Source organism: Medicago truncatula, chromosome 7 (assembly GCF_003473485.1).
Source record: "Medicago truncatula cultivar Jemalong A17 chromosome 7, MtrunA17r5.0-ANR, whole genome shotgun sequence".
Lineage (NCBI taxonomy): Eukaryota > Viridiplantae > Streptophyta > Magnoliopsida > Fabales > Fabaceae > Medicago > Medicago truncatula.
Genome location: NC_053048.1, coordinates 1,784,066 through 1,856,154, shown reverse-complemented (window position 1 = coordinate 1,856,154; position 72,089 = coordinate 1,784,066). Strand labels below are relative to the sequence as shown.

The following is a 72,089-nucleotide window of genomic DNA, read 5'->3' as shown; positions in this document are numbered from 1 at the left end:
CAGAAGTGATCATGGTGGAGAATTTGAAAATGAGCCATTTGAATTTTTTTGTGAAAAACATGGGATTCTCCATGAGTTTTCTTCTCCTAGAACTCCACAACAAAATGGGGTTGTAGAAAGAAAGAACAGAACCTTACAAGAAATGGCCAGAACCATGATCCATGAAAACAATTTAGCTAAACATTTTTGGGCAGAAGCAGTCAATACTTCATGTTATATTCAAAATAGGATCTATATCAGACCTATGTTGGAGAAAACAGCATATGAACTCTTTAAAGGAAGAAGACCCAATATCTCTTACTTTCATCAGTTTGGATGTACTTGTTACATCTTAAACACTAAAGACTATCTGAAGAAATTTGATGCCAAGGCTCAAAGAGGAATCTTTTTAGGTTACTCTGAAAGGTCAAAGGCATACAGAGTGTATAATTCAGAAACACAATGTGTTGAAGAATCTATGCATGTAAAATTTGATGATAGAGAGCCTGGAAGTAAAACTTCAGAGCAAAGTGAAAGTAATGCAGGTACAACTGATTCTGAAGATGCATCAGAATCTGATCAACCTTCTGATTCTGAAAAGTATACAGAAGTTGAATCTTGTCCAGAAGCTGAAATCACTCCAGAAGCTGAGTCTAATTCAGAAGCAGAACCTAACCCAAAAGTACAGAATGAAAGTGCTTCTGAGGACTTTCAAGATAACACTCAGCAGGTTATTCAACCTAAATTCAAGCACAAATCTTCACATCCTGAGGAGTTAATCATTGGAAGCAAAGATAGTCCTAGAAGAACAAGATCACATTTTAGACAAGAAGAATCATTGATAGGACTGCTTTCAATAATTGAGCCTAAAACTGTTGAAGAAGCTCTCTCAGATGATGGATGGATATTAGCTATGCAAGAAGAGCTAAATCAATTCCAAAGGAATGACGTGTGGGATCTGGTACCCAAACCTTTTCAGAAGAACATTATTGGAACAAAATGGGTATTCAGAAACAAGCTGAATGAACAAGGAGAAGTAACCAGAAACAAAGCCAGACTTGTTGCTCAAGGCTACAGTCAACAAGAAGGCATTGATTACACTGAAACATTTGCTCCAGTTGCAAGATTGGAAGCAATCAGGTTACTTCTATCCTACGCAATTAATCATGGCATAATATTATATCAAATGGATGTCAAAAGTGCTTTTCTTAATGGAGTCATTGAAGAAGAAGTGTATGTTAAACAACCTCCTGGGTTTGAGGATCTTAAGCATCCTGACCATGTTTATAAACTTAAGAAATCACTATATGGCTTGAAACAAGCTCCCAGAGCTTGGTATGATAGACTAAGTAATTTCTTAATTAAAAATGATTTTGAAAGAGGACAAGTTGACACAACACTCTTCAGAAAGACTCTTAAGAAAGATATTTTGATTGTGCAAATATATGTTGATGATATAATATTTGGTTCTACTAATGCATCTCTTTGCAAAGAATTTTCTAAGTTAATGCAGGATGAATTTGAAATGAGTATGATGGGAGAATTGAAATTCTTTCTGGGAATTCAAATCAACCAAAGTAAAGAAGGAGTATATGTTCATCAAACAAAATATACAAAGGAGCTTCTGAAGAAGTTCAAGCTAGAAGACTGTAAAATGATGAACACTCCAATGCATCCAACCTGCACCTTAAGCAAAGAAGATACTGGAACAGTAGTAGACCAGAAGCTTTACAGAGGTATGATTGGTTCTCTGTTATACCTCACTGCATCTAGACCTGATATTTTATTCAGTGTATGCTTGTGTGCAAGATTTCAATCAGATCCTAGAGAATCTCATTTAACTGCAGTTAAGAGAATCTTCAGGTATCTGAAAGGAACAACTAATCTTGGACTCCTGTATAGGAAATCCCTAGATTATAAGTTGATTGGATTCTGTGATGCTGATTATGCTGGTGATAGGATTGAAAGAAAATCAACCAGTGGAAATTGTCAATTCCTGGGAGAGAATCTGATATCCTGGGCAAGCAAAAGACAAGCAACTATTGCTATGTCTACAGCAGAAGCAGAGTACATTTCAGCTGCAAGTTGTTGCACACAACTACTTTGGATGAAACATCAGTTGGAAGACTATCAGATCAATGCTAACAGTATTCCCATTTATTGTGATAATACTGCTGCTATTTGTTTGTCAAAGAATCCAATTCTACATTCAAGAGCCAAGCATATTGAAATCAAACACCATTTTATCAGAGACTATGTTCAAAAAGGAATTTTAGATATACAATTCATTGATACTGAACATCAATGAGCTGATATATTTACAAAACCTTTGTCTGTTGAAAGATTTGATTTTATTAAGAAAAATTTGAACATGCATTTTGTGTCTGATTGAAAAATTGCTCGCCTCTGAATAAGAAGTTTGGTTCTGAAGTTTATTCAGGAGCATTTTGGTTCATCAGAAGCTCTTAACTGAGGTTCTGAGGAAAATGTGCTTCTGAAGATGACGTCAGCACTAAAACTTCAGAAGTGTTATTCTTTGCTTCTGAATAGCTTGGTTAGTGGGAACGGTGGAAGTTACTTTATGTAACAGCTGTCTCATTACCCAAAAGGTAGTTTTCTGAAGAGTCTCTGACGTGGTCTATTTGTATTGGAGTATAACAAAAAGGGCAATGATGTTTTTATTCGCTTTTTGACGTACTTACACGCGCCCCCAATTTGTCATTAATGCTGTGTTTGTTTGTCCCCTCTGAATTACAAACGTTTTAATAAAAACACTAAGTCATTTCACACACTTCTCACTTCACAACAAACACTTTCTATTTTTTCTTTTCAACCCTCTGCGAACGTAAGCGCATTCTCTCATCCTCTCAAAAACTCTTTAGAACCCTAAAACCACTTCATATCAATGGCTTCTTCAAGTTCTGCATCTGGTTCATCATCAAACGAACAACAAGGAGAAGCTCCTGCTTATGAGATAAAGGGAAGAACCATGTCCTTGGAGGAATGGGAATTAAACATTCAATCAGAAAGTCCGGTGGATTTTGATTCTTTGGCCGCTCACGACTGTGACATTGGCAAGTACTACGAGAAACAAGGTCTGGGAAGGTACTTCAATCTTCTAAATGGACCAACTTATCAAACACTGGTTCGTCATTTCTGGGTTAGAGCCAGCATCTACGACAGGGAAGCCGCCAAGATTGAAGAAGATGAAAAAGTGCTTCTCAATCCTGAACTCAAAGGGAAGTCTAGAGCGGAAATGGGCTTGGAAACTTTCTCCAAAACCCAGATAAGATCAAGCATCATGGGAATCCGTGTCTGGATCACTGAGGACACTATTGCCTTTGTCATCAGAAGACCAGCAGAAGGAGAACATGAGGCTGGGATTTCAAAGCCAAAGGACAGCCCCTGGAATGCTATTGTTAACAAAACTCTCTACAACAAGGTAAAGGACTTTGCCTATGCTGACATGAACACCAAGACAAAGGTTATGTTGAAGATTCAGAACGAAAACCTACTACCAAAAGGTGGTGGTGGTGATCAGCCCTCTCTGGAACATAAAATCCTCTTACACTTTGTCATAAAGGGTGTAGAGGCAAATATTCCCAGATACATATTCAGACATATGGTTCATCAACTCAGAGAGAGTCAACTGAATAAAAGGTCTTGGGTACCCTATGGAAGACTACTCTCTGAGATTTTCCATCAGGGAGGAATTATTGAGATGCTGAAAGAAGCTCAGATCTTCACAGATGAACAGTTGGGAACTGTTAGAGGGAAGATTATCAATGGTGAGACTCTAAGGGCTATGCATCTGATTAAAGCAAAAGATGTGAAGAAGAGTCCTACTGACTTGAAACCTTCTGATGCAAAATCAGATCTTATCCCAGACTTTCCTCCCATCTGTAAACAAGATCCCTTGGAGGTTCAAAGGGCATATATCATGGATCACTACAAAACCTATAACCAGAAAATCAGCTTGAAGGATGTTCCTGACCAAATGTATGGTGGTGAGCTGCCTGTGGCCAAAAGCAGAAAATCTAAGAAGAAGCAGATCACCAAGGAAGAATACCTTGCTGAAAATGCTACTGAGGTGGGTGCTCAGAAGCATAAGAAAGCAAAGAAGGAAAAATCTGCTATGTCCACCATTCTTGAGGAAGTGGAGGATTTGGATGATGTCCCTCTTATCAAGAAAAGGACAAGGAGCACTCAAGAAACAGCAGAACAGCCTGCTTCTGAACAAGCTGCTTCTGAAAAGCCTCCAAGTCCCAAAAGGAAAAGAGAAGCTGCTCTTCAGACCATCAAAAGGAAGAGGTCTAATTTTACAAGAAATCTGAAGACAGCTGAAGGAAGAAGGGAACAAATGATGGAAGAACTGGAAGAGAACTGGGATGAAGACTCAAGCCCTAAGAAAGCAAAAAGGACTGCAACTTCTGAGCCCATAGTCATGCCCAGCTTCGAAATGACTGAAGAAATGAAGCAGTATACTAGGGAGGTTGCTGCATCCAAGATAGCCGAGAAGAAAAGGATGAAGATGTTGTATGAAGAAGAAAGGGATGAACGTCTCAAGGCTGCAGGGTATGTGCCTACTCCTGACATTGCTGCTTTAGCATCGGAGTTAGAAACTGTTAAGTATGGAGCAACTCTGCTTTCTCAAGCCTTGAAGAATAAGCAAGCTTCAGGAGCAACTTCATCAGAACCAGCTTCAGAAGCTCCAGAAGCAGTTCATCCAGAAGCTCAGTCTTCAGGTAATCCATCTAACGCTCCAACTAATACTCAGATTCCATCTCTACCCTCTTCACCCTCTTCATCATCAACAGAATCAGATGACCAACCCCTTAGCCAACACATAGACAAGCTTCTAAAAACCAAACCTACCAAACTAACAGATTTAGGAACACTTGACTGGGAGCAAACTCAAATAGAATTTTCTAAGAATAGAATTAAATTGTGTGAGAAATTCAATTTGCCTCCTACTCATCCACTCTATCCAGATAATCCTGAACCTGTTAGTGTACAACAACCTCAACCCAACCCAGAACCTACAACAAACTCACCACATAACTCAACCACACAAAAAGCCTCTGAAGTAGCTTCAGATGCAACTACTTCAGAAACTCCCCAACACCAAGAACTCTCAACCCTTCACAACTTAGAAAAACATCTAGGTGGTGAAATGCAACCAACACCCACTAAGGCCTCTAAGACAGTTCCTGAAAAGACTGTCTTGGAAACCCAAACAGAAACCCAAACCATCTCTGAGCAAACTGTTCAGGAGCAAACTGCCTCTGAACAAGTTGCTCCTGACCAAACAACTTCTGACCAACATATACCTTCTGACCAAACAACAGAACAACAACAACAACCAGATTCACCCACTATAATAGACTTAACCCCTGACCAACCTTCCACATCAAATACAACTCAAACTGAACCTTCACCCATCCCTGACCATATCCTAGAGTCTGAGTATATAGAGGAACAACTGATCAGACTTAGTGATGAGATTCAGGCACTGATTCTTCGCAGAACAGTTCCTGTACCTCCTATTCACTATTATGATCAGTGGATGGATCTACAGAAAAGCTTTGATGAGCTGCTGGATCAGCTTAGAACTAAATGTGTGTCATCTCACTCTGCTATGCTGAAGAAGCTTTTGGATGATATGCATGAAGCAGCTAAGGAGAAAGAGCTGAATTTTGTGCCTCTGCTGGACATCACTCCTTTCTATCCAGAAGAAGAGTACATCACTAGGGCTGCTAGAATTCAGGCTGGATATAAAAGAAGAATGAGAGAAAAGGATGAGCTACTTCAGAAGAAGGATGATCAGATCAAGTATCTCTTAGAACAGTTGTATAAGCAAGCCCAACCTTAGTTGCACACCCAACTCTAGCTTGTTTTTACTTTTGTTCTGTGTAGTCTTATCTTTGTACCTTAACCTTCATTTATAAATATTATGTTCTATTTTTTTTAACTCTAATGATATTTATTGATTTTAATGTCATATGCTCTGATACTTCTTGCTCTGATACTTATTATGTTTTTATTTTGTTTTGCTCTGATACTCTTTCTTTTGTTTCTATTCTTTTTGTTGATGACAAAAGGGGGAGTAAATGTATAGTATTTTTAAGGCACTGAGCCCTACTATAACAACTTCTACATTTCTTTTAAATACTTCTGATTTGATTTTATAAGTATTTTATTGAAATTTAATTAATAAGAATAGAACTTAGGGGGAGCTTACAAACCTCACCTTAAAGATCTATTAGACTCAGGGGGAGCTTACAAACCTCTGTCCCAGTAGTCAACTTATTAATTAGATCAACAACAATTGAACATTTTAAATACTATTGTTTGTCATCATCAAAAAGGGGGAGATTGTTGGAACAAAATGTGTTTCACAAAGAACCTTATTAAGTTTTGATGATAACAAGGTATTAAAAATTGTCAATTGGTTATTACTAATAATTGTTCAAGTGTACAGGACCAAAGGCTACTCAAGTTATTTCAATAGGTCTTGGAAGAACAATGGAAAGAAAAAGAAATTCTGAGCATCTGAAGAAAACTGCTCCTGAAGCTAAACTGCTCCTGAAGAGATGACGTCATCAGAAGCAGAAAGTCATCAGAAGCAAAAGTTTTCATCAGAAGCAATATCTTCACCAGAAGCTACATTTGATCCTTTAATCAAACTGAAGATTCAAAGTAGCTGATTCTCAATTCAGTCTTATCAAAGAAGAACGAAGAATTGAAAGGGAGGTATCAACGGATATATGGATAGCACTGAGCTCTTGTCTCTCGTTAATAGAGTTGACAAAGTACAAGTGTACAACCACTACCTCCACTACTCTGTTTTCTGTCTACGCTACAAGACAAAACAACAGCCATGCCTGCAGAATTTGTACAACTCAAGATGGGAATGAATTTGAAGTTTATTCTTCAAAGGACTACACCCAAATCAGGCAAAAGATCACTGGTGGATAATCAAAGGATTTCAAACGACTCTTTAGACGTGCTGATTATCTCAACGTCTCTTTCACGCCTCTATATAAAGGAGTGAAGACTTGAAGATAAAATAGAGATATATAAGTTCAAAAGCGCCAAAACTCTGTCAATTTGATTCTACAAAGCACACTGAATTTCTGCACTGATTTGATACATCTTAGAAATTCAAAGTCTAGAGTCTTTTCTGTATTGTATTGTGAACACCACTGATTGTATATCAAGTGTTCAATTCAAACTCAATTCTCTGTATTTTTGTTTGATTAGAAGTCTCTTGCCTGCGTGCTTGAGCATTAGAAGTCTCTTGCTTAGTGCTTGAGCATTGGAAGACTCTTGCGTGTGTGCTTGAGCATAGTTTTGTGAAGTCTCATACTTAGAAAGTATTGAGCAGTTGTAATCTTGTGATTATAGTGAAATCTCCTTGGAAGTGCAAGGGGGACTGGACTACTTCCGTGTTGTGGAAGGAACCAGGATAACTGCTTGTGTCTTTGTCTTTCTTTTCTCTGCTCTGTTCTTTCCGCTGCATATCTGATTCTGATCATTTCATCAGAAGCACTCTCAAACTGCTTCTGAAGTTTTATCAGAAGAAGAATTTTTTAGACAGAAAAAGAAAACACAATTCAACCCCCCCCCCTTCTTGTGTTTTTCTCACCTTCACTTCTGAGTATGATGATCTTCACAGAGTCTGATGAGTATATTCTTTAGCTTCTGAGAGGCGTTCTTTTCTTCTGATCCAACATATTAACTTCTGGTTGATCTTTCTTCAGATTTTCTACCATAGTCTAGTGCTTCTGATGCTCTTATATATGTTCAATACTTTGATGGATAAATTATATGATCCTGCACACTTGAACATAGATTAGCATATCCAATTATTATTCAATAATTTGTTATCATCAAAACCGTAAAGAAATTGTACAATCCAATTTTGTTCAAACAATGTCCCAATTTTTAATGATGACAAACACAAATATTTCAAAATATTGTTGTTAATCTAATTAACAGGTAGACTTCAGGGTCTGAGGTTTGTAAGCTCCCCTGAATTTGTGTTAGTCAATTAACATGTGGTTTGGAAGCTCTCCCTATGTCCTATCTAATTGTTCCTTAGGTGAGGCTTGTAAGCACTATTCACTAAAATGATTATAATATATTTAAAAAAGAGTTCTTAATAAACTATGAAACAGAAATAAAATGAAATCCTAATATTTTGAACTCAGCATCTAAACTTCCATTAATCCTTGAGTCCTATTTTCTCTTCTGCTTGTTCTTCTTAAGCTCTTCTAGAGCATCTTAAGACATAACTCAGTTTTCATCTTCTTGACAATAGTAGGAAAAGTAACTCCAAAAACCTTCACAACCTTGAATCTGACACTGGAAATGTTAGAGAGTGATATTAGACTGAAATGAATAATTTAGCTATTTAGTTTATAAGTATAAGAATGTTAGTTTGTCTTTCCTTTAAGTTGTTATTAGTTGGGCCTTTAAGTTAGGTATTTAGTCTTTAGGCCCGTTAGGGTTACTATGCATTATCACTCCTATATATAGTGTGTTTGACACACTATTCAAAGGAATCAAATGAATCAAAATATTATTTTATTTTCCTTTAGTTTATTTATCTTTTAATGTTCTTTACTGTTTTATTGCATTGTTTCTTTAATTTCCAGCAAAGTTGTTCCAGCTTCCTAACAGGAAATGTCACTTAGAGTGAGATCTTTAGTCCTGAAACTTCTTTCAGAGACATTCATCCATCCTTGTTTTGCGAACATGATCTTCATATTACACTCAGCCACAATGTATTTCTTGTGAATTTGGCTCCAGATTTTTATCTACACGTGAATCAGCCTTGTGTTTCTTAACAACAATATGGAGCAGGAGCACCAAGTTTTTGGTTTGTGTCTAGGTGATTTTGTTTGTTGTGAAAGTTTTCCTTAAAGATATAGTTGGGATTTGACAAGTGAAGGATTTGTAACACAAGGGATATTGTATTAGTTTCTTAGACATTTTTGGCTTATATTTCCCTTTTCAAATGTTGCAGTAACTCATCCAGTTTTGTTACAAATTGGAGTTCTTGGGATTCTATGAGTGCATTAAAGATGAGCACAATCTGAGTATTGATGCTTCACTCAATAGCCATCAACCATGCTCCTTTGCTTATTTTCTTATATGAATTTTTTAGCACAACTTGAGTATTGTTGCTTCATTTTGTAGTCGTCAAGACCTTCTAACATTCATTTTTTCTTCTTCTTAGCTTCTACATCGTGGTTAAGAATTTTCCCCTTTTGTTGGCATTATTGATGTTAGCTTCTGATAAGTGGTTAAGCCTTGAGTTGTGACTTCTTCTTAATGGTTAAGCATTTTTTATATGGTTTTCTTTTATCTTTGTAATCCAAACTCAAACTAAGAGTTCTTTTACCTTGAATTTGTGGGAGTCTGTTGAATTATAGGTAGTTATACTCATTTTAGAGTTAGTTAGGGTATGAATAAAAGGTGTTCATGTAACATTTTTCTATGAGTTTAGTCACTATATTAGTCACAGAGTTGACTCATTTGTATCTCTTTCATTTTTGTATATATCATTTCTACTATTATCAATACAATAACTTTGTAAGCTTTTACTCTCTATTTTTATGGATGTCATGTTTCTCAATATTATCCTATCAATAACATTTTTTTATAGTGGACTTGTTTCATCATGTCCATTGATATTATATACAATTTTTAAGTCATTGGATTCATTGTGTTCTCATTGAGACCAAGTTCATACGATTGATTAGGAAATTTAAGAAATTTGTAGGTTTGTTTAGGGAAGAAACTTGAATCTTAAAAATCCTATAACTTAATGTTTGATATTATTTCATTATAAATAGCATTTGAATTATTTAAAAATTGTTAATAAATCATAAAACATCAACATCATTAAAATGTTCATGTGGACTCCTATTAGCCACATATATTGGAATTTAACATCATGGGAAAAAGTGTGGACGAAAAATCTTTTGAGAAATTAGATTCGAATAACAAATTTATTGGAGTAAAAAACATATTTAATCTAGATAAATACATACATTCTATAATATTATATATTATAAATGTTAATATAGTCCCCGCTAGCATAACTCAGTTGGCAGGAACATGCATTATGATAAACAGGAGATTGGGGTTCGAACTACGGACATTCCACTTATTAATCTTGAAAAAAGTGAATTCTAACTACTTGATAAAAAAAATGTTAATGTATTAAAAATACATTGTTTTATTTGTGTTGGACGATATATAATCCAAAATTTGTTTTACGGCTAATGATTTGCATTGTTTTGTTCTTCTTACCCTATCAAAGAAATGAAAACATCATAGAAAATATAAATAATAATGTGAGAGAAGTAATAAGATTAACACCAGTTGATATATGAATAGTATCAAAGGCTTAAAAAGAAACAAAATTATTTTTGAACTTAACTATTAATGCAGTAACAAATATTATAAATACACTTTCCAACTTTAGGACCCGAACACATATAATCTGGACAATTATCGTCAGTGTTGCATTTTCCTTCAAAAAAAAATAAAAAATCGTCAGTGTCGCATTTACGAGATGTTGTGATATGAAACAAGTATAGAGCAATATTAGTATAAAAGAAAATGAAATGTTGAGTATAAGGTTAATAAGAAATTTAAAAAGGTGTTTACCATGGACGTTTGTTAGAACAATAAACAATGAAAGAAAGAGGACCATAGCACAAACCAAATTGAAAATTCCTGCCATATTTTACCTCTTTTGTATGTAATAAAATAAACATGTGTGTTTGACTTATTTATAATGTAAAAATCATCGTACACTGCTTAGGTTTTTTTATTTTATAAAGAATTGTCACTTGTTGGAAGAAACCATATGTAAAATTAAAATTATCATAACATGTCTTATAAATATTTCAATATGCCATAATTGACTCTTCATATTACTAAAGTGATCTAACATACCAATATTGTTGGAAATAAGTTTAGTCCATTTTTTTATTCAAAAAAAAAAAAGATTTAGTCCATTTTTTATGACTTTTCATGATAGCCAATGGAAAAATGACAAAAGAATAATAAAATAATTTTAAACAATTGATTAATAAGTTGTATGTTACGGGTGCTTCAGAGGTGATTGCTTTAATTGAGAAAAGAGTATGTTAGCTTGAGAGGTCGGGTAGTGCAATAGTACGAACCCATGATACCCTTAACAATGTCTTCAAGGTCCAAAGTTTATCCATCGTTGCTTCCCCAATACACAATGTATCATCGACATATTGGAAATACGACACCACGGTAAGTTCTACACAAAAGGAAAAGAAACAAAGTTAATGGGTCCCCTTGCTTTAATCCTCTTTTAATATTGATCTCCTATGTTGGACTCGCGTTTCTTAGAATATACATACTTCCACCAAAAACACACGCTCTTATCCAAGCTATCCATTTCTCAACAAAACCCACCCTTAAAATATATTCTAAAAAAATTAATTCCACCGAATTATATGCTTTTTAAAAGTCAACCTTTAAAATAAGACATTCCCAGTTGCTCTTCTTTGCTAAATCCAACACCTCATTCACAATTATGACACCATCCACCAAATGTCTCCGCTTAAGGAAAGCCATTTGAGATGCAGAAATAATTGAATTCATCACCTTTGATAATCTACCTTCCACCACCTTTGAGAGAAGTTTATACAAACTACCCAACAATGATATTGGTCTAAACTCCTATAAGGATAAGGGAGATTTTACTTTAAGAATCAAAGTCATAAAATAAGCCAATAAACTCTTTGACAACATCTTCCATAGAATTGATCAAAAAATATTCTCACTTCATACTTCATGATAGGTACCAAAATTCCTTAAAGAATGAAATTTTAAAATAATTCAGACTCAAACTTTTGTTTCCATCACTTTCCTTCACCACCAATTTTATTTCACTGAAAAAGATTTTGTAAAACTAAATTCAAACACTCCATTTATTGTGCTAATTACTACACGAAAAATATTTGAGCCATTTTTTCTTAAGTCTGAGGACAATTTCAATGTGTTTGTTTCTCCCACTTGTGCATTGTTTGTAATTTTGTGGCTTTATCAGTAACATTTTTGCGGATTCAACAAAAAAAAGTGATTCTCCTATCAATAACATTTTTTATCGTGGACTTGTTTCATCACGTCCATTGCTATTATATAGAGTTTTTAAGTCATTGGATTCCTTGTTTTCTTATATTGAGACCAATGCGATTGATTATGGAATTTAAGAAATTTGTATATATTTTTAGGGAAGAAACTTGAATCTTAAAAATCCTTTAGCTCAATGTTTGATATTATTTAATATAAATAGTATTTGAATTATTTAAAATTTTTAATAAATCATAAAACGTCAATGTCATTAAAAATGTTCATAGGCAAAAGTGTTGAGACTAAATCTTTTCTGAGAACTAAGATTCGAACAAAGAATTTGTTGGAGTTTTTTTTTTTTTTTTTTGAGGGAAGAATTTGTTGGAGTTAAAAGCATATTTAACCTAGATACATGCATTCTATAATATTATACATTATAAATGCTAATGTGTAAATATACATTATTTTATTGTGTTGAACGATATACAATATAAAAGTTGTTTTACGGCTAATGATTTGTGTTGTTTTGGTCTTCTTACCCTATCAAAGAAATGAAAAGATCAGAAAAAATATAAATGATAAATAATGTGAGAGAAGTAATAAGATTAATACCGGTTGATGTATGAATAGTATTAAAGGCTTCAAAAGAAGTGAAGCACTCAAGTTTTTTATTCAATAAACTTTGGATTAAAATAGTACAAATGAAGATAATGTAGTACAATTTGTGAGAGTGATTCTAATAATTTTTCTAGACACTTTTTTTCTAATCATTTCTTCCTTTTATAGAGGGTTCAAAGAATATTTTCTCTTAGCTTTATTTCCTTAATTGTTGGATCAATTGACACATGTCCATTTTCTCTAACAACTTTGTTGATTCCACTTTGATGACTTAGCTTTTCGTCTATTGTTATCATAACAATACAGTGACAATAATCATAAATACACTTTCCAACTGTAGGACGTGCACACAAATAATCTCGACAATCATCGTCAGTGTCGCATTTAACTGTCATATGAAATAAGTATAGAGCAATATTAATAGTATAAAAAGTAAATGAAATATTGTGTATAAGGTTAATATGAAATTTCAAAAAGTGCTTACCATCGCCGTTTGTTAGAATAATAAACAATGAAAGAAAGAGGACCATAACATAAATCAAATTGAAAATTCTAGCCATATTTTACCTTTTTTGTATGTAATAGAATAAAAATGTGTGTTTGACCAATTTATAATGTAAAAATTATTGTACACTGCTTACTTTTTTCTTTTTAAAGAATTGTCACTTGTTACACGAAACCATATGTAAAATTAAAATTATCAGAACATGTCCTGTAAATATTTCAATATGCCATGCTTGCCCCTTCATGTTACTAAAGTGATCCAACATACAAATATTGTTGGCAATAAGATTTAGTCCTTTTCTTTATATGACTTTTCATGATAGACATTGGAAAAATAACAAAAGAACATAATAGTTTTAAAACAATTGAATAACTAGTTGTAGAAATAATATATAATTGAGGCGATCAAAGTTGTCGCCCTAGTTTTTTTTTTTAGAGAAACTTCAACTTCTCTTTAAATTGTCTTCTTCTTTCACCCATCAAGGAATGGTGGTTTTACGTCATTTTTTAAATAAGAATCACCCTTTTGCATTTTTTTTCCCCTTTCTTTCGTTCTAAATATGTGATTTTCACACATATAAGGATTTTTCTTTTGTGTTTTTTTTCTTTTGATTTCGTCATCTTAGTGCGGTATTGTGTTGTTCGTCGTCTTGAGCTGCGTTATTTGATTCCAATCTAGTTGTGGTCTTCATTTAGTTCATATTGAAAAATTATCTTCAGTCAATCACAGATTCAATCAATGATTTGAACGTGAACGTTGCAGATCTGGAAGCATGAGTATTATTGTAATTTAGATTTTATCTATCAATTTGAATGAATGAATGTCGTTTTGTTTTTGTCAAAAAATACAATTGAGGCAACCGTTGATTTATACATGAATTAAAAAATTCGTAAATTATTTCTTGAATTTTTTTTGTTGAATACATTTCTTTAAAATTGTTGCATTGTGTGTTATTTAAAATGTTATTTGTAATTTCCATATATTTTTAACAAAAATAATAAATACAACACCCCAATAAAAAACAAAAAAATACACAAAATTTCTCATGTAACATATTTTTCAATAAGAATATAAAAAATTTATTTCATAAAATGTCCTTTCCTAATTTTTGTGTTCAAGTTTAATTTCGATCTGGTATTAAATCTATGTTTTATTTACACTTCAAAATTTCGATTGATTTATAGATATGACACTTTATTACCCAAGCTCTGATGTTTTCCAAATTAAACTATAAAATGTTGTTAGTGAATATTATTCCCACCCTTTTACTTTTTGTTAGTTGTGTTTTTCTGTCTACCCTATAATTTATGTTAATTGTTAATTTGTTAGTATATTTGCTAGTGGTGGGAATAAAACTCAAGATCAGTCTCAGCAATCTGTAACTCCTTCACCAAACCAACCTTATAATAATCCCTTATTTATTAAATTTCATATATGTAGCATTGAGCATTCTTATTTATCCGATAAATGCAAAGAAAATTATCTATTAAAATACATTAGTTGTTTCCATGCAAAAAATGAGATTTATGCTAAAAATTGATTATGGATGATGCTAACGAGTGTATATGGAACACTATGTTTTATTAACTAGTTTCATAGTAGCACCTGGTAGCATATTCTAATGATTATAACCATATGAAATTAAATTATGTTTCTTGTTTGGATATATGATTTACCATAGGATACAATATAGGAGAATATTTGGTACCTTAGAGTTTTATTGAGTAATGAGATGTCTCTTGGAGAAAAGTTGTTTCAAAGACAATATCTCACTATTAATGTATGTTGATGTTCTTAAGATAACAAACAAAAGAATAATTTGTCTAATAATTATGTGCTTAAGTGAGCAAGATATAATTGGTAACCATAGTACATCAGTGAGTATCTATTTTTGAGGAGGATGAATTAAAAGTATGTTTGGAATAATAAGGTATACAAGAACAATTGGATATGCTAATGTGTCTTCAAGTATGCAGGATCGTAGAATTAAATTATGACTCTTAAGTTAAGATCTAATCTTGAATATGAAGACTTTGAACTCATAAAGAAGCATTTGAAGCATATGAGAAGATGAAGACTTGGAATAAGATTTGAAGAAAGATCAACATGAATTCAAAGTTTGGATCATAAGAGGAATTTGGTTCATAATTATTTGAAGGTTATAAGCATTTTATGGATTGAAGACTCTAAAGAAGTAAAACATCTGAACGACACGTCAACATCAGAAGACTCTGACAGGTTCGGTCGTCTTCTGAATGAAAGTCACTATCAGACTCTAGATAATACAGTTTGTCAACTTCTGACCACATGCATATACAAACAAAGAAATTCAAGGACAAAAGGAATGAAACATATCATTCTAAAAGAAGAAAAGGAAATTTGAATGACTATTCAACGACATTGACCAAATCAAGCAATATTCCAACGTCTCTGACCAGGCTCTGATGACAGGTCATCTTACGTTATTCTTAGCATATTTTTCAGTCTATTTTAATAGGTTATACCAGTGTTGCAGTGACTTTTCGATATCAAGCTATTGGTTAGCGTTGACTCATAAATTTTAGACCCACCACCGAGCTTTTATTTTCAGTCTATTTTAAGTTTATGTACAACTTTTAGAAGACCACATATATAAGAAACTCAGATTGTCAATAATGGCCGTCATTTGTCACTGTCACGATTGATAAGGTATTAAGGTCATCAAATAAAATACAAAAAACCAAGCATCATGATATAGCGGAACACGATGTTACTTTGATTGATGACAAGAAGGATGATAGAAGCGTTGGTACTTGACGAGAAACACAGGAGTGAATAGCAGAGGTAGCCTCGATCATCAGCATGTTTAACAACATTGACGGCCATAGTTAGTACGATTGTTGAAGAAGCTGACCTGAAATGAAAAGATCAGATCCAGAAAACGTAAAACAGAGAAACAATTGCAGAAATTATTAAAGGCAAAACATTGGTTCTTACTATTCAAAACAACATTGATTCTTTTTACAAGAAGTGTTTTTATTTAAAATATGTAAGAAACTAAATGCAAATATCTTATAAGAGTCGGTATTTAAGCATTGAGTTTTAGAAGACTCAATTAGATAGTAGTCAACCACTTTCCATACAAGCACACTTTCTCTTTCCTCTCCTCTTCTCTCTTCGTAGTATATGAGGTATACAAGAGTATATGAGAACAAAGTGTGTCTATGTAACATTTGTTACATGTGTTATTTGTATTGAAAGTTGATGACATTTTTGGAAAGAGAAAACGTCAGTCCAAATGAACTTAAAGGGTTATTTTCTTTATATATGGTATAGATATAGACGTTGTTACAAACATTATGCGTGTGTTTGGTTATGTTGTGACGAGAATTGATTTTGATTAAATTGATTTTGATTAAAAGTGAGTTGAACCTAAATTGATTTATATTTGGATACCTTAACATAAAAGTGATTCTTATCAATTGATGATGTTTGAATAATTTGAATTAAAATTGATTTTGAGTGTGTAATTACCAAAAAGGGTTTCAATTCACATTAAAGTTAGAGTTAATTTAACCCATTTAGAGTTGGCCTAGTGGTTGCCTTGGGTGTGTATGGACCAATCCCAAGGCAACCGCTAGGCCTCAAGTTCTCAAGTTCGATTCCCTTTTGTGTCAATTTCGGTGGGTAAGTCCATACAGAACTTTGCCTTGGCTTAGAACGGGGCCCCACAAGTGGGCGGTTGGATTGGTCCCCTCGGATTAGTCGGTACTTGAATCGGATACCGAATTTAAAAAAAAAAATTAGAGTTAATTTCTATTTTATATAATTATTTAAATTTATTCTGTATTATCAAATTTAATTACTTCTAGAAATAATTGTTTTGAAAATTATTTATAGATTTTTTTAGGGGAATTTTATAGATTATTAAATTATATATATTTTTTTTTGAAAAGATTAAATTATATATATATATATATATATATATATATATATATATATATATATATATAGACACATAATTGGTTGATATAAACGATTCCACGAAATCATAATAAGATAAAAATTGGTTTCGAAGCTCAACATTGAAAAAAACTGAAACTCACCGTAAATAAAATTGGTTTAGAAGCTCAATATTTGTAAGGTAATCGAAACTCAGCGACAAAATTAATCCGCTAACTCACAGCTATGATGACAATAAAATTGAATGTTCTTGAATGAATTTTCACGGTGACAGTAGAAGCAAGTACCAGCTTCCATGTCAATCGATTTTGAGGGCTAGAATTAATTTAAAAAATAATTACCCAAACACTTGTATTTTTTAACATACTCATGTTTACCTTTTCAAACTCACATATGAGGTTTACAAACGCCCAACCAAAAGAGTGTTATATTGTTAAAAAAAAATAAAAAAATATCATACACACATATAAACACTACATGGTATATATATTTTTTAAGAGTAAATATATCTTTAATTCCTATAAATTTTATAGTTTTTGTTGTTAGTACGTACAAATTTTTGGTCTTTTTTACTCCCAAAAATATTTTCAGTACTTTTCGTCCCTAAAATTTATTGCGGACTGCATCATCATCTCTAGGACTATTATACATTTTTTTAGGGTATTTGGTTCGTTCTGCGTTCTTTTTAGGACCATGTTCTTGCGATTGATTTGCAAAAAAATCCTAAATTTCGATGTTTAATATGATTTAAACTATTATCGTAAATGGATTTCAATGACAGGTCCACATCATTAATGTGTAATATAATCCGACGAAAATTGATGTTTCTATCTCTAACTCTAAGCTATACTTCTATGAACTCTCTTTAACCCTTTCTCCAACAACTGCTGCACCACCACCCTCAAATCCAAAGCCCTTCTTCTTCAATGTAACCTCCAATGGTGTGACAAGTTCTTCCTCGGCATCACCACCATCCCTCTTCTTGCCCCGCATTCCTCCGATCATGTTTTTTCAACCGTTGCAGATCTGGCTTGCATGAAGATTATGTTCCTAATTTGGATTGTTCTTCCTCCATCGGCCGATCCTTTCATACTTCGTTATGTCGCCGCTTGCAAGAACTATTTTTATTCATGTGGATTCAGTTCTTGTAGTGGTTTGTTCGTGTTTTGGGTTTGTAGATGTTTTCACTAGATCGAGTTTGGTTTAGTGAGTGTTCTACAATTCCAAGGTGCTTGTCTTTCACGTCGGGGGTTGAGGGCCAAATTCATCGCCATTGCCGCCAATTCTTCTATGTAAGTGGGTTGTTTTGTTTTCGTGGATATACAAATGTTTGGCTTGGTGTTATTATGTTTTTATTTTTTGCTTTTGATCAGAGATTTTGGCAATTTTCATATTTGAGGCCTTTCTATGTAGCTCCATTACTAAACCTGAAAGGGTATGTTTGAATACTAACATACTAAACTCATCCCTCGATCTTGGTTCTTACGCGTCTGATTGAAATTGGTTGTTGTCGGTGGCATGTACCCTTTGATTCTCTGATGTTCCGGCTCTGTTGAGATCTACAAGTCTTAAGGTGTCGAGCCTACCTCCACTCCAGTACCGGATTTTATCAGTCTCAGTCCTTGTGACTATTCGGATTGTTATGCTCGAAAGAGCTTTTATAATTGTTGCTTTGCTCAAGGAGTTGGTGCTTGGATCTTGATTCGTGTTGGCAGTCGATCCATTCGTTAGTTAAGCACATGAATTGCTCTTCACAAATGTTCACTTTTCATCTTTTTTGTTACCTGGTTTGACTCCCGTACGCCGGTTCGCTAGGTTGCGTTAGTTATAAGTGATTGTTTGTGAGGATAGTTTCGGGCTAGTCCACTAGGTTTGATTTTTCACTTTGTATTCTCATTTGGGTTGTACCTGAGTTACGTCTAATGTCCCCCACTCTCTGTATCTCTTTATTTTATATTTTTTTATATTATAATTTTACTTTTCCCTAAAATATATGTGTAATATAATAATAAAAATAAATAAATAAATAAATTGTTAATAAGGCTTAGAAGGCTTGCATGGACTTGAATTAGCCACATATATTGGGATTTAACACCATGGACCAAAAATATTGAGGAAAAAGCTTTTGTGGATTGAAGTGAAAGAAAAATATTTTTATGTTTTTATTTTTTGCTTTTGATCAGATATTTGGGTGATTTTCATATTTAAGGCCTTTTTGTGTGGCTCCATTATTAACCCCGAAAGGGCCTGTTTTGGTTTTATTAACCCGAAAGGGTCCGGTTGAACACTAACGTATTGGACTCATCCGTCGATTTAGGTTTTTACGCGTCTGATTGAAATTGGTTGTTGTTGGTATGTACCCTTTGATTCTCGGATGTTCCGGCTCTTTTGAGATCTGCAAGTCTTAAAGCGCCGAGCCTACCTACACTCCAATACCGGATTTTATCTATCTCAGTCCTTGTGACTATTCTCAGATTGTTATGCTCGAAAGAGCTTTTATACTTCCTGCTTTGCTCAGGGAGTTGGTACTATGATCTTGATTTGTGTTGGCGGTTGATCAATTCCCTAGTTAAGAACCTGGATTGCTCTTCACAAATGTTCACTTTTCATCTTTTTTGTAACATGGTTTGACTCCCGTACGCTGGTTTGCTGGTTTGCTTTCGTGATAAGTGAATATTTGTTAGGATAGTTTCGTGTTGGTCAATTAGGTTTGATTTTTTACTTTGTATTTTCATTTGGGTTGTACCTGAGACACGTCTGATGTCCCCGCACTCTCTGTATCTCTTTGTTTTTGTTTTTTTATTTATAATTTTACTTTTCCCTAAAAAGTATGGGTAATATAATAATAAAAATAAATAAATTGTTAATAAGACTTAAAAGGCTTGCATGAACTTCAAATTATCCACATAAATTGGGATTTAACATCATGGCCAAAAGTATTGACGAAAAATCTTCTGGTCGATTAAAGTGAAAAGAATAATTTATGTGAGTTACAAACATATTTAACTTCGATACATACATTCTATAATCTATAATTACTATATATAAAGAAAATATGTTTTAAAATATATGAGTTTGAACTGGATTTTTCATTACCTCTTTTATCCTTCATTTAAACTATTTTATTTACTATTTTATCCTTTCATAATATTATTTTAAAATTTTAATTAAAAAATTGAATCTCAATAAAATAGAAAACATTCCACTACAATAGGAACAATATTATCAATATTATATATCAAGTGGATAAAGATTTTGGGCTGTATTTTTTATAATTCCAATTATACCCTTAAATAAATTTTCCTATATTAATGTTTAATTTTGATGGTATTAAAAAAGATAAGTATTTATATTATTTGTTAAATTACTGTTGTTATTGAAAAATATAAACATAGTGTTTTGAGTTTGTTACATTTTTAAAGTTACAAATGTTTGTACTTATAATCTTGATCAAAATTAAAATTTCATATAAAATATCGTTCATAATTTACACGTACCGCAATAAAATGAACAGAAAGACGAGCACGTGAGTGCTGTCTTTTTTCTAGTATTTTATAATGCCAATGTGATAAGTTTACATTAATTTATTTGTATTACTCAATATATAATACAAAAGTTTTTTTACGACCAATGATTGTCATGTGTTGTTCTTCTTAACCTGGCATAAAAAAGTGAGATATATAATAAGATTAACACAAGTCTGACATAAAAATAAAATTATAGGCTTTACAAGAGATATAATCATTTTTTAACTTAACTATTAAATGCAGTAACAATCATTATCCATACACTTCCCAATTTTCGGAGAGGTACACAAATAATCTGGACAATCATCGTCAGTCTTGCAACTACGATATGCTATGATATGAAACAAGTATAAAGAAATGTTAATATAAAATATGATGAAATATTGTGTGAAAGGTAATTAAGAAATATGAAAATGGTGAGAAAATGGGGTTTACCATCGATATTGATTACAACTATAAGTAGTGAAAAAAATAAAACCATGACATAAACAAACTTTGAAATTCCAGGCATATTATTTCTTCTCTGTATGTAATATAAATAAATCATTTGTTTCTTTAATTTATAATGACAAAAACGTCATATTCTGCTTCCTTAAATTAATATATATATATATATATATATATATATATATATATATATCAGTTGTTACAAGAAACCATTCGTTAAATATAAATTTTTATAAAATGTCTCGCAAGTATTTCAATATGTCTCTTGACCCTTTACCCCACTAAAGTGATCTAGCATACAAATTTTGTTGCCAATAAGAGTTAGTCTATTTTTTTATCAACCTTTTATAATTAATATTTTTTATAAAACAACCTTTTAAGGTGGGGGGAAGGTTGTGTTGGGGTCAATTTGGTGGCGTAATTTGAACCAAATTAAATAGGGGGCGGGCTTTTCAGATGTCAGGTGGTTGAAAGATAATTTTTGTAAGAAGGTGGGGGATAGGTAGTTCACTTTGTTATGGGTGGATTTGTGGTTTGATAACGTTTCATTAGCAACGTCCTTTAGTATGTTGTTTGAGTTGGCAGAAAATAAGCTAGCCACAGTGGATATGTTTTTGTTAGGGTGGGAGGGAGATGGGAGAGGCGTGGAAGTGGAGGAGACTATTTGCGTGGGAGGAAGAGTTGGTTGGTGAGTGTGCGGATCGCTTTTCTTCTATTGTTTTTCAAGGTGGTGTGGCTGATAGGTGGGTGTGGAAACTTCATTCATCACAAAGCTATATGGTTAAACCTGCTTATTTTTATTTAACGATTGATGAGTGTAATCACACAGAAGGTTTTGATCATTTTTTGTGGCTAAAACGGTGCGGATCAAGGTGAATATTTTTGTTTGGCGTCTGTTTATGAATAGATTAGCTACCAAGGATAATCTGTGTAGGAGACGTGTGTTTGAGGCCTCCTAAAATTCTTGTTCGACATTATGTTGTGGCATGGAGGACAGGGATCACTTGTTTCATTAAATGTGATTACTATGGTCATCTTTGGATCCTGATTTTGGAATGGCTATGTAATGCTATGGTTTCTCAAGGTGATGTTATTTCTGATTTAAATCACTTTGGAGGTCTTGGAGGTTTACCATTATTTGGATTGCGGTTTTATTTGTTATCTAGAAAGATCGTAACAACGAGATTTTCCATAATAAGATGGTCGTTAAAAATGTTAAGTTTCAAACATATTTGTGGTTGAAAACGCATTTTATTTTGTTTGATTTCGACTACCTGTTTTGGAGGTTACAACCTTTATGTTGCCCGCAAGCTGTTGTGTAATGCTACTTCTTCTTTTTTTTATTGCCGTCTTGTTTGTAGCCTAACTATTGTGTAATTATAACTTCTTAGTTTTTTCAGGCACGTCTTGTGCTTGAGGAACTCTGTTGTTTTTCTTTAATATAATTTCGATTAGTTTCTTAAAAAAAAATTATGAGTTGTATTTATTTTGTAGCCTTTCATTGTTTCTTTTTGTTAGATATCATACCTAAATTTGAAATATCCTAAAATCAAATTTAATATCTATAAAATATGTTGTATTGCGTGTTAGTTGAAATTGTATATGTAAATTTAATATATTTTTAATGGTCCTTGTGAACTTAGCTCAGTTGGTATGGACAATTCCGGAGTTCAAACCCAGCCACCACAAAAAAAAAATTATATTTTTAACATAAAAATATTAAACCTTGTTATTGAAGAGTGAACCATGAAAACAATGAAAATAAGAATTTCTTTCTAAGCATCCTTTAGGTTAATACAAATATTACAATGAAGATCAGACATAAATTAATCGATACATTTTTCCACCCTGTACATTTTGTTAGCGTATTTTTCGAGTAAGGATGATCCTAACTCGTATTTTTGTGTGTGTATATATATACACACATAGAAATTAAGAAATTATTTATGAACCTTCGTGTGTTTGCATTTAAAATTCTTATATATTTGATAAGTTCAAAAAACCAAATTATCCAAAGTTATATATCTTTTGAATTTTGTTTTTAATATCTTTATCATTGTACCTACTTTTTAGTCTCAACAAATTGCAAAACAATACACATTAGTAGCAAAGTCCATGGCTTGCTAACATGTGTAATTACAAAGTACATTTCTGAAAAATTTAAATTTCGTGCACTAACGATTTTGAAATTTCATATGCAAGCAACCAGTGAAAAAAGAAAACTTCACCTACATGAATTGGAACTTGGAAGAACTGTGATTAAAAAATTCTAATTTTTTGGGTTAATATTTGCCTCTTTTTGATAGTGTGTGAGAAATCTTTGCCTCTTTTTCCTTTGTATCCTAGTATCTTAGTCTAAATCCTATCAATATATTTTTGCTTTAAAGAAAACATAGATACATACATTCAATAATATTTTATTGTATAAATGTCAATGTAACAAGTTTACATTAATTTATTTGTGTAGATAATATACGATACAAAAGTTGTTTTGTGCTATAATGACTTCATGTCATGTGTTACTCTTCTTACCCTATCATGTAAAGAAATCAAAATGTCAGACAAACATAAATAAAAATATGAGAAAAATTATAAGACTCACACAAGTATGACATACCAATAAATTAAATGCTTTCTTTCAAAAAATAATAATTTAAATGCTTGAAATGAAGAAAAACATTTTTTAACTTAACTGTTAAATGCAGTAACATTCAATATAAATACACCTCACAACATCAGGAGAGGAACAAAATTTTTCTGGACAATCAGTGTCTTTGTTGCAACCTCGAAAAGCTGTGACGTGAAACAAGTATAAAAGATGATGAAATATTGTGCATAAAATAAACAAGAAAATTTGAAAATGATGAGAAAAGGGTGCTTACAGTCACCGTTGGTTAGAACAAAAAACAATGCAAGAAAGAGGACCATAACATAAATAAACTTTAAATTTCTAGCCATATTTTCCATCGTTTGTTTGTAATAATAACAAAATCTTTGTAGGACTAATTTATAATGTTAAAAACACACACACACACATATATATTTATACACATCACTTGTTACAAAGAAACTATTTAATTATAAAATTAAAATTATTATAAAAATGTCTCGTATGTACGTCAATATGTCATACTTGACCCTTCAACTCATTGAATTGAGCTAACGTGCAAATATTGTTGACAATAAGATTGCTAGTCCATTTATTTTTCAACCTTTTATTAATATTTGTACTTTTTTTAGCCGTTTGTGATAGACAAGAGAAAAATATTAAAAGAACAATAATAGTTTGTTTTTTTTTTGGTACAATTTGCGGTGTATGCGAGGAAACTTCCAAAAAGTTTGGAACTTCCAAATAGTTTTTCTTTTGAAGGAAGGAACTTCCAAATAGTTATTTTTTACATTATATTGAAGTGGGTTTCAAGGTATAGTCTTTGGTTTTTAGATGGCTTGGTATCTCTATTATAAATCTTAAATATTTATTTTCTCAGCTCGAATCTCTAATTGGGGGTCGACGTCATGTATAAAATTACGTAATAATGTTCTATCATAAACCATACTTGTATTCCACTCATTCATCTCTAAAACTTTTCTAATAATTTTTTTGATAGATTTTTAAGACCTTCTCTACCTCTTTTGATCTGACCCATTAACCCCCCTCAATTTCTCACAAGTCACTTGTAATCCCTAAAAAACTCTGCTCGAATAGTAACTCCCAAATCTCTCGGGGAGTAAATCCCAATCACTCAAGTTCAAAATATACAACATGATACGCATATGTTACATACATAACAAATTCATTTCATTTGCATTTCAAACCCTTTCTTTCACTATTCTTCCTCTAAATTCTTTCTTTCAACTCATTTGTGAATAATTTATTTGTTTTGTATTGTCATGTTTATTGTTCTAGATATGGTTAACAACATTGGTAGGTTGAGACTCGATATGCCGCTTGCATATGTTTCTATGCAAAGAGTGTGCTACAACTAATTAATCTCCCTAAACGGGGATGTCGTAGAATGGTTAGGGACGATGCTCAAGCCTCACGTTCACAAGCTTTAAAGAAATATAAGTAGTATGATGGGCTGCATCACAATCTCCCACATAAGCCACCACCACGATACCCATCACCGATAACACAAGATCAACCACCAGCACCACCACCACATGATGTTGAGATAGGATTTGGTGGTGTGCATTCTGATATGTCGCTTTTGCCTAATTTTGACAAGCGCATTATAGCCAAAATATAAGTCCCCTAAAATATAACTTTTCGTTTCAGTCCCCCTAAACTTCTAGTCCCCAAAAAGTTTTCCTTCATCACTTTGGGTCCTAGATTTTAAGTCAACTTATGTTCATAACTAAAAATTTTGAATTTTTTTCACAATTTAGAATATTATAATAATCTTTCTAAAAAATATAACTTTTTAATAAAAACATGAAATAAATATTAATTTTTATGTTTTGGCGCTTAAAAATTCAAATTTATTTCATGTTTAGTTATAGAATTCTAACTTTTTGGGACATTTATGCAAAAACTGATTCAAAAATATGAATGGTACACATGACTTGACTTAAAAACAGTGACTAAAAGTAATCTAAGTAACCCCCACCCCTAAATTTCATGTAAAAACATAGTATTTATTAGTTCTTAATTAGGGCAATACGTTATTACTGTTTATTTCCATTTAATTTAGTAGGTCTTTGATGATAAATTACAAAAGACTGATGACTCAATTATAGGCAATTCGTTGGGAGAGAAAAGCCTTGTCAGAGAATTTCAAGGGTTTTTGGGCTAGAAGATTTGATGTGTGAAGTAGAAGCGAGCTAGGAGAGAAATTGAACAGAATGTCAAGATATCCAACATTGCGCAATTTGTTGGGCAAGCCAGAAGCAAAGTCAAAGCGAGGAGTTACATGGAGTTCCAAGGAAAAAACAAGAGGAGATTTGTTGGGAGAGCAACATTTCACCCAACGAAGTAAATATAATGTTAGTTACACTCATAGACTCGTTTTTAGAGAGAGAATAGACAATAGAGAAGGGAAGATAAAATCACCATTAGAGAGACCTGGAGGCTTCACTACTAGAAACTCTCGATTTTCCTGGGGGATTATCTGCTGATAATAGAGAAAGTTCCGCAGGAAACATGTTTCCTGCGGAATTTGCCATGGATTTAGGTTCCCATGTATAACCTTTGTGGGTAATTGTTTTCTGAGGATTTTAGTAACCACATAAAACTTTCCTGCGAAATTTCCTCAGGAAATGTGAAAATTATCCGCAAGAAATCTTTGGGCAGAATTGGATTAGTTTCCCTACCCGTGTATGTGGTACCTGAGAACTGACCGCAGGTAATTCCGGAGCAAACGCTGTAGGTTATTCCGCAGCATAATTGTATCGGCAGCAAAATCCTCAAGAATTTGGAGCATCTTGCAGGAAAATCCGCAGGAAAATCATATGAAAATATAGAAACATACTGGATTATAATCTTCCAATGAAAGCCAAATGGCATATTAAAAGTCCTTTTGAATTATTTGTTTGAAAAATAATTTATTAAAAGTTATCTTGAGAGTCAAATTTGGGACAGAGCAATAGCTATAAGCTTTTCTTTCTTATAAGCTACAACTTTTATTGAAAGTGAACACCAATCAACCATACAAATATTCCAAACTAGAAACAATACAATGTCTCAATTTGATAACCATTATCATAGAAAAAAAATTATAAACCATTTGATAAACATTTCAGATCTTATTACAACTTCAATATAATTGAATACAAGTATGCGCCCACCATTATAGAAAACTATAGGTTCTATTTAACCTAAGAAGTTAACCTTGGAAAGCGCAGAAGTTAACCTTCTTCTACTTCCATCAGCCTGCAACAATTGCCATAAAATTAGTTCTATTTAACCAAAACTAAGAAAATTGGACTTGAATGATATCTACAATGACTGCTAACAAAGATAGTAAGACACTTTCTGCACTCAGTTTTCAAGCACACAGAAGAAATTAGAAGAAACACAGTATTGATAAAATTGAGCTACTATTAAGAATGTTGTAAATCTAAATTTCATTTACCATAGGCCTCATTGCTTCTTACATCTCTGAAGCAGCGATTCAAGCAGAGACAAGATGGCCGTTCCATTGCTCACCAAGAAGATTGTGAAGAAGCGTGTCAAGAGGTTCATCAGGCCACAAAGTGACAGGAAAATATGTGTGAAGCAAAGCTGGCGCAGGCCAAAGGGTATTGATTCACAAGTTAGGAGAAAATTCAAGGGAGTTACTTTGATGCCCAACATTGGATACGGCTCAGACAAGAAGACCCGCCACTATTTGCCTAATGGATTCAAGAAGTTTGTCGTGCACAATGTCCAGGACCTGGAACCTTTGATGATGCACAACAGGACATACTGTGCTGAGATCGCACACAATGTGTCAACCAGGAAAAGGAAGGACATTGTTGAACGTGCAGCACAGTTGGATGTTGTTGTCACCAACAAGTTGGCCAGGCTACGCAGTCAAGAAGACGAGTGATTGCTTTTGCAATGTCAAATCATTTTTGCTTTTGTTGTTTATGGTATGAAGATGGCAGACAATTGTTCTCAGGATTGTTGTCTAATGGATTACTGTGTTTGAATCCCAGAGTTTTTTGTGTTGAATACTTGAGTTATAATTTGTTTAGAGTATTTTGGCACATTCAGATTAAAAAACAAAATTTCTAAACTATTAATGAGTTGCATAATTGCACACTACATATATACACCTGAGCAACCCTGATTGAATTATGAGCAGCACCTGCAGAAAAAGAGAAATCATAAACATCATTATAAAATGTTACTTTCCTTCCCGGAATAGCAATAATCTAAAAAATGAAACACAATAGGTGACAGCCACATAGAAAGATTCCCTAATTTTACTTTAAAAAAAAAAACATTTTAAAGAGTATTGTATCTATTTGTTATAGTTTGTTTTTTTAAAACCATGATCTACATAAATCTAAAAACATATTCAAATAAAAGATACTAAGAACAACCTTTAAAAAAACAAATTAGACTTTTTTATAGGGGAAAAAAATAAGTATCAAATAATATTTTTTTATACAACCCAACCCAAATCAAGTCGATGCGCAATAATTATTAATTGATTTAATAACAACTATTCCAAAATTCGTGGTCACTTATCTTGTGATATTTGTTACCAAACACATTATATAAGACATCATAAATTACCCCTCAAGCAATATTGATTAACCGGAAGCTCTCTCTACTATAGGAGAATAGAAGATCAACTAATCCAAGGTACATCGTCCCATTTAATTTATCCTCCTATAATTCCTTTTTGCTTTTAAATTTTTGCAATTCATAAAAACTACATACATATAAGTCTATACATCTCATTAACATATTCCTTGTTATAGCGATTGTGAAGATTGTGAAAAAAGCAAAAAAGAAGTGATTTATGTGATGGAAGAATCCGACAGAAGGTACTCAATCCCTTTAGTTTACCCTAACACAGTTCTACTATTCTTTTGGGCTTTAATTAATTTCTTGAAGCACATAAAAACTGATGAATATTTTGTTTTGTTTTGTTTTTTGAATGGGAAATAGATATATGGAGGTAGCAATGTGGTCAATTGGATCATTGTTTACATTGTTCATCTTCCCTCTAATAATCAATTCACCAAATGATCCAAAATATAAAGCGATCATGACCGCCTTGGTCGTCTTTCTTGTTTCCTGTTATCAATCAAGGCTTGTTTCCATTACCGTATCGCGCCCTATCGATCACAACATCTTTGGGATCTTATTCATACTTGGACTATCAAGTGCAATTTCAGTCATGGAAGTTAGTTTTGTATCATGGATTGCTGCTATGATCATTGCCATCTTTTATGGCATCATATTAGCATGGCTTGTCAAGTCTAACTGGAAAGTGATCTCTAATGAAGATATTGTATTAACAAAAGAAATCAAGAAATTCATAGCAGCTAGCTTTGAAGGAATGCTGATCTTATCCATAGGTTACATTTGTTCCATACCCATAAATTACATAATTAAACTCGTATGGTACTATATTTTATATTTTTCTCAGTAATGATGGATTTGATAACTCATCAAGGTTATCATGCCTGGTTTTTTCCTTTCCCTTGTTGTCGGTACTTTATTAATCTCTCTTTTATAGAACAATGGTTTTAGTTTGTGATGTAGGAGAGTTTCCTTGGTATTTTATTATTTTGATCCAATTTGATTATTTTTCTTTTTTGTTTTCTATTTTGTATTTTCGGCCCAGACAACTTTAATTCATTCAAGATTCTGGAACTCTATTTTCACAAGTTTGTCGCTTGCAAACTTGTTTCTTTTCAATTTAGGTTTAGCACAAGCCTCCGCTTCCGACTTCAGTTTGAATTGTGGCTATTTGAATATCAATAAAAAAAAAAATCAACTCGTACTAGAACAATGAAAGGTTCAAAGCACGTAGATTATCACAAATTCTAGCTGTTTTTTTTTGTTCTAAGTTAGAAAAATTCTGGGTAATTTTGACGTAATTTTGTATATACCCTAAGAATCATAGTAATTTATTCTCACAAATTTACCATCAAATTCACATGTTTATATATTTAAGTTATTAAGGTCATTTCTTTACACACACAAAAAAAATAAAACAAGTTATATAACTCATTCTGGTAGTGTATAGAAGAAGTGAAATACATAAACCAAGTGTGTTAGGGTTTTCTCTCCAATAGTGAGAACTGAGAAGTCTCTTTTTAGTGAGAAGTTAGTTTTTTTTTTTATTTACTCTTCCTGTATCTCTGCCAACCGTTCATCACTTTCTTCGATCGCTTAACAATTGAAGCTGAGGAGGAACTCGATATAATCACTGATGAAGAAGCCTAGCTGAAAACAACTCAGATTTCACCGGAAAAGGCTGGTGACACAACCTCACAATGGCTGCGCAACGAAGCACCCATGAGAATTTTTAGTGCAGCAGGAGCAGCTATTTCATTGGCACAAACTTTTGTAAATCCACACCTCTTATTTCCATCGAATTCCCAACACAGCACATTAATGATATTTTGGAGGAGGAAGTAATTGAAGGAGAATTGGATTCTGTAATTAAAAAACGCACAAGAATAGGATATGTATCATTACTTATTTTACATATGCAGGTTGCTCCATAATATGAGTTACACCCTTATAATTGCTCCCCGTTTTTCCTTAAAAAAAAAAATAATAATAATTACTCCATATTTGTTTTTAGATGTCATTGACTACGGATTCAGCGTTCTTATTTAACTGTCGTTATATTATTTTAATTTAAGGGTACGATTGGCACTTATAACCTTTCACAATTACTTTTATCTTTTTCAATCAAACTAATTAATATTATCTATTTAGAAAACTAAAGTTTGTTATTTTTAAATAAATTGTTTTTTTTAAACCGAGTTTTTTTATTTATTTTATGAAACAAAGTTAGTTTTTGTTATCTTCCACATTCAAATCTACGTCACATAGTGTGAATCTAATATTGGTTGAAATCACAGTTGAATAACTTTGATTAAATGAGTTGGAAGAAAGTTAAATTTTTCTTAACTTTTGATTAATGTGAAGTTGGGATTATTTTTATTTTGCTTTACAATTATTAAAAAATATGTGTACAATATTATTTTGATTATTTTTATTTACAATTATTAAAAATATTCGTACAACAATATAGTATTTATATTATTTAAATTAGGAAAGTATGACAAAATAAAAAAGAATTTGTTGAAGAAAAATAGAGTAACTAATAATTGTTTGTTATAAGAGAAAGATAACACTAAAATTATCAAAAAGAGAAAGTAAGTGCCAAAAAAAAATTATTGATGGATTAACATGAGGGTATAATAGAAAGAAAATGTGAAAAAATACACTTCCTTAAATTGGTGTTATTATTCCAAAACAACACTTAAAAAAGAACGGAGTGAGTATCCTATTTTTCACCGCGACTCCATCCACAACGGTGACTTTTATGATTTGACAAGTATTGTAGAAGAGTTTTCATTTAAAGTTAAGGTGATGCAAGAAGCATGCAAAACATTTTTTTAGGAATTGGGGTTGGTTCTACACAATCTCAAAAAATTGACTTTTGAGATAAAGACTACCTTACTTATAAAAATTTGTTCCAAGTCATTTCTAATTCAATGTGAGACTCTCTTTAACACACTTCATCACCCCAATGAATATTGAGTTTGGTGTATGGAAATAAATGGTGGGTGACCCGATAGCGGAAATTTAATAATTGATGAACCAACCGATCTTTGATATGAATCCGCAAGCGTATGGTTCTATCGAGTAGTAAAAGTATCGTTCCACAGAGAGTTATTGTAATTACCGATTTCGTTTTCAATGTTGATTAGCAGAAAAGATCAAGTTTAGAAGTCGAATAGTTTCTTGGTTAAAATTCAGATTATAAAAAGCGTATGGGGATTATTGGTTTGTCTTAATAACAAATCATAAACAATTTAAGCCTGTATTTTTATCTAATACAGCTTGTCTAAAGACAAGTTTCTCTAATATATTTTATGTTTCCTTTAAGAATCCACGAACGTATTGCAATAACAACCAACCCTATTTTCATGGTTGATTGTCATTGAAATCATTTAAGTGCGAAACTTATGGTCTCAAGGTTTACAAAGTTTTGCGCACCTTATCTAATCTCATTTGTTCTAATATCAATCTTCATCTTTCGATCCTTTGATTGATATTTGAAATATAACTTAAAAATGATGAGATAGATTAGAAAACGAATTTAAAAAAAAAAAATTAATAAATAGACTTGGCTTGAATAGGATTTAGTCATTAGACCCATCCAACAATCTCAAGACTAAAAGGTCTACTCACACATGTTCATTGTAGACAAAAAGTAATGATTAAAAGACATAGAATAATATTGCATAAAAGTAAATGGTTGAATGATAAATGGCATAATTGTAAACAGTAACCAGATCTTAATTTTGAATGACCCAAATATGAAGTTATTATGAGTAGCTTCTCAAAAAATATTTTCTTTAGAGAAGAGAAAATAATAGAGATATTTTTGAATAAGGATATCTATAAAAAAAATACAAACATTCCAATATTATCCTCGTATTTCCATATCACTTCTTTTCTCTAAAAAGAAAAAATCAAAATTTGTTTTTTTTGTCCAAAAAATCAGTCATTTTTTATTTCGTAACAAACAACAGCTCTGAATTATATCACTTATCTTGTTAAGTTAGTTACCACACACAGTATATAAGCCCTAATAGGTTAACCCTCAAGCAATATTGATTTACCCGGAAGCTCTCTCTAGATTGCAAAAAAAAAAAAATGGAAAATCAAGTACCTCTATTAAGGTACTTACTTCGTCCCATTTAATTTATCCTCCTATAATTCCTTTTTGCTTTTACACTTTTGCATTTCAGAAAAACTACATATAAGTTCTATGCATCTCATGAACATAATCCTTATGATAGGGATTGTGAAAAAGGCATGAATGAAGAATCTGATACAAGGTATACTCAATCCCTTTAATTTACCCTAACATACATTACTCAATTCTAACCTAATATATGTATATAATCTGTTCTTATGAACTTTTTTTTATTGCAAATAGATATAGAGACATAGCCATGAGCTCAATGACATTATTCTTGATATTGGTCATCTTCCCTATACTATACAATTTATCAGATGATCGTAATTTCATGGCAAAATATAACGTTGTCCTCACGGTCTTTGTCGTCCTTCTTGTTTCCTGTTTTCAAATAATGCTTGTTTCCATTACGCGATCACGCCCTATTGATAACAGCGTCTTTGGGATCTTATTCTTACTTGAACTATCAAGTGCAACTTCAATCGTAGAAGTTAGTTATTTATCATGGACTGCTGCTATCATCGTTGCGATATTTTGGGGCATCACATTAGCATGGCTTGTCAAGTCTAACTGGGAAGTGATCTCTAAGGAAGATATTGTATTCTCAGAAGAAATCAAGAAATTCATAGCAATTGTCTCAGAAGGAATCAAAAGATTCTTGGCAATTATCGTTGTTTTATACATAACTTGCACTTTTATCTTTTTCATAACTTGCACTATTAGAAGCATATTTGATTATTTTGATTTATAGATTGGAATTTTATTTATCTCAATAATTATTCGTTGTGCGGATTTGGTAATTCATCAAGTTTATCATGCTTGATTTTTTTTCTTTCCCTTGTTGTGAGTCCTTTATTAATCTTCTTTTATAGAACAATCGTTTTAGCTTGAATTGTCACTATTTGAATATCATAGAAAGAAAAGAAAAAAAACTCGTGCTAGAATAATGTAAGGTGCAAAGGCATAGATTATCAAATTCTAGCTGTGTTTTATTTTTTATTTTATTTTATTTTTGTTAAAAAAATTCTGACTACTTTTGACGTAATTTTGTCTATATCCTAAGAATCATCATAAAGTAATTCATTCTCATTAATTTACCATCATATTCAAACATTTATATATTTAAGTTACTGATGTCATATAAAACAATAGTCAGCCTAATTTTTTGTGAGAGACCCTCTGTCTTCTCTCTAAGTTTTCTTCCTCTTTCACTCATCGAGGAGGGGTGATTTTAGGTCAATTTTTGACCTAGAATCACCCGCTTCATCTTTTTTCCCTTTCTTTCAATCTAAATAAGTGATTTTCACATACATCAAGTTTTTCTTTCGTGATTTCGTCGTCTTAGTGCGACGTTGTGTTGTTCGTCGTCTTGTGCGGCATTGTTTGATTTCGCATCCTTTGTTGTACGATGTTCGTTTGGTTCGTATTGAAAGATCAGCTTCAGACAATCACAAATTCAATCAATGATTTTTGGTTTCATGCAGCACGCAACCTCATGATTCCCCCTTGTGGAAAGCTTTGGATATCCTTAAAAAACGAAATTAGTATGATAAATAAACGAAATAACTTCCTAAAAAAAAATAACTTCTTCTTTTCATTAAATCGTTGAACAATAATATCTAAATCACTTATTTTCTCTATAAAAAAAAAAAATCAAAAACATTTTTTTGTCCAAAAAATCTGTTATTTATTATTTCGTAACAAGCAACAGTTCTAACAAATATCTATCTATAGTATATAAATAACTCATTTCAGTTCTTTTGGATTGACTTTTTCTCTTTCCAAAAATGCACTCGATTTTCAATACCAATCACAATGTAACAAATAGATAAGAATGAATTTAAATATTAAAAAAAAATGTAACAAACACGATATGAATATATATATATATATATATATATATATATATATGTTCATTTTTTTTTCCCTTTATCATTTGACTAGCGAAAAGATGGACACTTTTTTATTGCGTTAACGTTTGTAAATTATTAATGGTATTTTTTTTATAAAATTTTGATTTGGATTAAAACTAAAAATATAAATGTTTGTTGCTTTCAAATTATAACAAATCAAATTAATCGTGATTATTTATTTCAATGACACCAACAATATAACAAACTAAATGAGTATATTTATACGTACTTTTCATTATTTCAATTATACCCTCAAACAATTTTTCCTATAATAAAGATTGTTGTTGATGTCATTAAAAAAGTTGTTGTTGTTGTTGATGGCATATGATGGAGGTATCTCAGACTGCCAACCTAGTTGGGATGTCGATGATGCTTCTTGATTCCTGTCTTCTCTCCTTGTTTATCAAAAAAAAAAAAATATATATATTATATTTTTTGTTATATCGTTAGTGTCACTGAAATAGATAATAATGGTTAGTTTGTTTTGTTATAACTTGAAAACAACAAACATTTGTATTTTTAGTTTTAGTTAAAATTAAAATTTTATAAAAAAAACACCGTTCATAAATTTTCAAACTCCAACGCAATAAAAAGACCGAAAATACGGACAGGTCTTTGATGAACCAACCGATCTTTGATATGAATCCGCAAGCGTATTATTCTATCGAGTCAAAGTTTAATTTATAGCGTGTCATAAAAATATTTTTAGGCCTAAACCTAACTTTTTCGAAAGCCTCATATAACATATTAGCTTATGTAAGAACATATTTCATATGAATTGATACTAGCTCCGATTCCAATTATACAAAAAAAAATGTAGTTTTTGGTTTCGATTAAAAGGAGAAAAACTAACTCATTTTAATTTAAGAATTGTTTTTTTCTTGATAAGAACTTTGACCAAGCCAGCCATGGGCCATTAGGTCTTATGTGTTATGTATGAGGTAGATAGGTAGTGAAATGATTAGAGTTGGCTAGTGACCCTAATATATAAGAAATTTTGGTAACGTAACTCCAATAGGTTTAATCTTGTAGAAAGAACTAAAAAGTTGTATACATCAACAAATATAATCATTAGCGTTTCTATTGCAATGTGGGTAATATCTTGAACCATTATTGTTACCGGAGAATGTTTACCACAACCATAAGCCTTTCCTAAATAAGATGCATTAAAGAGAAGATTAGATTCATCAATGGAGGATGAATATGGAAAAACATCATTACTGCTTTCTTCTTGAATAACATGTGAATAGACCTTGTTCATAGAAGGAAGAGGATCTATCAAAGGAACTTGACTCTTAACAACTGAAAAATTATCATTCAGACTAATAAGAAACTGAATAACGTGATCTTCCATGCGGTAATTGTGAGTAGCACGCATGGCTTCACAATGAAATTGGGGTAAACTGGTACAATAAGACAAGTAAGTGTGGCTATCTATGAAAATAAATCAAGCACTCAGACACAAATAATTAATGTAATTTAACAAAGATCAAATTATGTGGTTATTCAAATAATTTGATCTCTAATTGAAACAAACATTAATCTGATTTTACTTCCTAATCAAAGGGCTAATGCTAAAAACTATAAAGCATATAAATATCTCTGCATGGAACAACATTAAGAAAGATCCTCCAGGTTGTTCTTAGTGCATTGGTAAACAAACATTTTGTCTAATCTTAAGGTGAGAAATTGTATATTTCACATGTCTATTTCCAAATAGATTTACAGCAAAATTGGCTCCTAAGAGAAAAGTTTAATTCCTCGATAATCAACTTCATTTTGGAGGCTAATTAGTACAACATATAGTGAGTAATAAGCCAAAACTTTATGTTTCACAGCCAACCGTGATTATGAGGCTGCAGCAGATGATCTTTGAGTCTTCAATCCAAACAGATCATCAAATAGCATTGGCGCCATGGGAGGAAGATTTGCTGGTCGAGGAGCCATAAAGTTTACTATCTTTTCATGAACATTATACCTTCAATAACAAGTCATTCAAAAACTTTTTCAGTTCTTAAATGCAAGATATATATGACAATGGTAGAAAAAGGAAATGTGTTGAGATCATTTTGTACCTTATCTTACGACTTTTTGAGGCACGGCGATCAACAATTTTTCTTTTTTTGGTTTGCATTCTTTTCAAAGCATAGAATGCTTTCTCTGTTCAAATGAAATAGCCAAAAATGAGAAAATGGACTCTCATACATGCTAAAGATTCTTATTTCAAGAAAGGTAACTGACAATTAGATTATGGTGAAGAAAAACAGCACAGCTAAATTCTAGCCTTTGAAAATATTGAGCTGATAGTTTGAGAATGGTAGTAGAATGAGGAAATACTGGACAATTAAACAATCCAAGTGTTAAAAAGTGCTACCAACACTCATTCTAACATTATATTTTCAATATTCCTTTCTTATTGTGTGAAATTTATTTGGACCCCACAACTTTATGATGAAATTATTCTCGAAGTGGTGCAACCTACATGAACTTAACCAAATAAAAAATTTAGTGTTGAAAAGAGTGTTAGAGTGAGTGTTGGTAAAAGTCAACCAAAAAGAAATTGTTTACCTGATGATGAAGGATCAATTGTCTCAAAAAATTCTTTCAATAATTGCTGATAAAATTCAGAATCGTCCAGAAGTTCAGGATCACCGTCAGCATGTGTTTCCTGAGCACAATTAAATTCAAAGCTGTGATGTTCAAAACTGAAATGACAAAAAAAAAAAACAAGGAGTATAACGAGGGGACGTGTAAAGTGAAAAAAAGGACTTGACAATATCACAACATTCCAATGTTACAAGACAAACTCAAGTACCTATATTGTAATTTTAAGTTATTACAAAATTAAACACAAACTTTAGTAAATGTATAAGGCTTACTGATTCATTAGAGTTATCATTGACCTCGGCAACCTGGACACATAAGCCGGTAAGTGTCAATGACAAAGGGTTATAAATCAGCTTCTTGCTGTTTTGAAACAACTAAGATTAAAACTGACTTACTGATCCAAATATTTTAATAACTGATCTTCTCAGTTGCATCTGCTTGATCATTCTACTGGGATCTCTCATATAAGCAGCAACTTGATGGCTGATATCCTGCAACACGAAACAAATCAGGAGTAAAATAATTGGCTTGTCACATAGTAAAAATTCACAGTCCAGTCACAGAACTTTACCTGATTAAAAGCATGCAATTTTCCTTTAATTGCAGCCGCACCGGTTGTCACTTGTGTCATCCTCTGCCATTTGTTGATTGACTTGTCTCTGAAAGTTGCCATACTGCAAGATACAATTGTGAATAGCATCAGCCAAACAGACAGGTAAAAGGAACAGCATGTGTTTAAGATAGAAATGCAGCTAAAGTGCAAAAGCTGCGGCATGGATAAGTTTCAAGCATAATTGACACAATGATAAGGCTCATGAAACCTCTATAGCACCGAAACTTTTGATAGAAGCCCTATCTAGTGTCTGACACCAACACATGTGATTCCATTCAATTATGCCATTTTTTTTCAAATTATTACCGGTATCAGTGTCATATCCGGTGTCTGTGCTTCATAGCATGAAACAAAAGATAAAAGTATAAAAAAATGCAATATTTAAAGAAAATGAATGCCTATCACAAAATAGGGCAGTTAGAAGGTTATAAAAATACCTGTTGTGCATCCGAGAAATCTGTGACCACTCTTGATCAGGATTGTCATCCAAAATGTTAGAAATTTCTAAATCTTTTGATGACCTTTCTGAACCTTCATTAAAAAAAACGAAAATTGGTTACTTTGGAAGTTAAAAGTCACACATTAGAACTTCATCATCTCCAACACAAATCGATGTTCTCAACAAAGTTGTCTAAGAGTTCATTAAAACAAAGGAAATTTTGGTTACTTTTGAAGAGTAAAGTCACATTAGAACATTATCATATCCGGCAAAAATCAATGTTTTCAACAATGTTGTCTTAGAGTTATTAAAAGAAAGTTTATTAACTTTGGAATTTGAAAGTAACATTAGAGCAATATCATATCTAGCACAGATTGATGTTTTGAACAAAGGCAAGTTTGCATAGTGTTATTTCTGCGTGCCAACAGTCGATAAAACGAATGAAAATAGACGCAGAATTCATCATAGTTTGAGCTAATATTAGCTAGAGGCCTATATAAAGAACAGTTGGCCGGTTCTCGACCCCCGTACAACTAATATATGAAACATTAGGCCAACATGGACACTTGTCAGTCCTCTACTCACAATACAATTATTATATGAATCCTCACCTCAGCAGCATTTAAGGCATTGAGATTTGCGAAACGGACTTAAACTTGCAATATATCTAAAATGAATTAAAAGATTGCTTAAAGCTAGAAGAGTTTTGGTGGACTCTTCATGTTAGGTTTCATATTTCTCCATCTGCTTTCAATCACAGTAAAGAGAAATATTTGGGCCAAGAAAGGAAAATAATCTACCAATTGGACGAGCCCCTTCCTATAATGATTGTAAGGAAGTAAATAGTATAGATTAACCATATAGACAGACAGATAACCGTTCCTATAGTAGTTCTTTCCTGACAAAAAAACCATAATTTTCAACTTATGACAGGCTCATGACATACACCCAACTTTTCCTTCTCTCCATTATTGCGACCATTTTCAGCTAGAATAACAAATGAGCTCTACTCACCATACTTCATAGATAAATCTGGCCAAATAGTATGATATATCTATGACAAAAGAAACATGTCGACATCTCATGAAAATCTTCAAAATGGGTAAGTTGCTGTAAGCTTCAAGTACATGAAGCCAAAATAGAAGCAAAGTATAAATCCCTTCCACATTCCTAAAGCAACTGTGGTACGAGTATTACCATTGCTTACTCAGAATAATATATAGATAACTCTAAATAGTAACTACAAAGACATGGAAAAAATATACAGAACTCACCATTACTGGCTTGAGCAACTGATGGATTCTTTGCAATCAGAGCCTGGAACACGAAAAAAAGATCAATGAATAAAGTGTCTTTTACATATACAGAGAATCACTTACTAATAAATTAGAGGAGATTGAACATATTAATGTCAATAAAACAAAATACAGACTTCATAGTCTTCATACGACATGACATGGACCTGGTTTGAAGAGTTTCAGCTTATGGGAGCTTCTCATTTAGAATAAGTTTATGGTTCTTCACTTACAAAAAAAAAATTTATAAGGTTATAGATGTTAGGACTTAAATTAAAAGAGAGCTTTAGAAAAAATTGAAATGCAATAGTTCATTCAACTTGAACGAGAAGCTATTTTTAAAATAACTGTTATCGTACGATTATTATCATATTTATTAGAGATTCAGAAAAAATTGAGACACAATAGCTCATGCAATTTAGATGAGAAGCTATTTCTAAATGACTCAGTTATTGTAAGATTATTATCATGTTTATCATTTCAAAGGTGTTTGTTGAGAAGTTCATCCAAACTAGCTCAGAGAGAAACATAGAAATGAAACAGCATTCTTTTATTTAGATTTTGACACATCCACACCTCTTGAAGTTCCAATATAGAATCCAAAGTCTCCTTGGAAGAAGTTATCAAATCTTCATATGCGCCTCTAACTGTCTCGTCTGATTCACAAAATGATTCTTTTATTGATTCCTGCAGAAAATTAACCATGTTTGGCCATGACAATTAGATGGATAAAATAGTAAATCCCATTGAATCACAAAAATGGGAAAGGAAAATACCTGGGGTAGCCTATTTGAATTTGAGAATGGCTTCTGAAGTAAGAATCTAAGCTCAAGAATTTTGTACCAGAGGGCCTTCAGTCAAAACAAATTTTGATTATAAACTCGATTATTTTACGGAAATTATAAACTCGCAATAGAAACCACAAAATAACACTAAAGCAGCCATGAAAGCTACAATTGACAACATATATATATGAGTTAAAAATTCATAAACAGAAGATTAAATAAGTGACAAAAAATCTCCAAACATAAAAGTCTACTCCATAATGAAACAGAAAGCACACCTTCTGGCTTTTCACAGCTTGTCCTTTCAGGAGATCTTCATCTTTGTGATGTTTCAAGTTCTTCAAAGTGTTTCTGAGGTCAAAAAGATAAAATTCTCATATTTCAGAATCCACAAAAGTTCATAGATTAAGCGATGGAAATAGTTCAATAAGCTCACTAACTTATTTCCTTTATAGAAAGGACTAGAATAAAACAATTAGTAAGATGATTCATAAGCCGTCATGTTGATAGAATACCAGATTTCTTATATTAACATCGCATAGAGCCCCAGATATTGCAACATTCCGCATTAATAAGAGAGCAATATCTCGCAGATATTATGTAACGCACAATATTAACAGAAGCAAACAATCTCAGTCAAAAAATACATACTCCCTCCGTTTTCAATTATAAGCAAATTGACTTTTTAGACTCATTCAATTAATGATGTATGTGGTCTATAATATACTCCCTCCGTTTCAAAATGAGTGTCGCTTTAGCCAATTGCACACATATTAAGGAATGGAATAAAGTAGTCAAATGTCATAGCAATTTTACCAAATTATCCTAATCAACTATTGGTTTGTTTTTCATTAAAGAAAAAATAATACTTTGAAAGTAGTGTAACATAGTATTAATTGAAGGGTACAATTGAAAAGAAAAGGTTATTATTGCATTGGAAACTGAAAGTGACATTCATTTTGAAACAACTTTTTGGGCTAAAACGACACTCATTTTGAAACGGAGGGAGTAGATCACATACATCATTAATTGAATGAACCTAAAAGTCAAAATTTGCTTATAATTAACAACGGAGGGATTAAGACATTTTGGAACAACAACAACAATAATCAACTAAGTAGTTTTTGCTGATTAGATAGTCCAAGGGTATGATTCAATAAGAATATTAGATAGTACCTAGTTAGTAGCAGAAAAACAAACAGATTAACATATGCAGAGTATTTTAGTAAAAACATGTATTTAGTGCAGGTTAAACTTATCCTGAACACAAATAGAACCAGTAAAACAAATAAAATGTTAAACCAGAAACAAAGTCTTCAACTGAAACAAGTCCAAAATAAAGTAACCTAACTCTGAAACTCTGAATCTAGCAATAAAGGAAAACCGAGTAATAGAAAACTCCTTCTCCCACCATGACAGATTTCCTAGAAGCGGCTGGACCCATCGTGGTTCTATTTGTAAGCTATGAAGCACCGACATAAACATGCATGGACACTAGACACAACACTAATAGTGACACATTTATACACCGTTAATAGTTTAAGAAAATCGAATTGATTGAATTGAATATAACCATATCTCGGTGTCAAACACCCACACGTCAGCCAAACACCAAACCATCCCTTAATTTGAAGTATATGTGCTACATAGAATGTATGTAGGTCTGAAGCATGGATACTTGTAAAACAGTGAAGTACCCATACCAGGTACGGACCTTGTATTTGCAAATGCAACTATGAATATTGCAATCGCTATCTATGTATGAAGCACCAACACTTCACATTAAAAGCGTTTTTTATGTCTGACACATGTCGATGTCCGACACCAATACATGTGCTACATTCAATCACTTCCATTTTCATAAATTATTACGGTATCTACATGTCAGTGTGCAAGCAATGTCTGTGTCACTGTCGGTGTTTCAAAGCTAGTTAACGACAACAACAAAAACAAATCAGCCTTATCCCACTAAGTGGTGTCGACCATATGGATTAAAACAACCCCATAATTTTCTAGGATCTTCCTCTGGCTCTAGTGATTTGACTACCCTCCATCTGATCTACTCTCCTTACTACAAAATCCACAATTCTCCTATCTACATACCCAAACCACCTAAGCCTAGTTTCCACCATATTTTCTACTGTAGATGCTACCCAAACTCTCTCTCTCTCTAATGTTCTCATTTCTAATCTTACCCCACCTAGTCTTACTACACATCCAACGCAACATCCTCATCTCTGCTACACTTACTTATTTCCATGTGGGTTCTTTACAACCCAACACTTAGACTCTCATACAATACAACACTGTCAATCTTATAGCTAGCTAACAATATAAATGAAAATAACATCAACAATAAAAACAAAATCGTATGCATCGATTACAATCTTACAGCTCCTGTTCCTGATGATGAAGATCCTTATACTCTTTCTCAAGTTGTTCCATTTCATCATCTCTCCATCCATTTTCCTCTTGTCCATCATCTTCTTCTCCCTCATCCTCTCCATCTTCCTCCTTCTCCTCCTCCAACTCGCTATCATCATTAACCTACACCACAAAAATCAAAATTTAAAAAAAAAAAAAAAAAAAAAAAAAAAAAAAAAACGAAATAACAACAAAATTGGAACAGTGAATGAATTGCTACCTCGTCATAGGACATATCATCATCATCATCGTATTCATCTAAATCACTGTCACTTTTTTGCATATTTTTAGATTTTTTTGCAGAACTACTACCCATTTTTGTAAAACCTAAACTTAATTTTTTTTATGAATGAAAAAGGAAATTATACTCCTACCACAGTGTGGAGGTTCGGGGTTTAGGGGGGAAAAAGCGCTTATCAAAACAGAGAGGCGTGGCTGCAACGGAAGGGAGAGGGAGACAAGGGTTTTAGGAGTTTATACTGCTACTATTTTATTTTTTAATTTTTAAATTATTAAACGCTTTGTTGAAAAAAATTTTTTTTTTTTTTTTTTACGAAAGTTGAAAATACGTTGTGTTTTAACTTTTTAATTCGATTTTAATGTTAAAAACAAAAAAAATTATTATATCGAAGATAAACCTGTATCAACTCATTCAACCCAAATCGTATTCACCTTGAGCAGAACCAAAACCCTCACTCACACTTGACCTCCCTGATAACAACAGGAACAGTCTCCAATCCATATCTTCATTGTTGACTCTCTTAACAGATGAGTTCTAATCAAGTATTAATTTCTGAAAATTAGAAGTTAGGAACATACATATCCAATTGTATTAAGTTGTTATCGACCCATGGGTAGAAAGTAGAAATCTGGTGGGGAATCTTATTGCATATAAATTCTTAATTAGAGATTAGAAGGAATATACAAATTATACAGGTATATAATTTAAGTAAATTATATGTGGAATCAATTTAGGGGTTTCTGAACCATAAACATAATTCACACCTAATTAGATTGTGTGGGTTCTGGAAAGGGAATAACATATGGATATGAATCTCTATTTAGTAGTAAGCCTCTAGTTCAATAATATATATCCGGATGGTATTTCACGAACAGTGGATCTTCTTATAATTAACATGATTAAAGGATACTAGTTACTAGTCAGGTAACTAAGCAAATCAAGGATGATAATTAAAAGACAAATTGTTGTGAGGCATAAGGGCATCCCAAAACACATGGGATGTCTTAAGTATGTTCGATAAGTGCAGGTAAATGGGGCGTCATTTATGATTTATTAGTCTAACTTATCGGTTGGCAACCATCTAAGTACACTCATGCTCGGGTGGACTTTTGCAATACGCACATATAACTAAATGATGATAATACCTTAATGTAAAGGGTTGTGTTGATGGTCAAGTTCTCTTGTAGATATAAACTTTGTTATTCATACTCTTATGAATACATATGTATAATGATGAGATTATAGTATCTAGGTATTATCAAATAGTTAGTGAGAATTTTATATGCAAGAGCTTAATAATTATTGTCGATGAGGCGAGGTACAAGTATGATTTATTTATGAATTCACTGAGATGTATTCTCATTCCAATTAGTTTGCATGTTTACAGATAAGTGAACTGATAAATCCAAGGCGAAGGAGACTTGAGGAGTTGTTCGACGTGGCAGCCTTTCTCTTAGTTTCGTTTACTTTTATTCGTTAATACTTTGAAGTACGTGACTTGGTACTCCTTTGGATACTTCATGTAATAAGTACTATGTTTATTTGAGTTTTAAACTTTGAGTTTCAACCAATTGCTAGTATCTTAGCAGACATTTCTATATTATATTCTAGTTAATATTATGGAGTGTTACATTTCGAACTTCGAACTAGAATTTCGAACTTCATGTAGATGCGAGTTTTAGCTCTATGCCGCAGATCCAATAATGCAATTAATAATACTACCTCCGGTCCTATTTATAAGAGAAATTTAGGTCAACAAAAGTGAATGTATTTGGACTGAATTTTTAACTAGATACATCAACTTTTGTTGACCCAAAATTCTCTTATAAATAGGACCGGAGGGAGTATTAATTAGTTTTTTTCCCATCTTTTTAAAATACTCAATAATGGAGAAAGGATCCAAATTTCTTTCAGAATGAACAGCTCACCTTCCATATATCCATACCATATTAATAGTCATAAGATATTAATGGTCTCTATTGTCACCATCCCACACCAAATTGATAACCACTTAACATAATTTATTGCTCTTTATAAGCTTGTTTCTTTTGGACGTGGACTTATAAGCTTGTCTTTTTCTCATTCTTTATAAGTTCTTAAGCATCATGTTAGGAGTGGCAATTTTTCTATGGAAAGAAAGATCCTATTATCTCTTTTCCTACGGTTAAGGATTCAATTAAAGAATTAAAATAAAAAATATTTCAAAAATAAAAATGCATAAATTATGTGTGTGCAAAAAATCTGAATTTAGTGCCATAACTTATATCAAACAAAATATATTTTTTCGTTATTTTTTCTTTTAGAATCGTCCTAAATTTTCATTCAAAAAATTTGTATATCTATAACGAGAAATCTCATATATCACAAATTTGATGGGGGAAGGACTCGCGATTTCTTTGTAACAAATTAAAATTTCTTTCGCCCAAAAAACATATTTCGATGAACGGATGGTATTACTAACTTCAATATCTTGTTATGTTTTTACTTATGCCGTGTGATTCCATTTCTCTACACATTTATCAATTTCCATCTAAAAAACCTACCATTTGACATAAAATAAGTGGAAATTTACGCAAAAGTATAAAGAAATCAAGACACACATTACATATAATTCTTTTTAGCTTTTACATACAAAATTTGGTGAATATACAAACATGAAATGGTTGATTACTTAGCAGTTAATCAACAAAGAAGATTCTTTTCTCTACACCCCAACTCATTCAAGTATATAATAACGTATTGCCTTAGTCTTGTTATGGCCCAAAAACCTTTCTCAAATAATATTCCAAATAAAGATGGTAAAACTCAAACCACAACAAGGGCAATGATGTCATTAAAATAAAACGGTGCATAATTGTCAAAGAGACATCTTGAATTCTACCACATTGTATTAACCAAATAATGACCTTAAACTTTTGTAATAAATAAATAAAATAAACAATTTTTTTTATGCAAATCAGATATTTACACATGAAACCGTAGAGATTAATGTCTTGAATTCGATATAATCGTGTTAAATGAAAAAAAATTCATTAAAAGATTTAACATTACTTTTTGTTTAAAACTGAATTCAAATTCTAGTTTTCCAAAAAAAAAAAAATACATTACCTCCAAACATTTAAAAAACAAGGATCTGCTAACCGGTGCTTCCGGGGCACTGGTTAAGCATACCATAAAATGAATTATTATCATAAATGGAAAATGTTTTTAACTTTATTATCAATTAATTACACTATTTCAATGCATTAACTATTATATAATTTCATTTTTCATATCCTTAACCAGTGCCCCAGAAGCACCGGTTAGCATTTCCCAAAAAACAATTACTTTAAGACTACAACAACCTTAAACTTTTGTGAAGAGGAAAAAAAAGGACAATTACCTTAGACATTTAACCAAACAAAATTACCTTAAACTTTCCTAGTAAAAACAAACAATTACCTTAAATTTTTGTCCAGAAAAAAAAAAACAATTACCTTAAACATTTACTATGTTCCACATGTCTGTCCCTAATGTTAGACTTTCTCTCTCTTCTCAACCAAAGTTTCTTCTTTTCTTCCTTTTTCTTCATTTTCACACAAATTTCAAGAACACCCGTTTCACAAAATCTCAACTTTTCTTCATCAATGGCGGATCCAATCCCAATCACAAAACCCCATTTGCGGATCCAACCAAAACCAATCAAAAAAGGTAACTCTTGTTCAGATTTCATCATAAAGTTTCTATTTTTAGCAATTTTCATCATTGTTCTTCCACTTTTTCCTTCACAAGCTCCTGAATTTTTGAACCAACCCATACTCACCAAGTTATGGGAGCTTCTTCACCTTCTTTTCATTGGCATTGTTGTTGCTTATGGTCTTTTTAGTAGAAGAAATGCTGAATTAGAAACTAATGATAGTGATAATAATAGTGCTAATTATGTTTCTAAGTTTTTTCCTGCTTCAACTATTTTTGGTGATGAATGTGAAATTGAGAATTCATGTGGGTTTGATGAGAATAAGATGATGCATTGTTGGAATGATGGGTCTAACTCTAATGAGGGTGGTAATAGTAGTACTGCTGGTGTTTTTGATGAACAGTACAATACCGAAAAATTGTCGAATTCTGATGATAATTTTGGTTATTCAGTTGGTTTTGATGGTGGAAATGATGGAACTAATGTGGTTCAATCTTGGAATTCTGAGTATTTTTATAGTGAGTCTGTTGTTGTTGCTCAACCTTACTTTGGTAATGTTGAATGTGGTGAGGTTGTTGGTCATAAACCTCTTGGATTGCCGGTTCGAAGTTTGAAATTGGTTGAAAGAGAAGTGGATGGTGTTCGTAAATATTTCAATGAAAATGGAAGTGATTCGAGTTTAGGTTCAAGGCGTTCATCTAAGAGGTTAGATGTGATTGAAGATAGGGAATTTGGAGATATGGATCCTACCAATTTGGAGGAAAAGTTTAATGATGCTTCTGTTGGTGTTGGTGGAATTGCTTCACCTTCGCCTATCGACTGGAATTCGAGGTTTGGAAGGATTGAAAGGGAAAACGTTTATGGCAATGTTAATGGTCCATTGCAGTTTCGGCCTCTTTCGGTTGATGAGACTAAGTTTGAAGGACTTGGCACGTACTCTTCACAGTCTACAACATCTTTCTCTTCTAATGCTGGTATGTATTCTTCTTCGTTTGATTCGATTGCATCAGATAATATCAATATGTATTCCTCTTCGTTTGATTCGATTGCATCGGATAATATCAACACGGGTTTTCAAGAGGAAGAAATGAGACAGCAGAAGGAGGAATCCTATGTGCCTGCTTTGGAAAAGAAGAATTTTCGAGACAACAGTGTGAGACGGAGGAAGACTTCTTCGTTTGTGCCTGCTCGAGAAAATATGATTTTCGAAGAGGAAGGTATGGAACAAAGGATTCAAAGAAGAGATTCGGGGAAGAAGGTATCCGAGGGCCGATCTTTAAGAAACAGAAGAGTAGGTACTAAAGGGAAGCATGCTGCAAATTTAAGGCCAATGTCTGTTGATGAAACTCAATTTGTCGAATTGCTTAGTTCACAGTCTTTCCAGTCAACAGGATCTTTTTCTGCCAACGCGAGAATGTATTCTTCGATGGACTCAATTTCTTCAGACACTATAGACTTCCAAGAGGAAGTTGTGGAACAAAAAGAGACTTCCCCTTTGCATACTTCAGAAAATATGAATATCCAGGAGGAAGATATGCATACTTCGGAAAATATGAATTTCCAGGAGGAAGATATGGAGCACAATAACACTTCCTATGTGCATGCTTCAGAAAATGTCGGTTTCCAAGTGGAAGATTTGGGACAAAAGAAGACTTCATTTGTGCCTTTTTCTGAAGATATGAATTTCCATGAGGTGGATTTGGCGACGAAAATTTCTCAGGTATCTTCAGGAAATGAAACAATGGAACTTAGAGGGAAATATGCTGCTGTTTCTCATCCTTCGCATTTCAGGCCAATATCTGTTGATGAAACTCAACTTGAGTCACGTATTTCACGGTCTTTACAGTCTGTGGGATCTTTCTCATCTCACACGAGTAACACAAGTTTGCGTTCTTCCGTAGATTCTGTTTCATCAGAAAATATGAATCCGCTGCAGGAAGGTTTAGGGGAAAAGAAGAGCTTGCATGGATCTTCTTCCTCTTCTTCTTCGTCTTCTTCAAGTTCACCTTCATCTTCGGCTAGAAGGAATGCCGAAACTTCATTGCAGCCATTTGTTAGCTTGCTACACGATGACATGAAGAGTAATCTGAATGATGACTTCAAGAGTAAAAGTGGGACCGCAGGCGAGGATCCATCTGGGAACAAAGAGTCGGTGATGCATGGTTTGCATTCGGACTCAGACAGGCCAACAAGTCTAGCAAAAGCTCTGTCAAGGGGGAAATCAGTTAGAACAAGAAGAGCCAGTGGATTGCCTTCAGGGACGACGAAAGTTGATGAAACGTCTAGCAAGCAAACCGATGAAAAGGTTGTTGTAAAGAAGCAGAATAATGTTGATACAGCAATGAGAAAAGATAAAATGAGAAGTAGAGAACCAGATCTTCTATTCAAAGGGATCAGTAAGAAAACTCTTGATTGCTATTTTCCTAACCATGATGAGATTATGTTGCCGAGTCATCGTAAGAGAGATAAACCAGAACCATCCAAGAGTGAGTATAAGGAAGACTCGGACAACAAGCTTGAGAGCCTCCAGAGTAGCTCGGACGAAGATGTGGTGTCTGAACATGTCAATGATTCAGGATTGGATTCTGAGGTGGATAAGAAAGCTAGTGAATTTATCGCCAGGTTCAAAGCTCAAATTAGGCTTCAGAAAATTGGATCAATTGAAAGATCAAAAGGTCAAAAAATCTTTGGTGATAACAATGTTAGGTGACTTGTAAACTATATTGTTGTACTCTCCATTAGTTCATTTAACCAGATGAATATGAAGTTCATCAAGAGGTTTTTTCAATATCGTGTTTCATTGAGCTTTCTTCATTTTAGGAGATCCTGTTTATAGTTCAAATTCTGTTATTTTGTGGCAGCAGAACTTCCACTTGTTTATTTTCACATACAACTAATTGCTTTCTTGTGCCTCTTTTTCTTTCCCAAGTTAAATATTACCATCTTTATTTTCTGTCTTCTGTAACATAAATTGGTAAGAAGAATCTGGTTGCGATGTTTTTTTTCTAGATACAAGCTACAAAATGATAGGATCAATTGATATCAGGTGTCAAGGTTGAGACTTGAGTCTCGACACCAAATTGTATCCATCCATTTTATTTTATTTTTAGTATTAAAGGATTGAGGTTTACACGAATTCGAAGAAGCATTCTTAGTTAAGTATGTGTCCTTCAAGCTTAAAGCCATATTATAATGCAACTTAGTGGTGTCGCATACTGTCTATGCTTACTGCTATGCTGTGTTTATTCATTATTTCTTGACAGGATTGGCAAGGGTTGAATAAAATTATGTCATCGATATGATGCTCGAAAATATAAATGGAATGAAAGAAAAATGTTAGCATTCTCAGCAATGATATTTTTGTAGGTATAAAAACTGGTGCTGGAATTACTCTTGCATAAGTTGTGTCATTACTCATTTGTAGCCATAACATAAATAACAAACCATTCAATATGTCAACAGCTAACAATTAAATTCAACTCTATTAAACCTACATAACTGCTGTTATCACTCTAAGTTAAGATCATTATCATTAACTATGTATGAATGAATCAGGGAAAATTACTCTTGAGATCTTTTAGATTATTTAATTGCAACAAATTAGTCTTCTACTATTTTGTTATAACAAACTAATCCTCAGAAGAGTTGTTCAATCAGTTCCACTCATAAGTTTATTGTTCAACTTCCACTTTTGTTTTTCTTCATTTTTGTTATATTAAAATATGAATTTTCTTCTATTCTAATTAATTACTTTAAAATACTGATAACAGATAATCTTACATTATTTTTAACATATTTGTCAGTCATTTTTAGAACAATTACATATGGTTTTCGGGATATTTTGAAATATTTTCATTTCAAGTCATGTTATGTTAGTTTTCCCAAAACCAAACAGTTCTAGGGTGTTTTTGATGTAATTCAAGACAAAATCATGCAAATCGGCAAAGCAAAACATCTTATAAGGAGTTAGGAAGACAATGAATAAAGATTCAAGAGGCCTCTGGAGACATTACATGAAGGAGAAATCATTTTCCAAGCCGCACAATAAGTTCCATAGAAGAAAACATCAAAAAAGACGAAGAAACCGACTATTACATGCAGAAAATAGTGTTGAGCGCCCCCCGAGTGCGCAAAAATACACTCACACACCCCGGGTGTGATCCATGCGCCCCCGAGTGTGGTCTATGCGCCCCAGGATGTGTTGTAACCAGAAATAACTGATTTTTGCTACTTTTTGGTAGAAAAATCCATTTTTTCAACCCAAACCCACTTGAAAACAAACCTATAAATAAAAGTCCTCCCACAAATTCTAATTCATAACGAAATGGTTCAAGAGGAAGACAAGCACCAGAGCTTCAAGGAATGAGTCTCTCTCTTCATCCTTAGTCTCTAGGGTATGTTTTATTTTCCTTAATCTCTAGGTCATGTTTTATTTCTTTTGTAATTTGTCTTTAGTTATCATGAGTAACTAAACGTCTAAACCCCATTGGGTAGGGTGGGTTATAAGATGAACATTTATTTTATTTGTTGGATCTATTTAATTTAAGTCTTTTTTATCTCTCAAAAAAAAAAATTAAGTCTTTTTCTTCAATTATTTTATGTGTCCTATTTAATTTTATTATGCTAAATATTTAATGCTTTCACTCGAATTAGGGCATACTTGTGATAATGGTAACCAGTACTCAAATTAGGGAGGTGACATACCTAAGATAACAGTGAGTACTTACTCGAATTAGGAAGTACCTAAGATAATGATCGATAATCCACCCAATTAGTGAAATTACAATACCTAAGAAAACGGTGAATGAACTTAGGATTAGGAAAAAACCTAATTGACACAGCATAATAATTTTACCCTTTACATCCTTGGTAAGTGGCAAAGGAAACACGTGTTGACCCGGTTATTAGAACTATCAAGAGAGGGTGAGTTGATGAACTTCTAAGATTCATAAATGATGGAACCTTTAGGATAAATTTAGGAACTCTAATCTAAGTATTTGCTTCAATTACCTTTGAGAGAGAAAGATCCCACACTACATGCTAGTGAATGTGTACGAAACTACTCTAGGATTGACGAACAACCGTATAGTGCCTTAACCGACGTGTGAATCTGGTGCAACTCAACAGCTGGAGGGGATAAAACCCAACAAACTCATTGACTTGGATAAATACCATTTAACCAATCCCTGAATAGATTGATTGTTATTTAATTCCAACAAATAGATAGAGCGAATTTGAAGAATCTTAATCACCACTAAAATTATGCAGGCAAAAACTCAAGCTCACTACTTATCTCGTATTTAATAGTCGTCCTTCTTTATGTACTTTCTACACTTTATTTGGTCCCTATAAATATATCAACTTTTCGTTTTAGTCTCTCTAAAATTTTCCTTCAATTTTAGTCCCTAAAAAATTTTCCATCTTCACTTTTGGTCCCTCTTTTAAAGTAAACTCATATGTAGAATTCATATTTTTGAATCAAATTTTTCTGAAAAATTCATAATATTAATAATCTCTCCAAAAAAAAATTGAATTTTTTAACAAATAATGAATTTAATATGAATTTTTATATTATTTATGGTTAAAAATTCATATATAATTTATGTTTACTTAAAAAATTCTAATTTTTTTTTTTGGGAAATGTTTTTACAATATTCTACACATTTCTGTACAATTTCATTAAAAAAAATTAAAATTTACTTTAAAATAGGGATCAAAAGTAGTGATTCAAAATTTTATACGGACTAAAAGTTGAAGGAAAATTTTAGTGGGACTTAGAAGAAAAGTTGGTATATTTATAGGGACCAAAAACATATTTAACCCTATTTTTAAATAAAATTTTTCAGAAAATGTATAATATTATAAGGATCTCTCTCAAAAAAATTTAGAATTTTTTACCAAAACATGAATTAAATATGAATTTTTATATTGTTTTGTTAAAAAATTCTAATTTTTTTTGGATTACGATATTCCATACATTTTTGCACAATTTCATTAAAAAATACAAAAATTTACTTAAAAATAGGGACCAAAAGTAATGATTGAAAATTTTATATGGACTAAAAGTTGATGGAAAATTTTAGATGGACTAAAACGAAAAGTTAGTATATTTATAGGGACCAAAAACATATTTAACCCTTTTTTTAAACACGCATATGTTCCTTTTTTAGGTTTTTGTAAGAAACTAATTTAATATTCTATCTTAAACTACTTTTTTTATTTTTAGTTTCCAGACGAAATCAATTTCTCAAACTCACACACATAACTTAAAAGTCTTAGATTCACACAAGACGTTTTACAAATATTCCCCTGAAGTTTTGCACTTATGTGCAAAATGCCTCTCAAACTTAAAAATATATATTATTTTTTTCTTAAAAACAAACAATTAATAGTTAAATATTAAAGTTAACTATTAATTTTGTAGTTTGGAAAAACCACATACATATATACATCAAATTATTTTTAAAGTTACATGTGATTAATATATTACTGATGTCCTGCAACAACAGGTAACTAATACTGGTTTGACCTACAAATGCAAGTTATAAGACCAACACAAAAAAAATACACTACTCCTATGGTAGGAGACCTATTAAGGTCTCCCACCGGAAACGTGCCCTTGCTTTCATATACCTCTTTTTCTTTCTAAACTTAAATCTTACAATCTTTATTTTTGGTCTTCTGTAACATAATTTGTTAAGAATCTGATTGCGATGTTTTTTCTAGATACAAGCAACAAAATGATAGATATCAGATGTCAAGGTTGTATCCATCCATTTTTTTAGGATTAAGTGATTGAGGTTTTTTCATTAAAAAGATGAATTTGAAAAAGTATTATTAGTTAAGTATAATATAACAAAATAGTAGAAGACTAGTTTGTTACGATTAACATGATCAATTGATTATGATCTTGACAGAGATGACGTATAATATAACATCTTGCTGTATTATATTCTTGAAAGGCAGTTAGAACAAGAAGATATGTGATTTCCAAGGTAATAACCACATATTAATGATGTATGTAGCTCATATTATGATCTACATACATCATTAATTGAATAAACTTAAAAAATAAAATTTGCTTATATTTTAAAACGGAGGGAGTACTTGCTTCCGGAGGTGGGACAGATGTACCCATTATTACTCACCTTCTACTTTTATTTTTCTTCATTTTTGTTATATTAAAATATGAATTTCCTTCTATTCTAATTAATTACTTTAAAGTACTAATGACAAATCATCTTACATTATTTTTAACATATTTTCAGTCATTTTTAGAACAATTGCATTTGGTTTTTGAGATATGTTGAAATGTTTTTATTTCGAGTCATGTAATTATGGTTTTCCCGAAACGAAACTGTTCTAAGGTGTTTTTGATGTAATTTAAGACAAAATCATGCAATTCGGCAAAGCAAAGCATCTTATGAGGATTTAGGAAGACAACAAATGAAGTTTGAAGATGCCTCTGAAGACATTACATGAAGGAGAAATTATGTTCCATGTCCCAAAATAAGTTCATGGAAAAAAATCAAAAAGACGAAGAAATTGATGATTACATGCAGGAAATAGTGCTGACCGCCCCAGGTGTGCAAAAATATACTCATAACCCCTAGGTGTGCAAAAATATACTCATAACCCCCAGGTGTGATCCATGCTCCCCCGAGTGTGGTATGCGCACCGCAGGATGTGATGTTACAGGAAATAACTGATTTTTACTACTTTTTAATGGAAAACCCCAGTTTAATTTGCAAGCCAAACCCACTTAAAAATAAACCTACAAATAAACTCCTCTCACAATTTTTTATTCAGAACGAAATGGTTTGCGAGGAAGGAAAACATTAGAGCTTCAAGGAAGGAGTATCTCTCCTCATCCTTAGTCTCTAGGGTATGTTTTATTATCTTTAGTCTTTAAGGTATGCTTTATTTCTTTTGTAATTTGTTTTAGTTATCATGAGTAACTAAACCCCATTAGGTAGAATAGGTTCTAAGATGAACCTTTATTTTATTTGTTTGATCTATTTAACTTAAGTCTTTTTATTCAGTTATTTTATGAGTCTTATTTAATTTTGTTATGTTAAATATTTAATGCTTTCACTCGAATTAGAGCATACATGAGATAACGATAACTAATCACTCAAATTAAGGAGGTGACATACCTAAGATAACAGTGAATACTTACTCGAATTAGGAAGTACCTAAGATAATGAGGATAATCCACCCGAATTAATGAAATTGCAATACCTAAAAAAATGGTGAATAAACTTAGGATTAGGCAAAAATCTAATCGACATAGCATAATAATTTTACCCTTTACATCCTTTGTAAGTGGCAGAGGAAACAAGTGTTGACCCGATTATTAGAACCATCAAGAGAAGGTGAGTTGATGAACTTCTAACATTCGAAGATGATGGAACCTTTACGATAAATTTAGGAACTCTAATTTTAGTATATGCTTCAATTACTTCTAAGAGAGCAAGACCCCACACTTCAAACTAGTGAATGTGTACGGAACAACTCCAGGATTGACGACCAACCGTATAGTGCCTTAACGGACGTGTGAATCTGGTGCAACTCAACAGCTGGAGGGGATAAAACCCCACAAACTCATTGACTCAGATAGATACCATTTAACCAATCCCTGAATAGATGGACCGTTATTTAATTTCAACACCAAAAGATAGAGGGGATTTGAAAAATCCTAACTACCGCTAACATTTTGCAATCAAAAACTCAAGCTCACTACTTATCTTGTATTTTATAGTCATCCTTCTTTATGTGCTTTCTACACTTTATTTGTAGTAATTTGAGCAAATCATGTCCATTATTATTAAAAGTTATAAGTCTCACATAGGACATTTTTACGAGCTTTTGAGTCTTTATAAACTAATATGTAATATAAGTTAGAAAAAACGACTTTTGAAAATACAAGAGGTTGTGTTGCTCTTGATGATTTATCTTATATTCATATAACATAAGTTATCACTGTAGCACGAAAGCACGAGTCATGTGTTTTCCTGTTTCTTTTTTTATTTTTAGTTTGTAGACAAAATCAATATCTGAAATTCATACACACAACTTAAAAATCTTAGATTCACACCGGACTTTATAAATTATAACACATGAAAGAGTGATATAATTCTATATTTTACTCTTTCTTATTTTTCAAGCATGTGTATGTTCGATTTCCACATTTTTTAAAAACTAATTTAATATTTTATCCTAAACTAAAACACAAAAACTACTCTTTTTTTTTTTTTTTTGCGTTAATCCACTGGTTTCCAGTGGAAAGAGGCCTTGGTAATCCGGAGTTCGATCATGAGATAAAGATAGTCTGATCAATAATTATTCTACCTAGCAATCGAACTTGAGTTTCCTGAATAATTTAGTTCTTGGTGAAACTCATTAACAACTTGAGTTTAATTGCTTGTTAAAAAAAAAAACACTAAATGAATGTGGTACATGAATGAAGCCGTTTTTCTCTTAAACACTTTTGTTGGGCAATTTTAAAGAGAACTTCCACTTATTTATTTTAACATCCAACTAATTGCTTTCATGTACCTCTTTTTCTTTCTAAAGTTAAATTTTACAATCTTTATTTTTCGTTTTCTGTAACATAATTTGTTAAGATTCTGGTTACAATACTTTTCTGGATACAAGCGACATAATGATAGGATCAATTGATATCAGATGTCGCATACAACTTGAGTCTCAACACCAAATTGTATCCATCCATTTTATTTTTTTTAATATGAAGTCATTTAGGTTTATTCATTAAAGACAGAAATTTGAAAAAAGTATTCTTAGTTATGTCTCCCTCAAGCTTTAAGACATATCCCTCTGTTCCAGAAGCATAGTAAGTATGTATTGGATTGAAATATCTACATATATTGTATATTTCTTAGCAAATCTTCTAAGTAAAGAATATAATCAAATGAATAATAATGCAGGAAATATTTATTAATAGCTTGAGTTTTACTCCTCACTCAGTTCTCAAGTACTAATGCTCATTTGTCACCAAATATTTTTCTCATCTCTTCTGCTTTACTTCTGTAAACCTTTCCTTCTGCTTTTGCATCACTGATCTCAAAGCCTTGTCCAAAGATTCCATAGAAAACTTCTCATCATATTCATTTTTAGTTACTTTCACTCCCACAATTTTTTCTTCCAAAACTCTAGCAATCAAACCTTGTTCATTTTGCAAAAGCAACATAATAAGTGGACATTTAAGTCTCACCATTGTTGTAATTCCTTTCGTTACGGTATTCAAATGAAAAAGAAAAATTGCATAGTGGCCTTTTGTAAATTGCAATACTTAAACTCACTACTTATCTAGCATTTTACAGTCCTTTGTGTGCTTTCTACACTTTATTTCTAGTAGTTTGAGCAAATCATGTACATTCTTTGTGTGTTTTATATTTGATACTCATATAAATTATTATTTACGAAATATAACGAATAATTTAAAACTATGAGCAGTGCTAAAGGACACGACAATTTCCTGCCCACGAAACCACACGACCAATACGTGACTTCACTCCCTTTTTTATAATTAAGTTTTAATTAAAATAAATAAAAATATATTAAATCTATACCTATTAATAAAGGCAATACATCTATTTGGTGTAGCCTATTTTACTTTCCACTAATACCCTTGGTGGTTTTTGTTTTTTAGATTTACATAACTTCTTGCAACTTCTGAAAATGACAGTTTCATCTGCATTTGAAATGAATATATCACATATTTTCTTCCAATATTTGTCTTCTCTCCTTCCTTCTCTCACTATTCATTGATTATTTTTAGAGTAAAAAACTGTCAACAAAAACAATAGTAGAAACAACAACTCTCCTCCTTTCCATTCTCTTATAATTTGTTAATTTATTCTTGGTTTTAATATATTTTTCCTTCAATTCCCTTTTGTAGAGCAATCGAACATTAATACACATGCACATAGGATATTAACTACAAGAAGAAATAAGGTTTGTTTTTCATTCCAATATAATTATGTTTTCTTCTTTTCAGATTATATCCTTTTTTTATTAGATTCTAATTGGTATTTGCTTTGATACCAATATCAACGGGACATTTTAAACTGGCACATACATATAATTGCATACTCAACAAGATAGACAAAGGAAGATTTGAGAAGTATCACTTATGCATTGATGATTGATTGTTTGGACATTTCAAGGAAAAATTATGCATTGATGAAATATGCAATAAGATCGGACAAAATTATTTTACGATGCCCGTCTTCACTGTAAAATAAAAAATATTAATCGGTGCATTTTTAACAAAATATGCAATATATATGTATGATGAACACTTCAACTCTATACATTTGATAGAAAACCCCTCTTCTTTTTATTTGTTTCCTTTCCTTTCATTTATTTAATTTATTATGTTATTGTTTCCCACGTTAATGGATGGTGAAATATGCTCTGTTTGTTGAGGAATTTTCTAGGAGTATGTATACTTATAGTTTCTTGCACTTTTTTATTTATAAATTCTTCTAAACGAGTATGCATATGGTGGTTTAACCCTCATTATATAAAAATATTCCAAAAAGAAAAAACAAACATGTGAAATTCAAGTTGGTTACCATATTTCAAAATCATCATGTAACTTCTCTTCGACATGTAACTTCTCTTTGAATTGAAACACCGCTAAGATTAAGAAATGGGTAAGATAAGGAGATTAAAATTTGACATTTTTGTAACACGGAATTGCCATCGAAAAACATGGTTGTCGCATTGTAGCGCCGCAGAAGCAAATTGATTGTTGGAATATCCATCTTTCACCTAGGAGACGGTGGTTATTCGAGCGTTGCACCATTTTTGTGACAATGAATATTCATATTCACTCATGACTTCTCTCTATATCTTCTCTATGTTTGATGATTGTTTTTTTTTTTTCCGACATTTTTATTTGGTTTTATGTGTTTTCAACAATTCCATGGTAATGGATATATCTTTCTTTCCTTTTAAGTTGAAATCAAGGCGTTTGTGTTGCATGGATCAATGAATAATATTTGGGTCATATATAGCCATGTTGATTCTCATTTTGATAAATTGCAAAGGTGATACACTCTTTTCATTTTTTTTGAAAGGATGATACACCCTTTTGATATATGTAAGAGTTTATTGTAAATCAAATTTAATCAATAGAAAAGGAAGTAACAACGTAATTTGGTGTGACAAATAATTCATGATTTTTTATTTTATTTTTACAAATTGCATATGTTATGTTTTCCTTATTACCGTCCTAAATCATTCTTTGGTGATTTTTATGTATCTATAGTTATAACTTTGGCACTTGATTTAAAAATATATATTATGTTTCTTTTCTCTCTTCTACCTTTTAGTTGCCTTTAAGGAAAACTTACATAGAGTGAATTTAGATTGGTATTGTTGAGAGACTTTATTTTTGTGGGCAAGTATCTTTAAAAAAAAAAATTATTTATTGGTGAGAAATTATGATTGTGATTCAACATATTATTTTTTTTAGAAAGAAGGGCGTGTTTAGATGGAAGATTTATGAGAGGAATGCTTACTTTTACTTTTTAATTACAAACACTATAAAATATTTTTCACAAAATTGCTAAACTGATTTCTTGGCATAAAAAAACCACCGAAATGACTTTTTTCCAACCTTTTTGGTGGCTTTGATTAAAGTGTACTAAAGCGGAAACACAAGAAAAGGGATAAAAAAAAAGATTAGACAAATGCAATAAGAGATAGGGAAATTGGGTAAAGAGGGTGCTTTCTTTTAACCGACTTTGATTGGGTAAAGATTAGACAAATACAAAAAGGATTAAATGGTAATCAATAAAGGTTTACGTAAATTGTGTTAGCAGTAGGAAAGATTTAATGTCTTCGTGAAACCCACCCCCATATATTTTACTCATGTTTCATGCATATTCATCTTCCATAGAATGTATGATCTTCCATAGAATGGTGTTTCATGCACTAAAGCAACATTGATGTTGAAAAATACGTTTATGAGTTATATGCGTTAGTACAGTAGAAAGAGCGAACAGACGGGCACGGGAGTGCCCGTCTGGACGCTAGTAGCAATAAATGGAATACAAAGTCGTGCAAGTCACACGACAAAGCCTGTCGTGCATTTAAGCATTTCTGTAAAACTATCACTCCACTGAAGATTTAAGTTCTAAATGATTTTGAATTAAAAGACTGTAATGGTTGGTGTAATTAGGAAATGATATAAGCTATATGTTGAGTTTCATAGTGTTTTTCTCATATTTTAAAAGTTATATATCTCACATAGGATATTTTCTCGAGTGTTTGAGTATTTATACATTAATATGTTCTATAAAATAGAAAAAAGAAAGTGGTGAAATACAATTATTGTTTGCTGTGATGTTTTGTATTAAATTAATAAACATAAATTGTCATGGGATCAATGATTGTGTTTCCTTGTCTCTCTTAACTTTTTAAGAAAAAGAAACTAATTTAGTATTTTATCCTAAACTAAAACACAAAAACTACTATTTTTTATACGTTAATCCTTCTCCGGTTCTCAGCGGAAAGAGGTCTTAGTAATTTAGAGTTCAGTTGTGAGATAAAGATAGTCCAGTCAAGAATTGTTTTACGAATTGCAATCAAATTTTTTCGAATGATTCTTCTTTGGTGAAGCTCATTAACAACTTGAGTTCAATTGTTTAGTTAAAAAAAAAAAATTGAATGAATGTGGTGCATGAATGAAACCGTTTTTTTTTTAACACTTTCGTAGGGCAATTTCAAACAGAACTTCCACTTGTTTATTTTCACATCCAGCTAATTGCTTTCATGTACCTATTTTTCTTTCTAAATTTAAATTTTACAATCTTCATTTTTGGTCTTCTGTAACATAATTTGTTAAGAATCTGGTTGCGATGTTTTTTTTTAATTTTAATCGACGGAAAGATAGGATCAATTGATATCATGTATCACATACCGACTTGAGCCTCGACACCAAATTGTATCCATCCATTTTTTTTTAATATTATATGATTGAGGTTTATTCATTAAAAACACGAATTCGAAAAAGAATTCTTAGTTAAGTATGTCTCCTTCAAAATTTAAGCCATATCATAACGCAACTCATAAGTGTCGCATAACGTCTATGCTTACTGCGAAGAGCTACATCTTTGTTTTCATTTGACTAAGAAATTAAAAAAAAAAGCTTCAAATCCACTAAAAATTGAACAATATATGAATAAGATGCCAAGTTTAGATGATATTGGTGGTAAACAACAAGGTGCGAAGTCATATATGTGATACAACAGCCTCTGCATGATCAAAGAGATTATCAACACGAGGAAGTTTGAGTCTATAAATTCTAACTAAGTTCGTAAATTTTGAGGTAGTTTAGAGAGGCATTTAATGTTTCTAGGTGTGGAAATGAAGGAAACTTTGTTACCCTTTTGAGCTGAGAGTTTGGAAAGCTTGAAGAATGGCGTTATGTGACCAAAAGCAAGTCATGGAAAAACAGCAATGGGAAGCTTGGTTTGTAAGGTAGAGTGTAGAGCCAAAATGTTTGTGAATAAGCGGTGGTTTTATGGTGTCAATGATAATACAATCTACTGTTCTTTATATGTAACATTATACTTTTATTTAGAAATATTACTCAATCATAATGTACATCCAAGATAATTGGAAATTTCGTTACTTTGTAGATCAATTTTTGATAAGAGTTAATCATGTTTAAAGTTGTAGTTAATAAAGTTTAGTGGATGATTAAGAAGTTGTGACATCAAATCTATTTATTAACCAAATTCATTAACATTTATGTTTACAAGAACAAATAAATTATTAAGCTATTATCTAGGACTCACACAACAACCTCTATATTGACGATACAAAAGTAACCGCATTTAAGAAAAGGAAGTGATGAAATAACGAGCATTATGAATATAGCGTCTCCCCTCAAGAGTATATGAACCTTTAAAATGTACGTGAGTATCATGTATGGGAGTCAGAAGCTAGCCCTAAGTACGGCCGGTTGGGATGAGCGACCGTCCAAGGCCATACCAACTATTGTTTATACATATAATTAGCGTCAAGCGATTAACATCTTTCTATTTTTAGTGACAAGCAACAGTACAATAAAATAATAAATAAGTGAAGGACAAAATTGAAAAAAAAAAGTTACACCAAAACATAATATATTTTATTATATAAAATCAAAATACAATAGGAATCAAGTTATCGTCGAGAGTATTATCAACAATAGCACACATGTTAAAACACACAATTGAAGCGTAGCAGCATGGTGCCAATAAAACGGGTGAAGTAATTTTTAACTTCCACCTTATTGAATAAACATTTTAATTCTGCTTGAATGGTATCAATAAAACGGATGAAGTATTTTTGATTTCCACCTCATAGAATAAACCATGATTTTATATTTAGATTTCTGCTTGTGATAATAAATTTGATCACAACATATCATATCTTCGATCGTTGTTGAGTTGAGAGAGAGGGAGTGGGGATTAAAGAATAGTTAAATCTTATGAATTGATTTATCGTTACCCATTAATAATAATAATAATAATAATAATAATAATAATAATAATAATAATAATAACAACAACAACAACAACAATAAGTTTTTAGATATTTTCTTTAAAAAATACATAATTATCTATCTACTTCTATATCTACATAATTTCAATTTATTTATAATAATGTATTTTTTATATAAAAAATAGTAATATAATATAAAATGTGATAAACCTAAAAAAAAAAAAAAAATACATACATAACTTAAACCTTAAAACATAATTTTTTTTAGTCCCTAGAAATATCTTAAATTTTATTTTTATAGAAATTTAACAATAAAGGTCCATCATATTCATTTCCTTCGTTTTTCCAAAACATAATAATATTCATATATTTCATTTTTAATTAAGACAACATTTTTCACGTACAACAAAAAATACTACACTAAAACATAATATTTTTTAAGAGGTCATAAAAAAATAATTGTTAAACAAGAAACTTTAAATGAAATGTTAAGACAATACAAAATAACCTCATTTAAAGAAAAGCAAGTGATGGAATGGCCGAGGAATATGGAAGTGTCATAAGAAAAATTTGAAAGTCGGCTCGAAGCACAGTTGTGATGAGTGATCCCCGATACATAAGGGGCCACGACTATGTTTTAGTAATACATACATGTAATTAGCGTCAAGACGAGAAATAGCGTGTCCATCTTTTCACTTTTATTGACAAGGAACGATAAAATAAAAAAATAATTAAGTCAAGAGGAAATTTGGAAGAATAATATTTTTTATATAAAATCAAAATAAGGTTTTTCATGTCTAATATTGGTTCCTATTGTGGTAGATATATGTAACTCCGTCTCCGTTGACAAGGACAATGCATAATATATGCAAGCTCTCGAGTTCAAACCCCAACTACAAAAAAAAAAAAGATATATGTAACTTCATCCATTCCTTTTTAAGTTTCGTTTGAGTACGAATATATTGTTCCTATTTAATTGTTGTTTTGATAGTTTATTTGTATAATTTATCAATTATATCATTTCTCAGTTATTCTTACTCTTTTTCAATAAAACTTATTAATTTTATTCGTTTAAAAAACTCTTTGTTTTTATTAACAATGTTTTCGGTTATCTGCAAATTTAAACATAATTTCGTTACCTATAATAATAGTTCCATAAATAGTTAAAATTCTATAATAAGATGAGCAACATTTAAATGAAATAAAAATGTTGATGGAAAAAAAAATGTGCAAGAAGAAAAAAGTTACTTTGTTGGAGAGAGGGAGTGAGAGTAACTAACAATTGTTTGTGATGAGGGATAGATAACACATTAAATTTATTGAAAAGAGAAAGTGTATGTAAAAATATAAGAATTTATTGGTGGATTAAAACAATGGTATAATAGGGAAAAAAATACCAAAATTCCACTTATTTAATTTGGTGTTACTATTCTAAAACGATACTTACAATGGAACGAATGGAGTTATAGTTAGATGAGTAAATATATTTTGCAATTTGTAAAATGTCTTTTATTTTACGCATTTATGCTAAAAGAAAAAAGCAAGAAAATAGAAAAGAATATATGAACACGAAAGAGAGAACTAATACATAATTAATAATTAATGATGTTGACGTTGCTCATATAATTTTAAAGTGGTAACTAATGAAATTTATAATGTCCCTTAAAAAATGTAATATATAATTTGTCCATAAAATAGTAAAATGTCACTAAATGTTTCAAAACAAAATGTTCCTAAATGTTATGTGATTATTTATAATAAATCAATTATTTTATAGATAGTAGATATGTAATACCCCCTTGACAAAATAGATACATAATACTTAAATATAAGAGGGGTTAAATTTTACAACCACGTTGTATTTCTAACTTATATTATATATATTCTCACATGACACACATAATTCAAAAGTCCTATTTAATACACGAAAAATGAGTGACATATTTGAAAGATATATTGATGGTTTGTGCATGTATTGATGACGGTGTTTGTGATTGAAATTGATGACTACAAAATTCATATTTAAAACATCAAGAACAAGAGAGACATGCATTTTTTTTTCTTCAAAATTTATTGATGATTCGTGCATGTATTGAATTTTGTTATTTGTGATTGAAATGTATGACTCTGAGAGTCATGTTTGTTTCATGAGAATGAGAGGAAATGAGTTGTCTATGATTTATCTAATATTCATAATTGAGTTTTTAAATTTAAAATTGATGATATATTAATTATATTTTATCTTTTCTTTAATTAATAAAACATACATTCATCAATGTTTTGTAGATTTCTAAAATATCTCCCTTAGTTTATTTTTTTTTTGAACAAATCAAAATGGAATTATATTACTCAAACACCAATGATCACCCTGCACAAGGAGTGCAAAGGGGAAGCATCAGGTAAAAATTTACAAAGTCATGATGCCAACAAAAGAGCACCACCCAACCAAACCCACCTAATTACAACATAACACCCATACAATGAATAGGGTGTTTCCACCAATCATGATAAGAATAATCAAAAGCCACCTGTTTAGACCTCAACCATAAAAAAGAATAACGTTTAACTATTTCTATAAGGTTGAAAAGTTCGGAACCGTTATTTTGAAAAACCCGATTATTCCTTTCCTTCCAAATCACCTAAATAGTGGCAAACCAAATAACCCTGAAGAAAGAAAAAGTGAGAAGTTGCATTCCAGCCATCTTAGTGAACTGGAGACAGTGATGTCGAAGTTCACCAGCAAATACGAAAGAAATACCTAACCAATTGCTTACAAGAGCCCACAAATAACCAGCCATTGAACAATGAAGAAAAAGATGCTCCGCTGACTCTGTTGTATCACACCCAAACACACAAAATGTGTCAGCCGAAGTTAGAACGCCCCGTTGCTCTAAGTTGTCCTTTGTTGGAATTCGGTTACGAAGTAAACGCCACACCAACAAAGAAACCTTTGAGGGAATATGCTTATGCCAAACATCATCAACACTAGACCTGTTCACCATAGCGCCATTGCTTGACAAAAAGGTGTAGACTCCCCTCACCGAGTAACCATGAATGGGATCTAACAGCCACCGCCATTTGTCATGAACAGTTTCCTGCAAAAAGATGTTAGATAATAACAGAGAACACTCCCTCAAAGAATCTCCCTTAGTTTATTGATTCAACCCTATTGGGAATCAATTTAGAATGTAATGACTAATATTTTAGTAGGATTTAGATGATATTATATTTCTTTTTTAAGATTAATCTGAGGGGACCAATCTCACCGTCTACTTACGGGAATCCATTTAAAGCCAGACTTAGCCCTTCAAAATTACCCATGGAGGATCGAACATGAGACATTTAGATGATATTGTTTCTAACCAATAAGGTGCAAAATCATAAATGATACAACCAGGAGTTGATATTTTCAAAAACAATGTTGATGGTTCTTAAAGATTATCATAGGCTTTCTTATGACATGGAACAGTGTGTAGTGAAATGTCCATCGTAGCCTCTGCATAATTAGAGAGATTATTAACATGAGGAAGTTTTAAGAGGCTTTTACAATTTCTAGGTGTGAAAATGAAGGAAACTTTGTTACCCTTTTGAGCTAAGAGTTTGGAAAGGTTGAAGAATGGTGTTATGTGACCTAAAGAAAGCAATAGAAAAACAACAATGTGAAACTTTGTTTGTTGATCTCCTATGGTTGTGATGATTTTCAAGGTAGAGAGTAACGGAAAAATGTTTGTGAACAAGTGGTGGTATATGGTGTCAATAATGACACAATCTATTGGATCTTTATATGTACATAACATTCTTTTTAGAAATGTTTATATTGAATATTTGGTATACTCAATGACGGAGTATCTCTAAGATCGTAGGAATTTTCATGATTTGAACATTAATTTAGACACGAAAATTTGACAACATTTTAAATGGTTAATGAAAGGTTGAATAACTCAACTAATTATCAATTGAATTTTTTTTATAAGTAACTTAGTGGTCAGAATTTCACATTTTAAGATGAATAAAAGGATATCTAAGGTTTGAATTTTGACTCTTGCATATTGCAATAACCATAGCAACTGAATTACGCTTTATTAACCACATATTTAAACACCATAACCATGATTTTCAGTGTTCATCTTATTCAAAATCATGGTTAATGAAGTGAAATTGATGATTAATGAGTTACATTGAAATAGTGTTGGAAAAAATTCTCACATCGAAGAATATGAAAAAATATGTAAAGACTTGACCATATAAATAAAGGTCTTGTGTGTTAATATTTCTTGCATCAATAGTTAGTGAGTTTTTTTATAGCTGGTATTACCTCTACTATTCAGTATATATGATAATCGATTATAGTGGAATTCTTTTCAATAACTCTACCCGAAAATTAGTCAACACATTGTTGGATACTACGTTAAATCTTATGTCATTTTTATTCTGTCTTTTACTATTATTGTCATTATTCTCGCATCCAATTATAACATAATCTAACAATTCATTAACTACGTGTGTGAGCTGTGTTACCATTGAATTTTTTTTGTGTACAAATTGATATTCAAATAAGATTTCTGATTATATTTAATTGCAGTTTTCTTTTCTACGGTTAAAAAAAAAGGGGGAGAAATGTTTCATTTCAATGCAACTATACAAAGTCTAACTCTCACACTCTTTTATACCTCCATTGTTGTGATTATACAAGAACAATATATAAATGGCTTAATTATTGAGCTACTATTGGACCCACACAACAACCTTTACATTGACAAGTGGGTGATTATTAGCAGCATGTGTTTAATCATGCTCAAAGTGTCGACAAACAACTTGTGATGATGAAGCATCCACTCATAAGTCATGACATACAAGATTGTCTGTTTCATGGTTAAATTCATTCTTTCTCAGAGTAATTTGTTGGTGTGATTCATATTTAAGATTGTTTTCCACGTGACATAGACATATTAAAATATGATGCAAATAAAGTGACAGCTTAGATGGTAAATTTGAACCTATTTGATTTTACAGGTGACACAAATATAATGCAGAAAATTATAACCCTCAAATGAACTGAAATTCTATTTTTTTAAAAGAACTAATGTTGAAATATAGTTAGTTATACTCATTTAGAGTTAGTCAGTGCGTTTCAGTCACTATATAAGTTACTAGTTGACTCTTTTGTATCTCTCTTTTCACTTTTATATCATTTCAACTATTATCAATACAATAACTTTCTCTCCATTTTCATGGATGTCATGTTTCTCAACAACTAACAAAAATATAAACATGAATTAGCTTATGGTACTGCTGAATTTAATATAAAAAAAATACATATGCTATCGAATATCACCAGATCTAACGCAAGTGGTTGGTGCGTGGATTGTGTGAGTGTTGTAAATCACGGTGTACTGAGTTCTTACCCTACAACAAAAATCAAGTCTAATGTCACTAAGTAAGTGAAATCGGTTAAATGGATCAAAGGACGCCACAATGTGTTATCATATAACTATATTTCTTTTCAACTCATTAATCTCCAGTTCTTTTTTAATAGACCTAAACACATCAAAAAGATTGAAGTATTCGACTTAACATTCACACAAGATGAATTTCCCCTTTTAATCAAGTTGTAAACAACATATACATCATGTATCATACACATGTTGGGGGAGAAGAGGAGCTCTTCATGGGAAAGATTATGCTTTCTGATAGTGCCATATACAAATTACAATCTAAACCAATTAATTGTTTTCTACATAGATTTTAAGAAACACCCTCCTCTCCCCCTGTGCTTGGAATAAATTGGTCAATATTTCATTAATATTTAATTGATAACTCATTGAGGTGGTTCCTCTGGAGCTTCATGATAAACAATACTCTCATCTGCAGTGGGGTCAGCATGATACTGACCATATATCGCATAAACACCGACCATAAGAATGCTTAGAATCACAAATCTCACCCATGCTTCATGATGTAACTGTAAACAGAAGTTCATAAAATAATCAACTTTAACCTCGTAAAATATATGGTATTATTTTGGCTAAAATTTCAAAACGAAGAGATGGTGGACGTACCTGGCCAAATAAGAACATGTTAAAGAAGATGCAAACATTTGGTACAATAGGAACTCCAGGGCAAGAAAACCCTACTGAATCCGCTGCATAAACCTAGATAGCAAAATGATAGAAACAGAACGTTATTAATGAGAGAAATCAACATCAAAAATCAAAATAGACGCGTATAAGTTACAAAAAGTTTAATGTTATTATGTCTGATAAGCATGTCAGAACTGGTCCTGAGATAACCTCAGTACTTAATCTTCTTCTCACGAAGCCATGCCGTACCGTCCTGCTCATGAAGTGATCACTTGTTTTCTTCCTGTTGTGAGATGTTTTCTGAACTTCCATATTAAATCAAATCAAAATATTTAGGGTCTTCGTCTTTTATTAATAAGATGACATTCGCTTTCTTAATTTTTTAAATAAATACTAATATTTTGTTAATCAATATATTAGACAATAGACATAAATGAATATTTGCAAATCAACGTAATTTTTGTTCAATTGGAATAATTATGTGAAGTACATTTAATTTAACTTCTTAATATTTCACAAAATAGCAGTGAAATACACAAAATACCAACCAAGAGACAATTGTAATGTATTTTCCCTCCTCTGCTGATGACAAGATTCAATTCAAACTAATTACAGTTATTCTAAACCTTGTCAATGAACAAAATAGGACATTAATTATTTACAGATTACAGGTCATTGGTACATTAAACTGATTTCTAATATCGCCATTTTGAATTTTGTAGTCCAGTCAATAGGTAGTTAAAAAATATATATAACACTGACCTGGCGGAAATGAAGAGCAAGAGAAGCACCAACTGCAACAATTATAGCCAGAATCACAAAGATAATTGAAGTTTCATAACGAAACAAGAGTCCCGCAGCAAATCCAGAAACAGCAACAGCAATGAGGCAAATTACACCTTCCCGCCGCTTAGCTGAAGACACTTCGATATTTGTCTTACCCTTCCAGCGAAGTACAACAACACATGCTGAGACAACTGAATAGCCGGTCTGAAATAAGTGAAAATATCAGGTGGGGAGCGTTATCTACGACTATTTACAAACACTATTCAACTATACTGTATATTTTAGTCAAAGTACAGCAATGTGGTATTATTTGCTAAATGGAATCCGAATGCATTAAACATGGTTAGATTCTATTGGAGCATCTGATGTAGAGTCAAATCATCAGATGGAATGAAGCCCATCTACAATACGGATATAGGAAATTCTTAAAATCTTAAAGTACGATATGACTTAGATACCCGAATATAAACAAATACACACACCCAAACACATTGACATTTCTAATTTCTCAATGATATATAACCATACTAACAGGAAATGATCACAATTTACAAAAAGACACTTATCATAACAAAAAAACATATGCACACTTTTAATAGGCACATATGTTACACTTTTCCATGCCCAAAGTATTTTTTCCCTATAATCATGTCAAAAAATATAAGTATTTCTAACTGGACTAACCCTACCAATGTCAGAATGTCGCAAAAAGCAACGTTGGACCTATTTAAAAGAAGTTTTGACTCGATTCAATTGCCAATTTTTATCTCGCACATGCTCATTATTGAAAAAGGTAAAGCTTTTTAGTATGGTTCATTAAGAGACAACTCTGATAATTCTATAAATCTACCATGATTTTAAGCCACCAATGTCCCACAACCTTGTATAAATCTACCATGATGTCAAGTGGGTCATGTGCATCTCCACTAATGTCCCACAACCTTGTATAAACATGGATACTTTATCAATTTTGAAGTATTTGGACTTCATAATTACTACTTAGTAGTACAAGATGAGATAGAACATATATGCATTTTGTTGACTACCATGATCTTAGAAATCGATTCTTACCAGCGTACCAACAGAAAGAATGTGCGACAGCATGCGCACGTTAAGCAGCCCAGCCATAATACTGGCAACACAGCCAACCCAAATCTGAGAATGAAGAGGGGTGTGGCGTTTGGGGTGAACTTTAGCAAATATTGCGGGTAGTAAACCATCCCTGCCAAGTCCAAGATATAGCCGAGACTGCTCATCAGAAAGAAAAAACCTGTCATGTATGTAAATTAGCACATGCCACCAGGCACATCAATCAATATTACAACGTGATTCACCTGAACATAGAGACCAACGAGGAGTGCTGTTGTAAGTCCAGCAATAGCACCAATGCTAATCAGAACAGAAACAAATTTTAGTCCCTTAGATTTAAATGCTTCAGCCAAAGGAGCTTCTTCTCCTAGAAGACTGTATGGAACCATTCCAGTAATCACCAAGCATACTCCAATGTACAATGCAATACATACCAAGAGGCTTCCAATTATGCCTATTGGCAAATCCCTCTGAAATGTCAAAAATAAGAAAGATAAAAAGAAAATATTAGTAGACGAATACATTATTGCAAGATAGTTTCTGTTACACGTCTGTTCAGTTAGACTATTAGATTCACAGATGGACTTAAAGTTAATTTATAACTACTATTTAAAATCCGAATATCTACTATTTACTTCTAATATAATTGATGTAAAAGTATCAACAATAGACTATGGCATCTGGAAGCAGATACAAAAATTCAAATAGAAACATCAGATAAACATTTCCTTCTAACATCATTATCATTCTCAACAGAAACATCAGATAACAGACATGACATTTAGAAAATTCATAAAGCCATGGAGCAATATCAAGACAATAAACCTGTGGCTTCTTAGATTCTTCAGCAGAATTGGCAACTGCATCAAATCCAACGTACGCAAAGAAGACTACAGTAGCTCCCGTAAAGACGGGTCTTATACCATTTGGAACAAACGGAGACCAGTTGGAAACATCAACCTCAAAAGCTCCAGCAAAGATGACAACAATAACAATGATTATCTGCAGAAGACAGTAAAATAACTAGTGATTCGTTTCTCACATGAAACCGCAGCATTAACACACTGCTCAATGTTAAATACTTTAGGTAAGATGGAAAGGAACCTTGGTCACTGTCATGAACGAATTCACAGCCGATGATTCTCTAACACCAAGACAGAGAATTAAAGTGAGAAGTATTAGTAGAATCGGAGCCAAGGCATTGATGGATAAGACGTTTCCGATGTTTAGACCATGTCCAATCCATTTTGGAATGTTATCTTTGAAAACAGGGAAGATCTCTAGAAATGTAACAATATAATTTGCTAAACTTCTTGCTATGCTAGCTGCCCCAATATGATAGTCAAGCATTAATTGTGAAAAAACAAGAAAAGCGGTAAGTTCATTGAAAGCCGTATATGTATATAGATACGCTCCTCCAACAACAGCAGGAAATCGAGAAGCTAGCTCAGCGTAACAGAGTGCATTTATAACACAGGATGCTCCAGCAAATATAAAACTTAACGTTACCGCTACATTACAGAATGAAACCAGAATAAGCCACAAAGTTTGGAACTGTAACAGCAAAATAACCATCACATGTCCATGATCATTATCTTAAACCAGACAGACATAGATAAATGCATAATTAAGATTGATTTTTCAAGATAACAATTAAGCATTGTTCATTATCACAACACATCAGATAACCTTTTAGCCTACACATCCTCCAATATAACTAAGATATCATAGTAATTAGACAAATGATAATATTATATGTCTGCAATAACTAACGCGAACTTAACTAAAGGCGTGTTTGGTGTCAAAAAAGTGTCAATGACACAATACTTAACTCACACATGTGTATTTAATTACTTCTATTTTCTCAAATTATTACCGTTATGAGTATCTATGTGTATGTTGTAGAGTTAACTTGCATTTAATCACTTCCATGTCGTATATGTGATTTATGGGGTATCAACTCAAATACTGGAAACAGCCTTACTGAAGAAAATTAAATATTCAATATCATATGCAAAACACAAAAATCGAAAGCATCCTAACTGTTTCTACTGAAGAACAAAGCTCCATTTTGAGCTG

General features: G+C 32.0%; 5 protein-coding genes and 4 long non-coding RNA genes across 10 annotated transcripts in view; 2 read left to right on the top strand and 7 right to left on the bottom strand.

Annotated features, from left to right (window-relative positions):
- Positions 1-9,967: 9,967 nt before the first annotated feature.
- LOC112416288 (uncharacterized) lies at positions 9,968-10,770 on the bottom strand. Its single transcript, XR_003006626.2, has 3 exons — positions 10,663-10,770; positions 10,433-10,525; positions 9,968-10,303 (listed from the first exon to the last, which is right to left on the bottom strand). It is a non-coding gene; the product is annotated as an uncharacterized lncRNA (long non-coding RNA).
- Positions 10,771-12,738: 1,968 nt separating this feature from the next.
- LOC25497473 (uncharacterized) lies at positions 12,739-13,325 on the bottom strand. The gene is made up of 2 exons (XR_003007318.2): positions 13,211-13,325; positions 12,739-13,114 (listed from the first exon to the last, which is right to left on the bottom strand). It is a non-coding gene; the product is annotated as an uncharacterized lncRNA (long non-coding RNA).
- Positions 13,326-20,619: 7,294 nt separating this feature from the next.
- LOC112416433 (uncharacterized) lies at positions 20,620-21,227 on the bottom strand. The gene is made up of 3 exons (XR_003006908.2): positions 21,136-21,227; positions 20,932-21,031; positions 20,620-20,831 (listed from the first exon to the last, which is right to left on the bottom strand). It is a non-coding gene; the product is annotated as an uncharacterized lncRNA (long non-coding RNA).
- A 2,270-nt stretch (positions 21,228-23,497) lies between these two features.
- LOC25497471 (uncharacterized) lies at positions 23,498-24,170 on the bottom strand. Its single transcript, XR_003006907.2, has 3 exons — positions 24,030-24,170; positions 23,841-23,940; positions 23,498-23,680 (listed from the first exon to the last, which is right to left on the bottom strand). It is a non-coding gene; the product is annotated as an uncharacterized lncRNA (long non-coding RNA).
- A 3,060-nt stretch (positions 24,171-27,230) lies between these two features.
- Positions 27,231-27,843, top strand: LOC25497470 (60S ribosomal protein L32-1). Its single transcript, XM_013592054.3, has one exon. It carries the CDS (start codon positions 27,276-27,278, stop codon positions 27,675-27,677), a length of 402 nt encoding a protein of 133 aa, XP_013447508.1. The 5' UTR covers positions 27,231-27,275; the 3' UTR covers positions 27,678-27,843.
- An 8,065-nt stretch (positions 27,844-35,908) lies between these two features.
- Positions 35,909-43,062, bottom strand: LOC25497467 (putative uncharacterized protein DDB_G0270496). The gene is made up of 13 exons (XM_013592051.3): positions 42,834-43,062; positions 42,582-42,736; positions 40,468-40,540; positions 40,181-40,255; positions 39,981-40,091; positions 39,384-39,426; positions 38,108-38,201; positions 37,629-37,731; positions 37,453-37,548; positions 37,330-37,362; positions 37,019-37,118; positions 36,526-36,610; positions 35,909-36,428 (listed from the first exon to the last, which is right to left on the bottom strand). Exons 1-13 carry the CDS (start codon positions 42,927-42,929, stop codon positions 36,299-36,301), a joined length of 1,194 nt encoding a protein of 397 aa, XP_013447505.1. The 5' UTR covers positions 42,930-43,062; the 3' UTR covers positions 35,909-36,298.
- Positions 43,063-46,348: 3,286 nt separating this feature from the next.
- LOC25497466 (uncharacterized) lies at positions 46,349-49,483 on the top strand. Its single transcript, XM_013592050.3, has one exon. It carries the CDS (start codon positions 46,367-46,369, stop codon positions 49,238-49,240), a length of 2,874 nt encoding a protein of 957 aa, XP_013447504.2. The 5' UTR covers positions 46,349-46,366; the 3' UTR covers positions 49,241-49,483.
- A 15,211-nt stretch (positions 49,484-64,694) lies between these two features.
- On the bottom strand, positions 64,695-66,731 carry LOC120576906 (uncharacterized). The gene is made up of 2 exons (XM_039827556.1): positions 66,726-66,731; positions 64,695-65,150 (listed from the first exon to the last, which is right to left on the bottom strand). The coding sequence occupies exons 1-2, from the start codon at positions 66,729-66,731 to the stop codon at positions 64,695-64,697; spliced, it is 462 nt and encodes a 153-aa protein (XP_039683490.1).
- Positions 66,732-67,611: 880 nt separating this feature from the next.
- Positions 67,612-72,089, bottom strand: part of LOC25497464 (cationic amino acid transporter 9, chloroplastic) — a 5,465-nt gene continuing 987 nt past the window's right edge. Inside the window, exons 2-9 of one of the 2 annotated variants that reach the window (XM_013592047.3) lie at positions 71,115-71,521; positions 70,836-71,012; positions 70,256-70,480; positions 69,993-70,169; positions 68,898-69,125; positions 68,346-68,435; positions 68,115-68,207; positions 67,612-68,017 (exon numbers count right to left, since the gene is read on the bottom strand). In XM_013592047.3, the coding sequence (XP_013447501.1) occupies positions 67,874-68,017; positions 68,115-68,207; positions 68,346-68,435; positions 68,898-69,125; positions 69,993-70,169; positions 70,256-70,480; positions 70,836-71,012; positions 71,115-71,521 (1,541 nt within the window). In that variant the 3' untranslated portion in view covers positions 67,612-67,873. The remainder of the gene's footprint in view (positions 68,018-68,114; positions 68,208-68,345; positions 68,436-68,897; positions 69,126-69,992; positions 70,170-70,255; positions 70,481-70,835; positions 71,013-71,114; positions 71,522-72,089) is intronic. The other variant, XM_013592048.3, reaches the window with a different exon arrangement.

Coding starts and splice junctions, on each gene's coding strand:
- LOC25497470 (XM_013592054.3), top strand. CDS start 27,276: ATGGCCGTTCCATTGCTCACCAAGAAGATTGTGAAGAAGCGTGTCAAG.
- LOC25497467 (XM_013592051.3), bottom strand. CDS start 42,929: ATGGGTAGTAGTTCTGCAAAAAAATCTAAAAATATGCAAAAAAGTGAC. Junction 42,737..42,833: donor ATGATATGTCCTATGACGAG/GTAGCAATTCAT, acceptor TTTGTGGTGTAG/GTTAATGATGATAGCGAGTT. Junction 40,256..40,467: donor AAGCTGTGAAAAGCCAGAAG/GTGTGCTTTCTG, acceptor TTTTGACTGAAG/GCCCTCTGGTACAAAATTCT.
- LOC25497466 (XM_013592050.3), top strand. CDS start 46,367: ATGTTAGACTTTCTCTCTCTTCTCAACCAAAGTTTCTTCTTTTCTTCC.